Genomic DNA, 60,948 nt, shown 5'->3' on the forward strand with positions numbered 1-60,948 from the left:
AGTAGGACCACGTTTCATTTTAATATTTTGATGTTCCTATAAATTTAGACACCATGGGTGAGCTGTAGACTGTCCTGCCCCTAAGATAGAGGAACTGAACTTGATGAATGGTGGCAAAGGCTGTGCACTTCATTTTGTCTAGTTGATTCTCTCCAAGAATAGATGGTATCCTGTGAGCAACCAGGTTTGCAAGATGAACTGGGCTACAAAGCTGAGGGGAGAGTCAGCTACGGTGCTGCCCCACCATCTGTACCCCATCCCTCCAGCCTCCTAACTCTGTACCCACATCAGAGCACCATATTGCAACTGTATGCTTCTGGGCACTGCCACTGTGTGCCCCAAGAGAAAACCAGAAATGAAGGCATATGCCACAGAATGTTTTCCCAGTCTTTCAGTTCTTTGTTTTTTTAAAAAATATTTTTATTGATTCCAGAGAGGAAGGGAGAGGGAGAGATAGAAACATCAATGATGAGAGAGACTCACTGATCGGCTGCCTCCTGCAGGCCCCACACTGGGGATTGAGACCTCAACCCAGGCATGTGCCCTTGACGAGAATCGAACCTGGGACCCTTCAGTCCGCAGGCCAACGCTCTATCCACTGAACCAAACCAGTTTCAGCCCTGCTGTTTTTAGAACTCAGGGATAATTCACACCAAGGAGTCTCTAGTTAACAGAAAGTTCCCTTCCTCTCTCCCCTTTGAACTCTTCATAATTTTTGCTCTAAGCATGTTTCAAAGCTTGGGAAAAATACTGATAAGACACTTCCCTAGACATGTGCAGGATTGTCTCCTGGAAAACAAACAAAACACAATAACTTTTCAACACAGCTCCTAATGTCTGCTCAACTTCAGCCCAAAACTGCCCTCCCTTTCTTGTTGCTTATCAACAGCCTCTGCTTTAAAGAGCAGGCAGTCATTTGTTTGTTGCCCTGTATTAACTGGCAATACTTGGACCTTTCCCTTTGTGGAAAGTAAAATAAACTTCCTATCTATATCAATCTCTCCTCTCAATTGTGAATTCTTTCACAGCCTGTGTCACCGGCCAAACCCTACCAAACGGGCCCTCAACGTCAGTGCAGCTTCCCAGGACTTCTGCCCTGGCCAGGCTCTCCTCATCAAGCTGACTCTCCAGTCCTCTGTCTTTCCTTACCAATGGGTCAGCCAGCAATCGTCTATTATTCTAATCACCAAACAGAGCCATCAGACATGTCTTGTAAGCAACAGAACAATGTTTCAGACAGTTCCAACTGAAGTCTGTCCTGGGACCAGAGACTCAGATGACAAAGTCCACTCAGCTGGGACAGGAGACCTGGAGTCTTCATTGTTGCTCTTGGAACCCCGAATAACATCATGGTGTCCTGATTTGACATTGACTCTGGAAGTTTATTTGACATTTATCTGCATTTCCTCCTTTCGGCTTTAAGTCATTCAAGGGAAGCAGTAAGAGGACAACTTAAAAATATCTCCTGGATCCCACGATTAGATAATTTAATGCCCATTTTAATGAAGGCACTCTGAGGGGTTTGTTTGGACAAAATTGTGCATTTGGGGGGTCAGTGCATAACAAATAACTATAGCAAATAGCAGTTAGGGGAGAGGCCATGGTACAGAGAAGAGCCAGCAAACTTTTTCTCTAAAGGGCAGGATAGGACACATTTTAGGTCTTGCAGACCAAGAGGCAAAATTAAAGATATTGTGTACATACTAATATAATAATAGAGAAAACACATGTCCACATTTAAATAAAATTTTAAATTAAATATTGAGTATAATTTGTTTTGAAAATACAAATCTATTAGTGAGAGGAATGAATTCTTTTTTGAAATACAATTTTTGGAAATCTGCTTCATTGGGCTTGAAAACAGTGTTCTAATATTGCATTGATTGCAAATGTCTTGACTCACAGGCAATACAAAAACAGGCAGCGGGCAGGATTTGGCCTATGGGCCATAGTTCCATATTAACATCTGGCATAGAAAACATGGTTTCATTATTAAGTATCCTAGAAGGTTCTGGCTAAAATTACAAGAGGAGGGGAAAAAAAGAGAGAAAGAAGCATAAGTATTAGAAGAGATACGTTGACATTTGCAATAATATGACCAAATACCTATAAAACCAACAGAATCCACAAAGTATTGGAACTAATTTCTTTATAACTATAAAAAATTTCATCAAGGTTGCTAGAGGCATTAACTTATGAAAACCAATAGCATTTCTCTATACCAGCAAAAACTTACGATAATCACTAATTGTTAAAAAACAAACAGCCTTTCCATGAAGATGAAGCCCAAAGTGAAGAAGGAAGCCCCTGCATTTCCCAAAACCAAAGAAAGGCTTTGAAGGCAAAGAAAGCAATGGCGAAAGGCATCCAAAGCCACAAAATAAAGAAGATCTGCACCTTGCCCATCTTTGATGGCCAAGACACTGTTGCTCCAAAGGCAGCCTAAATATCCTCAGAAGAGCGCCCCCAGGAGAACCAAACTGACCACTATGGTATCATCAAGTTCGCCCTGACTACTAACGCAGCCATGAAGAAGATAGAAGACAACAATACACTTGTGTTCTTTGTGAATGTCAAGGTCAACAAGCATTAGGTCAAACAGGCTGTGAAGACCCTCTAGGACATTGAGTGTCCAAATTCAACACCCTGATCAGGACTGATGGAGAGAAGAGTCATACGTTTGACTGTCTCCTGACTATGATACTTTGGATGTTGCCAACAAAATTGGGACGATCTAAACCAAGTCCAACTGGCTAATTCTAATATAAAAATTATCCTATATAATAAAAGCCTAATATGCTAAGTGTCTGACCACTCATTCGACCGTTCAACCAGTTGCTATGATGTTCACTGATCTCCAGGGGCCAGACGCTCTGACTGGTAGGTTAGCTTGCTGCTGGGGTCCAGCTGATCAGGACTGGGTGAGATGGGCCAGACAGGCCCTGGAGCCCTCCCGAGGTCCCTCCCCGGCTCTGGTCATGCACCCATGGGGTCCCTAGGTATGGCCTGCACCCTCTCGCAATCTGGGACCCCTTGACGGATATCATTGAGCCAGTTTTGGCCTGATCCCTGCAAGCCAGGCCAAGGGACCCAACTGGTGCATGAATCCGTGCACTGGGCCTCTAGTATACTATAAAACAAACAAGGAGACTGGTGAAAGTGTGTAGGAATTAACAACCAAGAATACACAAGAAGACAACCAAGGAGAGAATTTTAAAACTCTAAGAAAGGACATAGAAGATGATCTGAATACATTGACAGACATGGGGCTCATATGGCTTTGGTCCAGTGCGCTATATGTCAGACTTCTGACTTCCAAAACTGTAGTATAGTAAACTTTCACTGTTTCAACTTACTAAGTTTGTGGTGATTTGGTGCAGCACTAACAGGAAACTAGTACAGGACCCATTTCTCCTGTTCAGCTGTATGCCAAAAATAGTGTGTCCTCACTGTATTTCTGGTACACTTGCAGAGTTAACTCTTGAAGGAAGTGTGGCCTATATGATCTACTGAGTAATCCTAATTCACACCTGCCTACATTGGGGATATTATTCTGTGGTGCTCTTTGCAGAGGTTTATTTCTCTTTCGTGAACCAATTTGCTTTCAGACCATAAGAATGCGTTGAGGACAGTGTGGTGAGAGTAAGGGTGATACGGAACTAATGAAAAAACAACTTAGCATTTAAATGTCATGGTGGAAAATCCCCTGCCGGGAGCCGGTCCATCCTTGCTGTTTCAAGGGACCTGGCATATATGGCATACTGTTCTTAATATGTTTGCTCACCTTCTTGGCGCTGTGTTTTAACCAAGGTCACCTCTCCGAGAAAGATTGAATCCCCAGGTAGGGATTTTCCCCTGAAGTTAGGGAGGGAATAAAACCTCTTAACTAAGTGCCAGGCGGGTAATTAATCCCTTTAACTACGAACAATCATGCTTAAACTACATAATCTTTTCTCCCTGGAATGGAGATAAGAAACGCCCTAACCTTTGTAATAGAGATTGATAGGATTGAATCAACTGGTATAAATACAGTTGTAACAAGACAGAAACACTCAGAACTCAGAACACAGAAGTAAGGACACAGGGCTTGGAAGACAGGACCAAGAGAGACAGAGCCTAGGCACAGAACCTACACAGAACGTTCTCTAGAGACAGAAGAACTTCGCTGGCGAGAGCATGCCGGAGGATCCTGGACAGGGACTGGCCTCGGAGCCTGGCGAGAGAGCATGGCAGGGGATCCTGGACTGAACCTGACTGCGGAGATTGGCAGGAGAGCCTGACTAGAACCTGGTGACTGGACCTGCCTGGAGAACCCGGACAGAACCTGGCTGGAGATCCTAAGCAGAACCTCTCTGGAGATCCAGACCAGAACTTGGCTGGAGATCCGGGCTAGAGATCCTGGCTAGGCTGCTGATCAACTGAACGCTGTCTCCGTGTCCTTCCTTCTTCGCCGACTCCGTCCACACCTTTGGGGACCCCTGGACCTGCTGGGGTTGGACCCCGGCATCTGGCGCCCGAACAGGGACCCCTAGGTAAGCGCCCCGCACTCAGGATGGATAGGACTCCACCATAGGAAGAGGGTGGATAGTCTTCGCCGACTCCGTCCACACCTTTGGGAACCTCTGGAACAGGATTCCCATAGGTAAGCCCCCCCCACATTGAGAACCCCACACTCGGGACGGATAGGACTCCACCAGGGTACTGCAGACCCCCCTATAGAGGATAAGTAGGGTAAGAAGGTGGATAGTACAGAACTTAGATTGAGAAGATGTGCCATACTGAGTCCAAAGAAAGAAGACTCTGTATTGATCTTTAGATTAAGAAGATGTGCCATACTGAGTCTAAAGAAATAAGACTCTGTATTGATCTTTTAACACATATGCTTGCTAGCAGAGGAATTAAGGTTACTCCCAGTCAGACAGAACGTTTTATATAAGAAGTATGTCCATGCTTTTCTGAGGAAGGAAAGGTAAATGTAATGGCATGGGAGAAGGTAGGCCCAAGGAGCCTTATCCTTAACCCCACTGCAGCCTTTCCACCCCGGGAAAGTGCAGGATTGGCAAGCTCTCCCTGGGGTGATAGATCAGGACTCAGGTAATAGCAGAAAGTGCCAATCCTACTCTTAAAATGGATACAAGAGAGTGTTTCAGGTTTTTCTTTTTAATGCTTGCTTTTAAAAAATAAAAAAGGGGGAATTTGCCGGGAGCCGGTCCATCCTTGCTGTTTCAAGGGACCTGGCATATATGGCATACTGTTCTTAATATGTTTGCTCACCTTCTTGGCGCTGTGTTTTAACCAAGGTCACCTCTCCGAGAAAGATTGAATCCCCAGGTAGGGATTTTCCCCTGAAGTTAGGGAGGGAATAAAACCTCTTAACTAAGTGCCAGGCGGGTAATTAATCCCTTTAACTACGAACAATCATGCTTAAACTACATAATCTTTTCTCCCTGGAATGGAGATAAGAAACGCCCTAACCTTTGTAATAGAGATTGATAGGATTGAATCAACTGGTATAAATACAGTTGTAACAAGACAGAAACACTCAGAACTCAGAACACAGAAGTAAGGACACAGGGCTTGGAAGACAGGACCAAGAGAGACAGAGCCTAGGCACAGAACCTACACAGAACGTTCTCTAGAGACAGAAGAACTTCGCTGGCGAGAGCATGCCGGAGGATCCTGGACAGGGACTGGCCTCGGAGCCTGGCGAGAGAGCATGGCAGGGGATCCTGGACTGAACCTGACTGCGGAGATTGGCAGGAGAGCCTGACTAGAACCTGGTGACTGGACCTGCCTGGAGAACCCGGACAGAACCTGGCTGGAGATCCTAAGCAGAACCTCTCTGGAGATCCAGACCAGAACTTGGCTGGAGATCCGGGCTAGAGATCCTGGCTAGGCTGCTGATCAACTGAACGCTGTCTCCGTGTCCTTCCTTCTTCGCCGACTCCGTCCACACCTTTGGGGACCCCTGGACCTGCTGGGGTTGGACCCCGGCAATCCCCAATGCACAAAGTGCACCAAGAAGCAGTAGCATAGCTCCTATTGCTGGCTGATTCCACCATAACTTTCATTTGACCCCTGATTTTATTAGATATGCTATAAAATGAAAATATAGGTTTAAAAAGTCAACATCTTTCTCTCTGTTAAAATGGTCACTGATTTGCGTTGGCATGAGCAATACAGTGGAACAGGAGGTGCCAGCCATCATGTCCCCATATAAACACCTATTTTAACAACCACTCATGGGTGAGGATACCTTCAGGGGAGTCCAGAAGTACAGCTCAGAGGTTCCAGCACCCAGGTGAAGCAAAACAATTCAGGACATTGATGCACTGAAGAAGATTAGAAGGACAGTTTCCCTTTACCTGTGTCACCCTCTCCCAAGGTGGCACAGCATTGGCATCTCTGGGAGCTTGTTAGAATGCAGAATCTCAGGCCCACTGAGACCTGCTAAGGCAGAGCTTGCCATTTATCAAGATTCTCCAGGTGATTTGGATGCACATTCTGAGGAGCACTGCATTCTCACACATACAGAAATCCATAAGTTTTAGAAAACTGTGGTACATCTACACAATGGAATACTACGCTGCTGTAAAAAAGAAGGAACTCTTACCATTTGCAACAGCATGGATGGAACTGGAGAGCATTATGCTAAGTGAAATAAGCCAGTCAATGAAGGAAAAATACCACATTATCTCACTCATTTCTGGATAATAAAGACCATTATAAACTTATGAACAAAAATAGATACAGAGGCAGAGCTGCCTCGAACAGACTGTCAAACTACAGCAGGAAGGCCGGGGAGGGTGGGAGGGCAGGAGGGGGGTGGGTAAGAGATCAACCAAAGGACTTGTATGCATGCATATAAGCATAACCAATGGACATAAGACACTGGGGGGTAGGGGAGGCCAGGGGATTGTCAAGGGCGGGGGGAAAAAAAGGAGACATATGTAATACTCTTTGTAATACTTTAAGCAATAATAAAAAATTATATATATATATATATATATATATATATATATATATATATATATATATGAAATCCATAAGTAATATATGGCACTATTCTGAGTCTTATTTATGATTTATGTGAGTGATGTCATACTGTACATATCTATCCTACAACTATTAGTTTTTGAGACATAACAATGCTAATATAGATCTAGTACATTCCCTTTAAGTTGCTAAAGAAAATTCACATTCATGTTGCTGATAATGAAATCTGTTAGGAAATCCACCTATCAGTGACACTGACATAGTGCAATCAGGCTCAAAGGGAGATGGCTAGAGAGTCGTAATGCTCTCCACTTTTAATAATGCACCCATTTATTTATTAGGGGCATTATGGTCACTGGGGAGGATGTTCTTCCCAAGGAAAAGCAAGTACTGTTTATGGCTTTAAGACCAAATGTTACATACCCAGGAGAAATCAATGTTTTTAAAGTCCTGATGTGTCAATGTCAATGAGAAGGCTCAAAGCAAATTTGACCAACCAGGGTACTATTACATTAACAGGGTGTCTGTACAGAATAGGGAGGCTCATTCATCCCAACATGGAATGAGCTTTATATTCTTAATATATTTAGGGAGGCTAGCAGTAAGCATCTCCAGGATTTGCTTTTTATAAGGCATAAATTGCTGTATGTTTCAGAGGCCCATCACTGGACCTAGATCTTCATGAACAAAGAAATGTCTGGCTTTCTCATGAGTTTGATTAGCCAAAGCTTATTAACAAGAATATGGGATATGGCAGAGACTTGCTAGCTGAAGTGAATGATGGAACCTAAAATATGTGGCTAGTTTACTGGAGGAAGGCCAGTGTTGGGCATCACGGATAAAGCTATCACAGCCTGGAAGCTGGGAAGTGTCATTCCATGCTGGGAAAACATTAGGTCACATGGTTGTCTGCTATACCTTGGGAAAGAGACAGTGTGCTGACACAGGCTGTAGAACCTGGAGACGCAGAAGGAAAGATTCAGGATGTTGGAATACTGGTTCTGTGTCCATGACTTCTTGAAGCTTTCAGAAAAAGTTATGAGAGGGTGGAGACCCTTTCCCCCTCCCCACAAGGGAGTCCATTCTGTGGGACTCTTTCCCTCTCCCCACATGGGAATCTGTACTTGTTCTTCAATAAATCTCCACCTTTGCTATACTAAAAAGAAAAAAAAAAGAGTTACGAGAGGGTAGGGCCCGTGCTGCAGCCAGTTAGGCTGCAAGTAGAGAGGAGACAGCACAGCTTCGCTAAGGGATGCCCCTCTGCCTGAAGCCCGCCTCCAGGTTGAATGAGGGTGTCTTACCCCAAAGTGAGGCAGTTGCAGACAGGGGCTATGAAGTGGAAGTCTGCTCTCAGAGGAGATAATGCTGCTGCCTTGAAAGGTTGCATGCCTCCTGGCAAAGAAGGGGTTAAAGGCCCAATCCACCCAAAGCCATTGTTTTAGGTGGCCTCCGTTAAGTTACGAACAGCAGATGGGGTAAGTAGGGCATGAAGGTCAGTTTAGAAAATACAATTTGGGGGCCTAACTCTATAACTAGTAAGAATTTTGGTGCCAGGTTATCTGTACACAGAGAAGTCAAGCGACAAATGTACCAGAAGTTTGCTAAGTTTTTTAGGAATTTGCACTGCTAAAGGAATTTAGGTCTGGCCTATAGCAAAACCATGTGACGCCTTAATCTTCAAAATAACCTCTCTGAGCCTGCACAAGCAGAGGGTGGGTGTACCTTAGGGGGATATGGAAAAGGGATAACCTCCCAGAACCAAGGCTCAGAGGACAGTGGACATAAGACCATGCTTCCGGCACATTCTCTGATCCCTTACTTCTTGAAACTCAGCTTTGGCCACTCACATGAGGACAGTGCCCTAGGGTGACATGAGAAACCGGCTAGAAAGAACTGGGTTCCTGAATGACTGTGTGGAATAGAGTTGCCAACTTGGAATGCTCTCTTCTGATTGTGCTTGGGATAGTCAAATTAATTCTATCTTCATTAAACCATACTAAATTACTATTGGGTCTCTCTCTAATTCTCTCTCTCTCTCTCTCTCTCTCTCTCTCTCTCTCTCTCTCTCTCTCTCTCTCATCGTTTTTAAAATCAGCCTAGCTAGATAAACTAATGAATGTTCACACAGAGATATTTTTCATTCCCTACTAAGCTGGTTTCTCCACTTGACTGGAGTAAATGGCAATCCCATCCTCCCACCTGCTTAGGCCAAAATCCTTGGAGGCACCCTGTGTCCTAGCCCCAAAGAATGCAAAGCATTAAACCAGGTCCTGAATCTGTGATTCAATTTGGTGCTTCCCAGAATTTCAGGGGGCACATGCATGGAGTGAACCCGGGGTCTAGTCCTAGAAAGGTTAATTCTCATCAAAATAGACCACCAGGGACGTACCTGTAGTGAAAAGTTTGGGTTTATTGCAGCCAGGGAGTATGCTCACCATGAGGAACCGTGGGTGACTCAGTAAGAGCATGTTAGAAAGAATCTACTACAGGATTTGGGGGCGATCTAAGGAAGCTCTAGGTTAGGGGTTGTCAGAAGTCAGCGGTATGTCTATGATTGAGTACATCCATAAATCTTATCTACAGGAAGTGAAGATAAGCATGAATATAAAGCTATACTGGTTAATGGGGGGGGGGGATGAGGACACATTTGTAATACCTTAACTAATAATAAAAAAAAAAAAAGCTATACTGGTACTTGATAAAGAATCAGCAGTCACTCATTTTAGTTGAGAGAGAGAAACATGATTTTGGATTGCACGATAATCTGGCTTAAATGATCTCAGAGTGACCTTGTTTGATGATGATGTTTTATGAGATTGTTTATGTCCAACAGAACAACTGGGCCTACCTGTCATTAAGCCTATGTTCATAATGACTGAGATATATTTCGTGAATGACAACCCACCCTCATGTAGCTCTGTTCCAGCACAAATGTGCCATTTTGACACTGTTTTTATCATCAGATGTAAGAAAAGGATTATAAGTGGAGGAAGAACCTTGACTTTCCTTTCTCCAAAGCCCATAAGCTCCCCTGAAAAGAGGTTAAGACCCTTTAGACTCCTTAGTGATTCTAAGTACCAAGTACATGTGGCTAAAGATCTCTATTGCTCACATTTCATGGCACCTCACTTAACATGCTCACAGTAGATAACAGCTTGGGTTGAAGGAGGTTTTCTGAGAGCATGAAAGGATGCCGACTGTGTATAGAATGGAGGATGTAGGGAAGCTGGGATGTGGAGGTTTGTCCTGAAACTTGGTGAGCCCAGATAAGCCTCAGTAGCAACTGTCTCTCAGTACTCCCTTGAGAAAGAGAATGCTGCGATCAGGCCAAATTGTAGGGCAAGTCTCACAGTTTGTTTTATCAGATTACTGAGAAATAGGCCAATCAAAAGGCAAGCAGCATCACTGGGACAGAGACTGACTGCTGGGGAGGGAGAATCCTGAAATTCAGGAAGATTCTGAGAAGCTAGAGGACCACTATGGGTACAGGGCCATGAAATTCCCTCATTTCCTTGCCATCAACCCCATGTCTCTCTCACACACAAAGACAATCACATGACTTCACGACTAATCATTTATTGATCAGGTTCAGGTCTTATTCATGGTAGAGTTCTGGGTATGGCAAACAGAGTCAGAAATTTGGAGGAAACCTTTGATTCTTGGTGAATTGTTGAGTCTGTCTAGTCTAGACAATTAGAGAAGATCCTTTAGATTCAGAGATAAAGCCTTCTTGGATGATAGTGATGGAGACCAGGTTGCAGACCTTGTCACAGGCTGACACAGGGACCATGGGAATGAAGATCCTGGAACCCAGGTCAAGAAGCATTCACTCAGCACTAAATAAGCAGATGAGAGAGAACACAGAACTCATTAAGCTCATCCTGGGTTGAATTGAAGACAAAGAGAATTTTTGTTACAGAGAAAAATGGTGAGGAAATAGATATCAGTCTGTATTGCAACCTATGTTTCTTTCCAGAATAGGGGGAAGGAGGTCATTGAATCAATGGCTGGTTGTTGTTTTTCTATTGCTTAACCTTTCCTGAGTTGAGTCTATGAGAAAGAGAGAGGAATAATCCATTAAGGACCCTAGGCTGGTTTCTGCCATTGTCAGCATTAACTGTTTTGAGGGATTTTTGATAAATTCAGAAAGGGTGGCAAAAACCATAGCTACCTTGTATTAAATGCTGACTTTATGCAGGCCATAGTTGCTAAGAAGTTCCCATATAGTATCTGAATAAAGCCCCACAATAAAGCTAAAGTAGGAAGCAGATGAGCAAATATAGAGCCTGTTTTCTAGGTAAAAGGCAATTGGAAGGTCAGACAGCTCTATTTACAAATCAGAAGTTAAGGATGTGCAGAGATAAAAGGAAAACAGTATTACCAAAGATTGAACCACACATGTTGGACTTGGAAGATGGACAAAAGACAGAAATGCATTTGACTTCCTTACTCACAGCCTAGTATTCTTTTCCTATTTCAAATTTCAAGTCATAATGATTTTTAGGACTTTATCAATTACTGAGACCTTTTCACCAGCAGGGTATCCACACAGTAACTCTGCAAGGTACATGTCATTGTTTTCCTGGTAATTGCTTAGGTCATTTGCTCTACAGCTCATGGAATGAGTGGGTACTGAACCCAGGACCCCCAATTCCAAACTTCAAGCTCATTCCACAAACTTTCTTACCTAATTATTTGTATTATAATCTTTTTTTTTTTTAATCCTCAATGAAGGACCCTAGACTCGTTTCTGAGGATATTTTTCCATTGAATTTTAGAGAGAGTGGAAGGGACAGAGAGAGACATAGAGAGAGAAACATCGATGTGAGAGACATACATGGATTGGTTGCCTTCCCACTCACTCCAACCAGGGCCGGGGATCAAGCCTGTAACTGAGGTACATGCCCTTGACTAGAATCGAACCTGGGACCCTTCAATTTTCAAGCTGATGCTCTGCCCAAGGAGTGAAACTAGGGCTTTATTGTAATCTTTGGACACAAACCCCTAATGGTGTTGGAAGGCAGTGGTCCCTGGGCCACCCCCTCTCCATCAGACATCACCAACCTGGAGGCCTGGACCTCATGGCTACCTAGGGCCTGGAGACAGCGATCTGAAGAGACAGAGCAGAGCACAGTTAAACACCAACCCATTTATTTCTCAGCAGGAGATCAAATGATTTCCCAGGTCAAGACAGAGGGGTCTGATTGGAGGTGTTACCTTCTCTTGCATTTCTCCACCCAGTAACGTGGGAATTTAGGAAGAGAAAACCAGAAAGAACTAAACTTACCAACTTTGGTTGCATCCAGTATGTTTCCAATTTGATACTTTTTGCCAAGTTCCTCAAACCTTTCCTTGAGTTTTGGGCTCACATCTGGTTTTCGGGCTATGGGAAGAGTGACAATAACTGCTGTGTCTTGTGTCTTGGTCATTGAGGCTCTGGGGGAAATGGACAGGCAGATGGATGGCACCAATTGGTGCTTAGGCAGAAGTTAGGGGTGGACTATATAACCTATCTTGAATTTGACATTTTTAGGATATCCTTCGGGCATGATGAAAATTTCATTATCTTCCCCTCAGTGAGCCTGAGGGATTACCCAAGGTGAGCACCACTCTTCAGAGGAGGAAAGAAATCCCAGGATAAGATTGGGAGGACTACTTTGTTCAGGTTTCCTTTCTCCCCCAGTCTCCCCACCCCAAAATGAGAATAAATATACTCTACCTAAGAGTATCAGCATCTCAAATGTTTGCTTATTGTTGAAATTAATGAGATGAAAAATAATATAGTCATTATAGACCACCTCAATTATGCGAAATGTAACAAATCCAGCATCTGTAGAGAAAACAGAACACAGCTCAGAACTTCTTTGGTCCATGGGAAACAAGTTAAACTCTACCTATTCTCTGACACAGAGCAAATTCAAGTGCATATCCTGGAAGAGATAGAGAGTGATATCTAAAGTCTTTCATTGGTATCTCTCCGAGCTTCATATGGCAACTTCTAAGGGTAGAATCGACTACTAGTAGAAATTCCACCGCTTGTCACTGACCTCTAGTGGTCGAAAAACTCAGCCACAGCAGCCACTTCCTCTCTATCATACTCCCTGAGGCTCTCATTTCTCCCTCAGCCATCTCTGTCAACTATGTGTCTCTGTTCTGTCTATAAGCCCACTGGATTATATACCCAATACTCTATGTGGGCAATGTGCTGTGGCAACGGACACCAGAAACAATCAGAAAGTGGACAGAGAATGAGTAGCTGTCCTGACAATGTATGTGTTTTGTTCATTTGTTTGTTTTTGCCCACTTTCTTTTGTTGCAGGTGGTACAAAGGACCAAATTGCCATCATATTCTGATGGTATTGTGTGCTAGGTATTGGCTTTTACACACAAAGTTTTCCCAAATTGAGGATATTGTCTATTAGACGGCCCCATTTGCATTATCTAAATATGCATTGATCAGGAATTGATGACGCCCCTAAGAATGTGGGGGTTTAGTCAATTTCTTACAGTTGGAAGTAGAATTTACAGAGACATTTTTGTATACTTACAGATAACATTATATACACCATTCTCATTTGCTTGGGTACAAAACAAAGAAATTTCAGTGCACTCTCCATTGACCCTGTAAAATAGAATGAGCTGTTGCCCAAGAGATATTGATGGATCTGGCTCCCTCACACGCCACCTGATACTTGAGTGTCTGATTCCAATTAACTGTAGAACATTTTTGGTAAAATTTGAAACAGCATTTATTTACCTTATTTCACTTTACAGTGGGGCCTTGACTTACAAGTGTCCTGACTAACGAGTTTTTTTCGAGATATGAGCCGTCTCTCGGCCGATTTTTTGCTTTGAGTTGCGAGCTAAAATTCGGCTTCCGTATGAGCCAGCTTCAGATACCCCACCGCTTGTTGGCGCAGCGAACGTCACAGTGATTTGACATACGAGTAATTTGTGTTATAAGCTCTGTCACGGAACGAATTAAACTTGTAAGTCAAGGCCCCACTGTATTTGCTACTTTAAAAATGAGTCAACTACTGATATCATTATTACTCTACCACCACTTCACACTATTATTATTACCATAGCTACTTGCCTAGATAATCAGTTGAGTTATCAGATGTGCCAGCCTCTCAGATAAGTGCTCAATAAACATTGTTTCACAAAAAAGAAATCCATGAAAGAGAATTATTATCATTCTCTTTTACCCAATGGAAAATTGGGGTGAAAAGAGATAATACTTCTTGGCCACACAACTACTAAAAGATCATTTCACGAAATAGCTAAGCTGTTAACCCCCAATCCTATGCACCTAAGCTATGCTATATTGCCACCCTTCTTATGATTCTGATACTCCTCAATCTCTGAACTCCTCCACTCCAATTTAAATTTATTCCTGTCACCAATTCTTATCTCTGAATCTAGAAAACAGGCAAATTCCTTCATCAGTGCCAAATGTGTGACTCTGGTTTTGAATATAGGCCCACAATGTTGTGTGTACGTGCATGAGTGAGTGAGTGTGTGTGTGTGTGTGTGTGTGTGTGTGTGTTTAATGGTCCAAGACCTACTCAGGCTTCTGTTTTCCCTTTCCCAAGTAAAAAAGGCTACACTTACTTTACATGAAATTTCAGTGTCAAAGAGTTGTCGTCCCCGGCTTGGATGGATTCCATAAAACTCCTCATGACACTATTTTCTTCTATCCTTTCTTTGTCATCTGAGGCCAAGAGAATGGTATACCACCCCCCTGAAATCTGCAATAAATCATTAAAGTATTGTGTTAGAAAAGAAGAGGAAGACACCACATAAATAACTGTATCCTTGAACTCTGGCTCATGGGCCTGGACTCACAGTGGTGATATGGAGGTAGAATTAGAACCCAGGTCAATTGACTCCACTTGAAAGGCTCTTTCCACTGTCCTCCAATGAGAATGGAGGTCTCTAGGTGTTATCCCCTTTCCACATGGTACGAATCCTCTTAGTCTAAGGTCAGAAACGCACCTCCTTTGCCTAACATGTCAAAAATCTCTTGGCCTTCATTAGGGTCCACTTGCTTCAGAATTCCCCCAAACCACCCCCAAAGTCAGAAGACCCTATACTCCGCCAACTCTACCTTTGATATATCGAAGTTGCTTGTCACAACATCATGGTTTTCTTCATGGTGGGCACAGACCAGCGTCAGCCCCAAACACAGCAGCAGCAGCTTCATCTTGGGAGGGACAATTCTGACTCAGCTACAGGCACTTGGAGTGAGTCTTTCCTCGATGGTGCCTCCACTCCCCAGATCCTCTGTCTTTATATTCATTCTGGGTCCAGTTTGTTTTTTTTTTGTCCATGAGGCAGCACCTTTTCTCCTCCCACTCCAGGCATGGTCTGTATTCATTGATGTGACGCCAATATTTTCCTTTCAATCTTATCGCTATTAGATCTACTTATGCCCTAAAATTAATCAAAAGGAATGCTCAAAACAAAAATAGTGGATGTCATAAAAGGTTGCCTTTTGGAACTTGAATTAATTGTGAAATCAGAAAGCCAGTTATGTGTGTCAGGAATGGAGTAGAACTGGGAAATAGAATGTGTGGACAATCCATGTTTCACCAGGCACAGGGTGTGTGGAAATGGGTGAGTTACTCCATTTCAACAGCCTCAGAAACGAAGAAATTGTCCCTACTAAAGATGATAGGACCTATCACAAAGCATTCAGAGAGAGCAGATTAGACTAGGGTTTCATACAATAATGTCTTGAAGGTATGGTGTCTGGTGTTCAGCACATTTTAATTCCTTTACCTTGTTGTCTGAATTCAACCATAATAAATGAACAAATGTTTAATTACTCCATAAACCATAGACCCCTAAGAGAAATGGAGAAGTAGAAGTTGTCAGGCCTTTCTTCAAGAAACCTTCAATGAAGGTGGGGAAATGCTATACATAGTTAATAAACACTTCATTCTACAAGCATATGAACTAACCCAACAAAGTGGGACTAAGTCCAGAACATCGTGGGTCAGAAAAAGGGGTAATGCTGGGGAGGTGACATCATGTAGAAAGTGCTTAAGAACACAGGCTTTGAAGTCATGTAGACTGGGGTTTCAGTCCTATCTCTGTCATCTTGAAGCCATGAGGACAAATTTAACCTCTCAGAGCCTTAGTGTCCTCTTAATGGGGATAATCATACCTGTCAATAGATTGCTATGGGGATTTAGTGGGATGGTGTGTGTAGAACCCTCAGACTAATGTCTGGCACAACAGGGCTGGTGGAATCAGAGAATTATTCCTGGGAAGGTGGATCTTGGGGGAGGTCCTGAAGGTTAGGCATGTGTGGAGGTGTGGAGAGCATGTGGGAAGGGGATTCCTGGGGAAGGAATGTTGTGATTTAGGATCCTTTGCCTGCTGCTGGGGCTTGTTAAAAGCTGTGGCTCATTCATGGCTTGTGCTAATGGTTCCCTTTTGCACCCCCCAACTCACAAAGAGGCCAGTATCATGGGAGGACCGGGCACAAGGCAGTGAATGTAGGAACTGTGGCATTCTATCTGCGGCCTGCTTTCCAAAGTCACCCCAGCCCCTTGTGTAATCATTCCTAGTTCATGCTCAACCAATATCCAGTCACTGGTACTTTGAGGTCTATCTAACTTTAGGCCCCATGTGTGGGCTGTTGGCTGTCCTGCCCTTGAGATAGAGGAACTGAGCTTGACAAATGTTGGCAAAGGCTGTGCACTTCATTTTGTCTAGTTCATTCTCTCCAAGAGCAACCAGGCTTACAAGATGAACTGGGCTACAATGCTGAGGGGAGAGTCAGCTACCCTTGCTGCCCCACCATCTGTATCCCATCCCTCCAGCCTCCTAACTCGGCATCCACATCAAAGTGCCATATCTGCATCTGGTGGTGACATCTTTCTTTTCACCTTTGTACCTACCGTAGCACCTGGTACACAGTATCACCTTGGAATGATTGTACACTAAGTCCTATATTAGAAGCTCCAGGTGTTCTTTTTATTAGAAGGAACTTTATAGAAAATTCTTTTGTAAATGGGAATATTACTTTTGGGAATTAGGACCTCCTAATTAATATTATTGGCTCACAGAAGTAGAGAGAGAGGATAGGACTGAAGTCTGTGATCAGAAGGCTACATTATGGAGGATCTTAGCTACTCAAATCTGAGTTGACTATTCCCCACCCTGATTATTCACTTCCATTTCAAGTCTCCCCAGTTTTTTTGTGGTGGTTGTTTTTTTTTTGGGGGGGGGGGCGGGTGGGCAGTGTAAGCTTTGCCAGTGCCACCGGGCAAAGACTGAGACAGTAAGGTCATGGCTGCACAAATACCCAAGAGCTGTGAGCCATACACCTAGGGGCTTGGTGAAAGAAAACCCAGACAAAACCCAAACTGAAATAATATTAAATCATTCCTAAATGATTATTTGCTTTACAATAGGATTCTTACAATAAAAATTAAACAATACTCCTGCATTGTATGTAAATATTTGTGGTAGGAGTGTGGATTAACAGTCTAAAATTACTCTAACAACTTATAGATGACCAATAAATATCATAGTTAAATAAATTATTGATTTTTATATTAGGGAGGATGGTAAAAGGTAGAGGTGGGGAAAGAAAAAAAAGAGTAACACTTAATGTTAGCATCTCCCAGATGATAGCATAAGTACATGGGATAAGGATTTAATTTATAAAAGTTCACTTGGCCACACATCATCAAGGAACACGTTTGTTGTCTAACGTAAGATACACAGATTCAACCTTTGACTGTAGAGTAACTTTGTGTGCGGTGCAGCAAGCTGCTTTAAGAGATGATGCTATGATAGAACTTTTGAAAAATAATGATTCAACTTAATTCAACCACCATTACCAAATGCCTACTCTACACTAGGTCTGTACCGGGCACTTTGAGGGTTAAAGAGATAAATAAGATAGAGGCTGTGCCCTCCAGAAACTCCTGGTCAGTGTGAGGATGGTTTGAAAACAATCTAATTTTGAGATAGAAAGTTTTAAAAATTAAAGCCTGACCACCTAATTCCAGGTATGAAACCGGAAGAATTTTTCCCTCCAGATGGCGGAGCCTTCCCTAAGGGACACACGCCTCAGTGGGCTCTGGTCCTCTCCTGGTCCAGTGGAGGGTAAGGGGGCACGGAGGTCTCCTGGAAGTAAAGGTTTGTGGGAAAATGAGTGGGAGTTGGGTTGTTCCGCCAGCCTGTGGACCCCAAGGAAACCAGCTCCTTCCTGTCTGCCGGGGACAAGCAGCACTTCTGAGGAGCCAGTCTCAACCAGCGCCATCCCTTTCATGGCACCGAATGAATGTGGTCCTCATTGCTGTTAACAATAGTCAACCACTCCATGGATGAGCTTCCTGGGCCCAAAATATCTACCAATATTTTAAGAACAGAGAGCTAACATTAAATCGTATTCCCACATGTCAATGATGGTAAAGGAATACAAACTGTTATGTTACAATCAATTTGCAACAGCTACCTTTATAATTAAGGCCCTTAGACTTGAATGAACTTAGAAACAATCTGGTAATCAAAGAAAACAGGTTGTATTCAAAGTCATCTTTGTTCAAGCATGAGCTCCTACCATAATCCACTCACCAAGGCAAATAGTTATTATGGGGATTTATTTGCAGCAGTACAAATGTCATCTGTCCAGGGGCCGGATATTTAAAAATAATATTTTTACTTCAGAAACAGAGTACGAACTCAGTGAATATCAGCTAACGTGCTTTGTAAATATTATTTCATATAATCCTCACAGTAGCTCTATATGATAGATGCTAGTAACCTGTTTTACGGAGGTATGAACTAAGACCCATAGAGGTTAAGTAAACAAACCAAGATCACACAACTAGTACGTGGAAAACCCACATTTGAACCCAACACTGTCTATTCCAAGAGGCTTTACTCTTACTGACTCTACAACATAGGTCGAAGCTTTGATGTTTCTCTCTTTTTAAAAAAATCCTCACCTAAGGATATTTTTCCATTGAGTTTTTAGAGTGGAAGGGAAGGAGGGAGGGGGAAAGAGAGAGAGAGAGAGAAATATCGATGTGAGAGAGACACATTGATGTGTTGTCTCTGGCACCCACCCCAACCAGGGCTGGGGATCAAACCTGCCCAGGTATGTGTCCTTGACCAGGAATCAACCCGATGCACCAACCACTGAGAAACACCGGCCAGGGCGAGGCTTGATGTGTCTGACACGAAGGACAGATGGAATAGGAATAAGTAATGAACCTCAGAGGTGTCTGCCTGGTAGTTGATACTAAAAAGTTGCATGTGGATTTTTCAAAAGCATGGCACCATGGGTGTAGCTGCAAGAGTCTGATCAAGAGAAGGGCAAGTCACAACCATCTCTTGGTAAATACATATTTGGTGGGTGAATGGGTGGATGACTGAGTAGGCGGGTATTGCTCTTCTAATAAGAAATTAGGAAATGCTTCCAAAATCAAAAAGCAAACGCTATTCCCTTCTATTGATGGATTTGAGTTAAGCACCTAGTCACTGACTGAACACATTAAGATTTCCTCACCCAACACCAAGTATAAGGCATTTTATAAGTGGCCTGCAGGAAAGGTGGCAGTCTGCCAGGTGGCTGAGAGCTGGGTGTCCTAAGTCATGACTCAGTGTGTGGGTAAGGGGCTTATGGAGTCCATGTATGACCAGATATGTGACCCATTTATAACCAGGCGACCTGATTGAAACTAACTGCCTGGCTGGAAATGGATTTCGTGACCTTGTTTTCAATCACACTCTGGATTCAACCAACATATCACTAATTGAGAAAGCCAGTGGCAGCACTGAAGCCATGTTATATAACACCAAGGCACAGTCAGTGCCAAGGAGAATAGCAAGAAGCAAAAGCTTGTTTGGTTCACGTGCCAGAGTGGAAGTAGGGCTTGGTCCCCAGCACCCAGGATGCTTCTGCATCCTGCTGGTACTGGCTCAAAGCCAGTTCTAAAATATCCCCTTCCTTCACCCACGAAAGGTTGCTTAAAACTAACAACAAGCACGTCTCATCTGTGTCAGCTGGGTCGTGGGGAAAGCAGGCGCTGAGACACATTTAGGAGCGTAAACGGTTTATTGAGGTGTAACCCTTATGAAAGGGAAAATAGGAAGCAGGATTAGGGAAGGGGAGTGGCCAAGGTGTAGATCTGACAAAGTGTCTGTCAGCCCCGCGGGAGCTCTGGAACACCTTAGCAGAGGCCTGTGTGGGGCAGAAATGGTTAGGACCTTCTCACACAGTCCTGCTCAGCCATGGGCTCGGCCTACCCCAAGAAGACTAGTACCTGAGCTCAGGAGTTGACAGAAATCTGAAAGAGTTAACAGTGGAGGCTGTCAGCTAGACACACCCCTCACAGCTGGCCCATGAGTGTCTTCTTGGAGAGGGAATGTGAGCAATGCAACTCTACAGCTGGCATTCCATTCTAATATCCAGAAATAGGGAGTCTCCCCAAAAGGGCATGAAGAGAAAGACCAAACCGGGTGCCTCTCCTGTGATCATAGTCTCTACAAAAGCCTAATTTCTTTCTTCTTCTGCTCCTGCTGCCGGCCCTCCTAGAGATAGAGCCTGCTTTCTCTGCCTGTGGAAGTTAACCTTCCTCTAGGCCCAGCTCAGGAATTCCCATCCTCTGATTCGCCGGGCACTCACCCTTCTCACCCTTTGCAGGTCCCCAGAGCACTTAGAGCTCTGCTCCCCCAGCAGCCACCACCTATCGGTTCACAGTAATGTCAACGTGTAATTCCCAAGAGTGAAAAAATGTAACTCACGTGCAGCTCTATAGGGGCATGTGCCAAAGATTTAAATGCTATGATTTAAAAATCTACATGTTTCTTCAAATAACTTATTTACAAATCTAGTATCATATACTAGTACTTTGTGTTATAAATATTTTCCTTTTTTATTGAATTTCTTGGGGTTAATAAAATCATATACGTTTCCAGTTTACAATTCTATAATACATCATCTGCATATTGTATTGTGCGTTCACCACCTCAAACATTTTGTGCTATAAAACAGCTATATAAACAATTTTGTATAACGAGAAATAACAACTCGAGTGATATTTCATGTTAAATGACTCATGTTCAGCTTAAGTGCATGTAGTGTAGTCTAATCATGTTTTAGAGAGTGTTCTTTATTCAATCAAGTTTTAATTTCGTATGTAGAAAAAATAACGAGAGAGGGCATTAGTCAAATGCTGGTGAAATGTTAAGTAAACTGATCACAACAACAAAATATGCATTTGCTTTAGTATCCAGAAGATACCCTGTGGCCTTAGAGAGAGCAATTCCCATGAGGGAACAGGGCAGCCGCCTCCCCAAGGTGTCTGTGAGTGTCCTTGCTTGCATCTGTCCCAGCTCATCCACAGGAGAAGGAAGAATTCACAGCTTCCTTTGCCATCAGCAGTTCCGGGGCAGGTGAAGCTGGTTCCTGAAGCTGACAAAGAGGAAGGAAGACAGATGTGACCTGGCAGTGAGAAACAGAAGACAGAAGCGCAGCGAGGCTCCGTTTCGCCCCCTGGTGGTCAGCCAGAGGCCGCGCCGCATCTCACAGCCACAGTGTCACAGCTGGCCAGGCCTCCGGAGCAGCATCTTTCTGCTTTTCTCTCTGTGCATTGAGGTTTCTGGGGTCAGGAGTACCTCATGGCTGCTTATTTTTGTCACATATATACACAGAAATGTGAGTTTCAACTATTAGCTGAAGAGTCGCAGCAGGATACAGAACTGGTACGCATTCTGGTCCCGTTTAAAAACTGAAAAACCTGTTGTTTTGCAGATTTGGGAAGAGTAGGCAGGGCTATTGGCTCTAATCTTCATCTTGTTGATTTCCATTCACAAGTGCAACCTGTTTTCTACACAGCTTCCCGTGCAAACTTATAAAAATGGAAATGAGATCAGGCCACTGCTCCAAATCTCCACCGGCTTGCCATCCCTCCTAGAAAATCATCCCACCTGCTTGTGATGGTGGCTCTCCAGGCCCAGCCTCAGGCCCTGGCCTGCTCCCTTGAGCCTTTGTGATGTTCCCTGAACATGTCGAGCTGAACACGGCTTTCATCTCCTGATGTTTGCAATTGCTAGTTCGTCTCCCAAAGTCATGTTTCTCCTCCGTCTTTGCGAGGCTTGTCCTCCCTAAAGTCAGCTTCAGCCTATTTGTTTATTTGCTTGTTTGTTGTCTGCTTCCTAAATAGACTATCAACTCCCCCAAGACTAGAGAGATGGTGCCTGCTTGTTCCCTGCTGAGTCCTGACTGTACATAACAGGAGCCAATGAGCACATGGCAAAACAATGGACAGAGGAATGTTGTAAGACACTGGCTGTTTCGGTGTTTCCAACGGTGGATGTGGGTACCCCGTGCGGCACCAACAGTGAAAACGTGGAATGCAGTACCCTCTGGGCCTGGGATATTGTGCTTGATAACGGTGCCATCTGCAGGAACTGCACTATGGGTCTTTGCCTAGAACATCAGGCGAACCAGGCGTCTGCCACTTCTGCAGAGTGCACCGTTGGGAGGGGAGTCTGTCATCAGGCTTTTCACTTCCACTGCACCTCTCGCTGGCTCCAAACACGGCAGGTGTGTCCGCAGGACAACACAGAGTGGGAATTCCAAAAGTATGGGCACTGGAAAAAGGTTACTCTTCCATCAAGCTCAGCTGTTTTGGTTACTCACTTAATGACTTGCCCTCCTGATACTGGATTGTAAGTTAGATAGCACCGGGTCTTTTCTGCTTTGTCTTTTCAGTTTGCTGTCCCTGCAGTCCTACTGTGTTCCGTGTCCAATAAAATCCAGTAGATTCTAGATTAGATGCCGCGTCTTGTGTGTGTGAAACAAGTGAACACAAATAAAGGGCCCCCTCCTCGGTCGGACGCCAGCTTGTGAAAGTGAGACGTCCCTTAGAGCCAGAGCTGAGGTGTCCTGCGCGCTCAGCACTCGGCCCCCAGGCTTCTGCCCACATCCTGGTCACTGACGGCAATCTGGGGCCCGTCGCCTCTCTCCCAGCTTTCCTCCTCTATACAGTGGCCTCTAAGGACTCACTGGCATCAGGTGGGCACAGAAAGAGGCTTGTGAGCTGTAAAGCACCACACACATGTTAACTTTGTGTGTGACGTTGCTTTCTCTTAGTTTAGAAAGTAAACTTGAAAAAATCTAATATGTAACCTTGGCTGGCAACAGAATAACGTATGAGCCCAAGGTAAAAGTCGATATCGCTTAAAATCGAATGAACAAGCCAAAACCGGTTTGGCTCAGTGGATGGAGTGTCCGCCTGCGGATTGAAAGGTTCCAGGTTCGATTCCGGTCAAGGGCGTGTAACTGGGTTGCGGGCACATCCCCAGTGGGAGATGTGCAGGAGGCAGCTGATCGATGTTTCTCTCTCATCGATGTTTCTGACTCTCTATCTCTCTCCCTTCCTCTCTGTAAAAAATCAATAAAAAATATATATTAAAAAAATCGAATGAACAAGATCATTCACGTTTCTTTCACCACCACCACCTTCGGAAATGTGTTTGAAATGTGTTGGCCCTGGTGGACTTGCCAGTTGTAATATCCAATGTCTGTGTAGAGTCTTTACCTGAGAAGCAGTCAGGTACTGCAGCAGTTCTCCAAGGAGGACTTCTGGGGGCACCTGAAACCCTTTGAGAAGGTTCATGAAGTTTCCCTTGTGACTGCCTGTCTGTATGAGGGCAGCTTTTCTTTATATACTTCCATCAAAGCAGTGTATTGAATGAAGAAGCTGATCTGAGAGGGCAGCTGTCTTCTATTAAGTCAGATATAGGAGAGATTTGCAAAAATGTAAAATAATGCCCCTCATTTAATTTTTTTTTGTTTTTTAAAAAAATTACTTGTAATAAAAATATTTATGTAGAAAAAGACACTGACTGTTTCATGACAAAGTGTTTAACTTTTTAAAATTTATACCCCCCACCCTCCCATCCCCCCACCCCCACCCCCACCCAAGCCAAGAACAGTGAGGGAATAAAACAAAACTCATTCCAGTTGTGATTCTGGAAACACACAGTTAGCCTAGATCGCACTGGTGACAAAATAAATCACTTCTGGTGCCCGACAGTAATTGGTTATATTGTTACTAATCTTTCAGCGTTGGTCATTTTAACAACTTTTCTCAAAAGAGGAAAATAGTTGATCAAAGACCTCAGAAAACTGCATATGGAAAATAATCATCATGAATACACTCTCCCCAGGAGGCTCAGCCTGGAGAATCTCTGGGCACCCAGTTTTTTCTCTCATATGGGGCTCACCACAGCCACCTGGCCCGGTGTGTGATGGGGGAAAAGCATAACAGACAGGAGGCCCTCAGTATTCCCCTCATTTGCCTGTTTTGCCGGCTTCAGGAACTGGCTTTCCTGAGCGTCAGCCTCCTGGTGCCCTCTGGGTGGGCTCTTTCCTTATGTCTTTTGCCCTTGATGCCCATCAGCCAGCTCTGCCCTGCTCCGACCCCACCCACTAACCAGAATGGCAAAACAAAACAAAACAAAGTAACCAGCAGAGAGTCAGTTACCCAATGACCCAGGTGCACTGTGGGGCTGAGGGCCGCATGCCACCAGTGGACACTCAGAGGCGGAAGGCCCCAGAGCCTACAGCCCGTCCAGGGCTCCCTCCATGCACCCACCTCGTGAAGAACAAAGAACATCAGGCTGGCAGCTGACTCCCTCTGCTCACCATGCAGGCTCAGGACACCCAGGCCTGAGCAGCCTGATTGCCAAGCAGCAGGGATCAGCCTGTGAGCTGACAGGCAGATTAATATGTAGGCTGTGCAGGTGCGTCTGAGCAGGGCTAGTTTCGTGGGAGTGTAGCCCGTGCAGTCACACAGCCCAGTGCTCAAATGGGCCATGCTTGGTTTAATGTTTTGCTATTGCTTGATATCCTTTGAACGCATTTGTATTACATTTTTATTGGTTTCAGAGAGGAAGGGAGAGGGAGAGAGATAGAAACATCAATGATCAGAATCATTGATCGGCTGCCTCCTGCACGCCCACTACTGGAGATCAAGCCCACAACCCAAGCATGTGCACTTGACCAGAATTGAACCCGGGACCCTTTAGTCCCCAGGCCGACACTCTATCCACTGAGCCAAACCAGCTAAGGTTATGGCTTGAAATTTTTTGTTTTATTTTTACACTGACATTTTGTAAGTGAAATCGGATGGAACTATGAGCAGAGGATATAGATGCAAAATCTATGTCTGTCATCCCCTGCCATCCATTTGCACATAGCATTCTCAACGTCCCACCTGTGTAGGAATCCAGTGGTGCTCAGCAAAGCTAGTGTGTTCTATCTACAACTGAGTAAGTGGGGAGGCCGACAGCCCTAAGAGGCCTTGCCTTCTGTTTGAACCAGAAACGTGCTTCCAATTCAGAAAGAAGGCAATGGCATTGTAAGAAACACAGATGATCCAGGAACCATGTCATGTATTTTTTCTTTCTCATTATTATTTTTTTTTAATTTACCAGAGTCACCCCCTGCATTACCTATGCTGAAAATTAGGACAACGAAAGAGAGGAAAAGTTAGAGAACACATAGTTCCTTTGCCTCCACTCCTTACTTCCTCATCAGGAAGCTGAAGGGAGAAAGTGTTGGTAGAAGGCGATAATATTGTGAAGTGAAATACAAAGTGAGTTTGTTTTGTGCTGCACGTCTGCTGCTCTGCTAGAACAAAATCCACGTGCACCTAGGAATTATGAAACACAACGTGTTTGCTTTCGGTGATTTTACATGTAGGTGAACGCTGTTACATTGTGCTTCAAGCTGGCATTGCATTTCGAAGGTGAAAAGGAATATCTATGCTACTAATTTAAAATTCCCTTTGATTAGAATGGCATTAAATAGGAAGAAAAAACACCAAGGAGACCACAGAAGAAGAGGGGGGGAAATCTTGTAATTTTATTCCTTTCAGGGCACTTTTTTTCCTGATTTTTGAGGAAGGATTCCTACATTTTCCTTTCTCCTTGTGCCACATAAATTATGTAGCCAACCCTGCCTCTGAGGTCCCAGCTCTTTATCATTTTTCATGAGTGCATTTTTGCTTCCTTCTCTCCTTTTTGTTTCCTTGGTTACGTTTGGTGGTGGTTATGTAATTGTTTGTAAGTTTTTTCAGGCAGGGAAATGCTCCAAAATTAGCTGCTAGAGTTGCAGGGAATGCAGAGGGGCTAAAGACACAATAGGTGTCTAATCCCATCAAGTCTTGTCCAGCGTCTAGGGCACTGGATGCTTCTCCTTGCAAAGGAATTTCTTTTTACAGAACATTAGATCTCATTTTCTCATTTGCTGTGCCTACCATGATTGCACCCCACCAATCCTGTGTCTTACCTTTCCCACTGATATGAATAATAGAATCAATGAGCAAGCCTACACTCTCCCTTTTTTACCTGACATTGTAATTAGTATTGAACATAGACAGTCTTTTCTTTCGACTTTAATAGATATCTTCCCAAGGTACACTGAAGGAAATAGACTCTGAGAGGTGATGTCGGTGCCAAAGGCTAGGAGAAGAAACACTGAGGTCAGGTACTCTCTAGTTCTCAACCTTCTGCTTTGTAGCTACTGTTTGTCTCAAACATTACTTACCTGTCAATGGCAACAATAGGTGTAATTTGTAGAACACTATGTTCCCTGTCACTACGGGGCAGAGGTAATGGGTACCATGTGGGAATTCTTATCACAATCTTTATAGCACACTTTGCTAGGTCCTATGGTTGATGCTAGAAGACTAGGGAGAGCATTCCTGGGATTGTTTGAGAATAAATGAGAAACGCCACTGTGATTTGCTGTACAAACAATTTTTGTTATTGTTAGGAGAAGATTTCAGTAGTATGTTGGGGTTACTAAGGCAGAAAATGTCTCGAGATTAGGTGGCCTAGGGAACCTTTTTTAAAAATTATCTTTATTGTTGAAAGTATTACAGATGTCCAGTTTTTTATCCCACTGACCCCCTCCACCCACTGCCTTTCTTCCCCCAGGCTTTCCCCCCACACTATTGTTGTCCATGGGCTATGCATATATACATAAACGTTCATTGGTTAATCTCTTCCCATTCCTTCCCCTCCCCTTCCCTCTGAAATATCAGTCTGTTGCATGCTTCAATGTCTCTGGATCTTTTCTGAGCATCAGTTTATTTTTTTCATTAGATTCCACACATAAGGGAGATCATGTGATCCTTGTCTTTCTCTGACTGGCTTATCAATTAGCATGACAATACTTTCCAGGTCCCTCCCTTCTGTCTCAAAGGATAAGAGATCTTTCTTTCTTTCTTTCTTTCTTTCTTTCTTTCTTTCTTTCTTTCTTTCTTTCTTTCTTTCTTTTTTTAGCGTAGTATTCCATTATGTAAATGCACCACAGTTGTTTAATCCATTCATCTACTGGTGGGCATTTGGGCCGTTTCCAGATCTTAGTTATTGTAAATAATGCTGCTATGAACATAGGGGTGCATATATTCTTTCTGATTGGTGTTTCTGGCTTCTTAGGATATATTCATAGAAGTGGGATCACTGGGTCAAATGGCAATTCCATTTTTAATTTTTTGAGGGAACTCCACACTTTTCCACAGTGGTGGTACCAGTCTGCAGGATCTCAGTGAAGATGCTCTGAGAATGGTAATCAGACAAAAGATTGAGGAAAGGAACTGCCGACTGACAGGGATAACTAGTCATTTATTCGCCCAAGTGGAAGGTGCAAAACGGGTATGTTTGTTTCTGGAAAAAGGAACAACATATTTTCTCTAGCCTTCTACCTCATTGTAATTTCCAGCAGGGAGAGCAATGGTATGTGTGCTCTCTCCCCATTATCTAGCAGAGCACAGCAACCTTGTCCGCACATAATAAAAGCTCAACGAACAAGTGTTAAACGGTGTTGATACATGAAATAGTGCATTGAGAAATTATTTCTGCTCCAGTTTCTTGAGAAATCGAATGAAGTATCTCCTTCAAATCCGGGTTCTCCATGAGGAGTGCTGTGTTCACTTAACCTGCTGCTTCATTTTCTCTCATGGTTCTTATATCATAAATGAAAATGCATCATATATTGTAAATCTATTTCAGATACAAGACTCCTCTCCCTATAAAAACAATGGCATCGTCCAGCTGGTGTGGCTCAGCGGTTGAGCACTGACCGAGGAACCAAGAGGTCGCCAGTTCAATTCCCAGTCAGGGCACACGCCCGGTTGCGGGGTGGGTCCCCAGGGGGGGCACGCCCGAGGCAGCCAACCCATGTCTCTCTCTCTCTCTCTCTCTCTCTCTCTCTCTCTCTCTCTCTCTCTCTCTCTCTCTCTCTCTCTCTCTCCTCTCTCTCCTAAATCAATAAAAACATGTTTTAACGAGCAAACCAGCGATGGCATCTGCCCGATAGGGCTTTGTCTCCTCCCTCCAATTTCGCTTCTTAGCCTAGCTATCCCGAGCCCGCGCCGGGCGTTGCGGTTCCCGGTTTGCGGGCAGCTGGCTGCGCTGAGTGCCTGGGAAAAGCAGCTGCAAATTGTGCATCCGGTGGTGAAGCCTATTTCAAATCTTACAATAATACCAGGCTCCGGGAGGCGCCCTGCGGTGAGCAACTGAGCCGGCTTCCGCCCGCTCGCAGGAACCCGCACCCGCACCCGCACCCCGCGCTCCCGGCGGACCCCGCGCTCCGCTGTACGGCAGCGCCTCGGCCGCGATGGCGGCGCCCACGGGCGGTTCCCAGGGCGCCGCCATCACCACGGCAGCACCCGCAGAGGCCGCGCTGGGGTGGGCCGCCCGCCGGGTCGGCCTCCGACTGCGACCCCGATGCCGACAAAGCCGGAGTCCGCGGGCCGGAGGAGGAGCGCGAGGACCGCCGAAGAGGCAGCGGGTCCGCCGGAGATGGCCGTGGCCGAGCCCGGGGGCAGCGCGGGGGTGAGCGTGAGGACGGGCGCGGGCGGTCTGGCGGGCAGAGCGGCTCTCCCGGGCGGTCCGTGTTTGGAGCGCTGCTGTGGTCTGTGAAGAGGGGCGGTTTGGCCACTGGAGTTGGAGCTGGAGGGGGTTAGCGTTCTGAGGGGTCGGTGATGTGCGGTCAGTGAAGGGGCGGGGTGTCTGCGGTCGGTGAGGGCGACGGGATGAGGAATGCGTGTTCCGAGTGATCCGGGGGGACAGGTCCGCGGGGACAGGTCCGCGGGGACAGGTCCGCGGGGACAGGTCCGCGGGGACAGGTCCGCGGGGACAGTGCTGGGGCTCCGCGCGGTTAGTGGGTGCTGCCGTGTAAGGGATCTGCAGTGACCTGATGAGGGGTCTGTGGGAGCCAGAGATTTTGGTGGCTGCGGTGGTTGGAAACTGGATTGCCCCTGTCAGTGTGCCGAGGTGCAGGGCGGTCAGCTAGGAGAGTTTATTGTAATAACGGGAAGAAATGATGATGCTTTGGAAAAGGGTTGTAGCAGTGAAGTGGAAAAGCACATTCAGAACACGTCGGGGAGGGGAGCCTCTAGGACTTACTGGTGAATTGATATGGAACGCGAGGGAAGAGAAGAATCAAGATTTCCATCTAAAAGCAAAGAAAATAAAAGATTTACATTTAGACATTTGGCCTGAGGAACTGGATAGATGGTGATTCCTTTTTCTGGGAGAGGGATGTGTTGGAGAAGACCAGATTTGGTGGCTATCAATGCGAGCCAGGTAGATGACAGTGATTCTGTTTGGGCTGTGTCAGAATGCCCACTGCATGTCCAAGTGGAGAGCTTGAGTAGTTGTTAGGTATACGAATCTAGAGCAGCAGTTCTCAAACTGTGGGTTGCGACCCTTTTGGGGGTCGAACGACCCTTTCACAGGGCTCACCTAAGACCAATGGAAAACACATATATAATTACATATTGTTTTTGTGATTAATCACTATGCTTTAATTATGTTCAATTTGTAACAATGAAATTGGGGGTCACCACAACGTGAGGAACTTTATTAAAAGGTCGCCGCATTAAGAAGGTTGAGAACCACTGATCTAGAGCTTAGGAGAGATCTGGGCTAGGCAGCCACTGAGCTGAGGTAGGAGGAAAACTGTAAATGTGGTGTCAAGGAAGCTTAGAGAAGAAAGTTTTTCAAGACAATGGAAGTAAAATCAGTTGTATCATGTGCTCTAGTGAATCCCAGAATATGACTACAGAGAATTTGACTTTGGCAAGATGTAGCTCAGTGGTTATTTTGATTGATTATAGATCTTTCAGTGGAGTCATAAAATTCTGTTGGGATGAGTTGAAAGAATAGGAGGCAATGAAGTATAAAGAGCAAGTATAGATAACACTAGGAATTTTGCTGGTGAAGGGAGCATGTGATTAAGAGAGGTTTTCTTCAGATGAATGATATTAAGTAGAATGATCCAGTAGAGAGGGACAGATAGGTAGTACAAAAGAGAACGAGGTTAACTGCAGGGGTGAGGTCCTTGAGAAGGCAGTTGAGGATGGGATCCAGAGCATAAGTGGACAAACTGGGCTTAGGTGAGAGAAGGGACAGCTCTTTAATTTTAACAGAAGGGAAGACATATTATATGGATTTGGTAACAGGATAGTGGAATTGGTGGAAGCAAGGCAAGGTAATTCACATCCATTTGCATTTATTTTCTCTTTGGAGTATAAGGCGAATTCATCAGTAAGAGGAGAAAAGGAGTAGATGTTGGAGATTTCGAAGAGAAAGAATATTTGGCATAATCATCTTGGAAAGGGGAATAGGAAACTGACAGTATTGGATGCCCATTTGAGATATGTAACCTCTTCCAGGTTACAGACTCCTCGTATCCTCACTGGCAGAAAGAGCAGAGAGAGGAAGCAAACTCTCTTGTGATTCCTATAAGGGCTCTAGTCCCATTCATGAAGATTCCACCCTTATGATCTCATCTAACCCTAATTACCTCCCAAAGGCCCTATCAACTAATAATATCATAACACCATCATATTGGAGGGTAGGGTTTCAACATATGAATTTGGAGGAGACACAAACATTCAGTCCATAATAGGGAAATTTCTTTTTTTATAAATACATTTTTATTGATTTTACAGAGGAAGGAAGAGGGAGGGAGAGATAGAAACATCAATGATGAGAGAAAATAATTGATCTGCTGCCTTCTGCACAACCCTACTTGGGATTGAGGCCACAACCAGGGCATGTGTCCTGACTCAGAATTCAACTGTGACCTCCTGGATCATAGGTCAGTGCTCAACCACTGAGCTACAATGGCCAGGCTCTTTTTTTTTTTTTAATCCTTACTTGAGGACATGCTGAGAGACAGCGAGATACCGAGAGAGAGACACAGAGACAGAGAGACACAGAGACAGAGACAGGGAGAGACATATCAGAGACAGAGAGGTGGAGACAGACAGAGAGAGAGACAGAAAAACATCAATGTGATAGAGAAACATCATCGGTTACCTTCTATATGTTCCCCGACTGGGGATCAAACCAACAAATCAGGTATGTGCCCTGATCAGGAATTGAACCAGCAACCTTTTGGTGCACAGGACGACGCTCAACCAACTGAGCCACTCTGGCCAGGTGGGACATTTATTTATTCATTCATTTATTTATTTATTCCTTTCTTTCTCTCTCTCTTTTTTTTTAAGGAAGTGCCTTTTTAAAAAATATACTCTTTTTTAAAATTGATTTCAGAGAGGAAGGGAGAGGGAGAGAGAGAAACATCAATGATGAGAGAGAATCATTGATTGGCTGCCTCCTGCATGCCCCCCATGGGGATCAAGCTCACAACCCTGGCATGTGCCCTTGACCGGAATTAAACCTGGGACCCTTCAGTACATAGGCCGAGGCTCTATCCACTGAGCCAAACTTAGTAGGGCCAGGTGGGAAATTTCTTAATATGGTTTTTGTTTCTCAAGGAAAGAAATGCAAAATTCGGTAGAGAATAGGTATCTTATATAACATTATGATCAACAGTGAATGGTCAAGGTAAGAACAAGTCATTATTATCTTCCAAGTCACTCATTAATGTGGATAACATTACACTGAACAAGAATATGCTATTACAGGGATCAGTAACTTTCAAAGATGTGACTATGGCCTTTACCCAGAAGGAATGGGAGCAACTAGATCCTGCTCAGAGGAACTTGTACAAGGATGTGATGCTGGAGAACTATAGCAACCTCACCTCGATGGGTAAGTATAATCCTCACAATTCAAAATATGTCCACTGTGATACCTTTGCTCAATTTACCAAACTTGATAAGTTTGACCTTGATTTTTTAATCAAGGAATTTTAATCCCTTTTTGGTACTAGGAAGGATACTTGTGTCCTTGCCTCTAAAATGGAAGATCTACTCAGATGGGGTATGGACATCTGCACTGTGAAATCTCAGAATCCATGTATTCTTTATCCTTTAAAGCAGTGGTTCTCAACCTGTCGGTCGCGAACAGTGAAAATACATCCTGCATATTTACATTACGATTCATAACAGTAGCAAAATTACAGTTATGAAGTAGCAACGAAAATAATTTTGTGGGTGGGGGTCACCACAACATGAGGAACTGTATTAAAGGGTCGCAGGATTAGCAAGGTTGAGAACCACTGCTTTAAAGGCTCTGAAGCTCAAATATTAGGGCTTGATTTCTGGGGTGTTTGTTGTTCTTACATTCAATGTCTACCATTTCTCATGAACAGGGTATCAAGCTGCCAAACCAGACATGATCTCTAAGTTGGAAAAAGGAGAAGAGCCATGTTTGGGAAAGGGAAAAAGACCCAGACAAGGTGGTCCAGGTGAAATAGCAAGACCCAAACAAATAGGAGCCAATAGAAGTAAGTTCCTCATTTCTTGGTAGTAACTTTGGAATTATTCAAAGAATAATCTTTTCTTAAATTCTTCTTAAAGATCCCAGATCCTTCTTTCTTAACTAGGATGTAGCAATAGAAAAATGTCAGAATCTCCTGGGGGAAGAGGATTTCAAACTATAAGGACTCTTTAACCTTGGAGATTCTAATATTTGTTCTTTCTATAAACCTGTCCATGTGAAAGGTTATCACATGAGGTTCACTGTAGTCATAAGTCATTGTTACTTATGGGAGTATCAGTCAGCTTAGGGTAAGTTATATTCCATTAAAGAATGACCCCACAATCTTAATGGCTTACAACAAGAAAGATTTGTTTCTTGCTCGGGCTGTAGCCTATTTCACATTGTCTTGTGGACCTATGTTGACAGAGCAGTTCCTACTTGGCAAATTCTGGTCTCATGGCAGAGAGAAAGAAGAGTGAGTGAAACCACATTATGACTCTTAAAATCACTGATTGGAAGTGGTAGATCTCTTTCTGCTCACATTTTATTGGTTAAGAGCAGATCACCTGACCACCACTCCAGAGTTTAACAGGGTAGGAATGTATAATCCTTCCACGGGGCGGAATCAAATGGGCATGCAATGGGACTGGGAGGTGTAATCCTTCCTCGGGGAACAATAATATAGTCTGCCATATCACTCAGGTTGTGGTAGGAAAAAAGGTGAAAACCAGAGCTCTAAACCTTTAGTACCAGCCCCTTCATATGCCTAAGTGACCTTTCCGTATAGCTGTCTTTTCTCATCCATGCTCTCCATTGCTCAGCTTTCAGAAGAAGCAGTGATCCCTCTTTGCTGGTCTCTGAATCTCATTTCTGCTTACCTTTTTAAAAGCAGTACTTTTAAAAATTATCCTTCCTTTTGCTAATATCCTGTTTTCCTTCCTTCCTCCATTCACACTCATGATATCCAGTGATATGAAATTTCTCTCTTTATATATTCAGACATTCTCTGGCATGATGCTCCTAACCCTAATTACTTTCCTTTTTCCTCCTATCACTATCAATTTCTTAAGAGAAAGACTATTATTGGACTAGCTGGAGCCTGGTGTTTACTACTGTCCAATCAATTGTTTTCAACTAGAATTTGGATGGTACTTACAAACATGGCTTCCTATATCTGTCAATGTGGGTGGTGGTGTCAGAGAAGGGAAGCATGGGTTGAGACGATATCTCAAAATGTATAGTTGTATAATGTATGGAGGAAAGAAAGTGAGCAATCACTTAGAGCTTGGAAATAAGCTTAAAATTTATCATTGGCAGTTAGTAGAGTGACCTGATAGGAACACAGGTATGCTCCATAGCAATCTATTGGGAAATAAGTGTGTGTATACACTGTACATCCAAATGATATGAAGTTTGTTTGACAATCTCATTACTATCATATGGTAAAAGCATCAAGGAACTCAGAGAAACTGTAGGTTTTTGTTGTTGTTGTTGTTGTTAGTGGTGGTGGTGGTTTGTTTGTTTGTTTTTTAGTACAAGAATGTCACTATTACATTGATCATGGATAGTAGCAGTAGAATACTCTTCTTGCTTATTTCTTCAGTCACCTACCTGTAAGCTGTTCAGTACTCCTTGGTAAACTTATCTTATTTTCACTATTTTGGATTTTTAGGGTACTATAACAAAAATGTACTTGATGCCCTAGCTGGTTTGTCTCAGTAGATAGAGCATCAGTCTATGGACTGAAGGGTCCCAGGTTCGATTCCAGTCAAAGGGCACATGCCCAGGTTGTGGGCTTGATCCCCAGTAGGAGGCATGCAGAAAGTGGCCAATCAGTGATTCTCTCTCATCATTGATGTTTCTCTCTCTCTCTCCCTCCCCCTTTCTCTCTGAAACCAATAAAAATATATTTTAAAAAATGTACTTGAGCCAGTCTAAGTAAATAGAGGAATTTATTATAAGGACATGGGTAGATCTCTTGTAACCTGAAGGCAGATATTTCAGCTAGGCCTTACCAGGGACTAGTACCAGGACTGGAAAGCCATTAGAAATTTATCTAATGCAGATGGTCTCTTTGAAGACATGTGAACTTACATCTCTGCTTTTACTGTGGATGTATATACATCCATCCTTTCTACTGATGTATTTTGTTTACACAAGGAAAATGCAGACTTACTTTATTTGTCTTATATCATTTTAAAATTTAAGAACCCAGTGGAGACTAACTAGAGTCTAAATTTTTAGGAATAAGACCCCTATTGGACATCTTGGCTTGAGCCAGATGTGTCTCCAACTATGACCATGGATAATTGGATTAATATAGTACAGGCTACAGTAGTCGGTTACTATAGGTGGATTGGCAGTTATTAAAGCTCAGCAGCTTGGGCTGAGGAGAGAGTTCAAAATATGGCAACTACAACCACAAGCTCTTTTAACTACATCTATTTCCTATTCACTTCTCCTTTTATATATTTCATCTTCTGTCCCATGTTACAAGGTCATATTTATAAATAATCACAACTTTTTCTGATCACTATTGTCCATTTTCTTTTACTGTTTTTACTACAGCACTTTCCCCTTCAAGTCCAAGAGGATAGGGACATTTGTGCCTGATATTTCATTCACTTTGGGATACTAGGCTGGAATAAAGATTCAATCCCACAACAGGGCATTTCTTTATAAATTGTAATCTAAAATAGGAGAGTGCAAAGGTTCTCAAGAATGTCTCACTGAATTCCATTTTAGAAGAAATGGTCCAACAAGATGATGACCAGCTAGAGAGTCACCAGGAATCTCAAAAAAAACTCCTTAAGGAAGTTGCATTCAAGAAAAAATCTCTGACTAAGAAGAAAGGCCATGAATGTAGTTCATTGCAGGGGGAAAATGTGAGTACAACACAAGTTTCTTTCAAAAAAAAGATTCTTAAATTCAATTCACAGGGAAAGAGTTTGAAACAGAATGTAGACTCTTCAAAAAAGAAACCTGATGTAGCTAAAGAGCACAGAAAATCATCTAGCAATAGCTTATCTGAAACAAAGAAAGACAAAAATCAAACTGGTAAGAAACAGAAATTAGCCAATGATACCTCATCTAATAGGTGTGAAAAAACTCAAACTGACAAGAAACATGAAAAATTAGTTCGTCATGGATCATCCCATACTAAATGGAACAAAATTAAAACTGGAGAGAAACATGAAAAATCATCCAGCCATAGCTCATCTCCTCCTAAGTGTGACACAACTCAAGCTAAAGTGAAACCACATGAATGTAATCAGTGTGGGAAAATTCTCAGCCATAAGCAAGGACTCATAGACCATCAGAGAATTCATACTGGGGAAAAACCATATGAATGTAATGAATGTGGGATAGCCTTTAGCCAAAAGTCACACCTTGCTGTACATCAGAGAACTCACACGGGAGAAAAACCATATGAATGTAATCAGTGTGGCAAAGCCCATGGTCATAAGCATGCCCTCACTGACCATCTAAGAGTTCATACTGGGGAAAAGCCTTACAAATGTACTGAATGTGGGAAAACCTTTAGACACAGCTCGAATCTTATTCAACATGTGAGATCTCATACAGGCGAAAAGCCCTATGAATGTAAGGAATGTGGAAAATCCTTTAGGTATAACTCATCTCTTACTGAACATATAAGAACTCATACAGGTGAAATACCATATGAATGTAATGAATGTGGAAGAGCCTTTAAGTATAGCTCATCACTTACTAAACACATGAGAATTCATACAGGTGAGAAACCCTTTGAATGTAATGAATGTGGGAAAGCTTTCAACAAGAAGTCACACCTAAGTATACATCAAAGAACTCATACTAAGGAGAAACCCTACAAATGTGATGAATGTGGAAAAGCCTTTGGACATAGCTCATCTCTTACTTACCACATGAGAACACATACAGGTGAAAGTCCCTTTGAATGTAAACAATGTGGGAAGGCCTTCAAACAAATTGAAGGCCTTACTCAACACCAGAGAGTTCATACTGGAGAGAAACCCTATGACTGTAATGAGTGTGGGAAAGCCTTTAGTCAAAAGGCACACCTCATTGTACATCAGAGAACTCATACTGGGGAGAAGCCCTATGAATGTAATGAATGTGGGAAAGCCTTCAATGCAAAGTCACAACTTGTTATACATCAGAGATCCCACACTGGAGAGAAACCCTATGAATGTAATGAATGTGGGAAAGCCTTCAAACAAAACGCATCCCTTACCAAACATGTGAAAACTCATTCAGAAGAGAAATCTCATGAGTAAAATCTCATGTGGGAAGTCTTTTAACTGAACTGAAGGTTTTAATTAACCTTAGAAGTATTCTGAGTTTAAAGGATGTTAGAAAGCCTTTAACAAGAAGTCACACCTCATTATACATGAGAGAATTTGAAAATGAATCTTTACATAGAAGCAATCGAGAGTTTAAACTCGATACTAAACCTTTTATAGAAAATATTGTTTTAAAAACAATTATTGTAAATGACCTATATGTTCAGATTAAAATATAGTTTTTAGAATTGTTAATATGTTGAATAAGCAGAACACTAGAGAAACAAATTACATACACTGAAAATTTCTGAATTGCTTGAGTGTTATGTACTTAAACACTACATATAAAAATTTAATTTGCATATCTGTTTATTGCCATGTATAAATGTTTGTGGCCATTGGTATAAGGCTCATCTTTGATATTATCTATCACCCAGCTCTTACTGTCTTTGTTACCCTCTGCATCAGCAGAAAACTTTATAAAAAGGTTGTAATTATTTATTTTTAAAATGTCAACACCAAATTAAGAGAAAATGAAAGAAAGCAGCTGAGACTACACAGGTGCTGGTAGAAAACAATGTTCAAGATATATTGTTAAGTGAAAATAGCAGGTTGTTGAACGGTGCATTTAATATGTTCCCACTTGTGTACAAAAGGGTGTGTGTGCTTGTATCTGTATATATCTACATACACATTTGTATCTGAATAGACTTGGTTTGAAAAATACAGATAAAACTTAATAGTGGTTGCCACTGGGCACAAGAGTATAGGAATGGCAGAGCCTGGGCTGAGAGGGAGATCTCCTTTTTATTGCATACTGTTTGAACTTTTTCATCATGTATATGTATCATTCCCACAATTAAAATCCTTTTCATATGTATAAATCAACATGAATTAGAATTTTCACTGAGCCCACTCCATTATGATATTTGACAAAATAAAAGTTTCTGTGCCTATTTGTGAATGATGATGAGCCTAAGAATATGTCATTAAACTTGATATTGAATTCACAAAAACTTTTCCTATTAAACATGTTCTTTCATTAAAATAATAAATTACAACTATAACTCAGCACTGTTTTTTCTGCTTACCATTTTTAAAAGACTGAAGATGAGTTGTGATTGCAGGTGAATGAATGAAAGTGATTGTCTGAACAATCACTCCATTTTATCTCATTCAAAGCACTTAAATACAAACATCTCTCTCTGGGATACCAAATATATTGCAACTAATGGCACAACTCCCTGTTCTTTCCCAATAGCAGACATTGCTGTTGGATCACTGCACTCTTTCTGAGTAAATCTAGACCTGGCCTCAGAATCATTCTTAAGCATGCATTCTAGAAGGTACTACAAATCATATGAGTTCACATAGGAAACATTTTCAGTTGTATACCTAGAAATTTTTTTACTCTTGTGCCATAAAAATAATACACCTGTACTGTTTTAAAATTTACTTGTTACACTAAAAACAGTGACATGAAAACAAAAAAGGTTTTGTAAGATGAAGTAATGATATTTGGCATGTACACCATCTTTTACATTTTTCACAGCACATTCAATACCTTATCTCATGTGTTCCTTAGAATAAACATATGATTCAGTAAGCAAGACTTGTCTAGTCATGAACAATACTATTCAATATATATTTCACATAGATACTAGTCTAACATAATGATGGGCTCTCAATAAATATGTGTTTAAGTGCCATATTTGCAAATATTTCCCAATAAAGTACCTGCCTTCCTGATCTCATTTCAGAGAATTAAATGTATAAATATTGAGAGTAGAATTTGCATGTAGGTATGCATGTGTTGAAAGATAAACTCCTATATTATTACAAAGTAAGTTATTTACTCTCACGGAAGAAAATGTAATGTAAAAGCCATGTCCATTAGTAATTTATTACCAAGTGGGAGTCTAGCAGTATGCATGGGATAGTCATCACTGTCCAGAGCTGTAGAAAATTTCAACTTTTTACAAGGATAAAACAGTTGCAGGTTATAGTTAGATTAAGTTTCCCACACCTCTTGGAAAACTCATAATAGTGTCAGACCTGAAACAAGAATATAGGTATGCCTGAACAGTAAAAATGAATACTGGAAGCCATCCTGTGCCGTAAAATATAAATTAAAATTTATCAACAATGAATGAGGAAATGATGTCTAAAAATGATTGGAAGTGAACAATGAAAGAAAATCAACATACTGAGGTAACTATAAATCTGATTTTATGCACAAAAGCAACTGGAGACAATATGAAAATGAATGAGCATGGCTGTGTTTCAATGAAACTTTATCAAAAAAGGCAGCAGCCTGTAGATTGTGGACCCCTGAATTATGTTACACATGTAAGAGAACTATTCAATTAGGGTTTCATGAAACAAATGAGACCCCTACTCTTTCGTAAGGAATTTCCTCCCTCCCCAAACAGAAGTGTGTGGACATTACCAATAGAGGGAACTGCCTTCACTGAACAAACCTGTGGAGGTGGATCAGTCTGCTCTAAGATATGTAAGTTCCTAACAACAACAAAAATGGTTTGTCCAACAAATCACAGTGATGTTTCCCATGTATTCTCAAACAATCCCAATAATGCTTTCCCTAATCTTCTAGCATCAACTGTAGGGCCTAACAAAGCTTGCTATAAATATCGTGATAAGAAGAATTCTAACATGGTACCCACTATCTCTGCCACCCAGTGACACTGGACGTGGTGTTCTACAAATTACACTTATAGTTGCCACTGACAGGTAAGTAATGTTTGAGACAAACAGAAGCTACTAAGCAGAAGGTTGAGAACAAAAGAGTGTCTGACCTCAGTGTTCCTTCTCCTAACCTTGTGGTCGGCAAACTGCAGCTCACGAGCTACATGCGGCTCTTTGGCCCCTTGAGTGTGGCTCTTCCACAAAATACCATGTGCGGGCGCGCGTACAGTGCGATTGAAACGTCGTGGCCCCTGCGCAGAAGTCGGTTTTTGGCCTGGGTGAGTCTATTTTGAAGAAGTACTGTTGATATTTGGCTGTTGACTAATGAGTTTGCCGACCACCTTTGGCATCTACATAACCTCTCATAGCCTTGTTTCCTTCATTGTATCTTGGGAGGATATCTATTAAAGCCAGAAGAAAAGCCTGTGCATGTTCAACACCAAGTGTAATATCAGGGGTTAAAAAGGGAGAATGTAGGCTTGGTCATAGATTCTATTAATTCATGTCAGTGGGAAAGGTAAGACATGGGATTGTTAGGGCTACCATCACAGTAGGCAGAGCAAATGAGAAAACGAAATCTAATGTTTTGTAAAAACAAATTCCTTTGCAAGGAGAAGCATCAGTGTTTTGGCAGTGCAATAGGGATAGAGATTTGCATAGCCGTATGTAAGAAATTCAAGGAGTGGATTGGAGTGGGAGTAGTGTGGAGTTTACACATGCATAACCCCTCTGTTGATGTGTATGTGAACTTACACCGTGTGCCTTGTAGGTATGCCAATGAATGTCAAACTTGACACAATGCCAAGCATAGGGTAAAGACAAGAATTGTTAAGATAGAGATGTCACCAGGTAAATAAGTCAAGAGCCTACCAAATCCTGGCAAGTGTACTGCCCCCCAGTGGCAAAGGTTTAGAATATTCAGGAAATTTATTGTGACTTGGTAAAAGCTAATGGACTGAGAATCCAAGATGTGTTCCATAAGAGAACATCCCCCAAATCACCCAGCGTGCTCAGTGGCGGCGAAGACTTGATTCTGGGTGCGTTTTTATGCATTCACCTTAAAGAAACCCGTTCTCAGGTCAAATTAAAACAGATACAGTTGTCTTCAAGGAACAGGCTGTGATGAAAATAAATAAATGAACACACACACACACACACACACACACACACACACACACACGCCTATGTTTGTTTAAACGGGTTTTATTTTTCATATAAAACAGGAAGATGTCGGATGGGGAAAACGTACCATTCAATGGCAGTCACAGGCACCCGAGCCTCAGATGAAATGTTTTCCTCTGCAGCTCTCCCTCCAGGCTGTCTGCGGGGAACCGGGCCCCTGGGCCGCTGAGCTGGGCCTCCCCAAGGGACTGAGGGCCGGCCCAGGCCTAAGGGTGTTTCCCGGGGGATGGCAATCGCGCTGTGGCAGAAGCTGGCGGTCCCCTCACCTTCTCCTCTGGGGGTCCGTTTTCTTTGTGGCAGCTGCTTAGGGGACCATCGGGGCTACCCCACCCATGAGGCCTGGAGCTCCTGGGCCCCCGGCTGGGCCTGCTGATGGCTGTGGGTGGAGAGGAGAGGAATGAGTGAGAGGTCCCTGAACTCTCTCTGGAAGTCTCGGGGAGAGTGGGTGGTGCAGGGTCCCAGTTGGACCCGGAAGGCAGGATCCTACCTCCTTTGCTGTGGGAGCCTTTTTCCATCCCTGTGACCTTCTGTGTGCCCCTCTCAGAAAGATGACAGTTGTCTCCTTTTTCTCCGCGGGGCAGGTTTTTCTTGGAGGAAATGCTCTCAGAGTCTCTGGGGGAGCCATCTGACTCCTCCTTGCCAGGCCTCCTGCCACTTCCAACCCCTTCCATTGCGTCCGGGTTTCCCGTCTCAGCAAGGGGTCTGGACGCCTCAAGAGTTCGCCAGGCAATGAGCAGGTGAGCTGAGGAGCTGCCTTTTATGTTACCCAGCGCCCCCTGCGGGAGGGTGGGGGTGGGGCCGGCGGGAAACCACACCCTAGAAGTGGAAGCGAATCCATGGGATTAGACACCTGTTGTGTCTTCAGCCCCTCAGTGTTCCCTGCAACTCCAGCGGCTACTTTCAGAGCATTTCCCTGCCGGGAAAACCTAGAAACAATTACATAGCCACTACCAAACATAACCCAGCAAGCAGAAGGGAGAGCAGGTAGACAAAATACACTCATGTGAAATGATAAAGAGACTGGGCCTCAGAAGCAGGGTTGGCTACATAATTTATGTGGCACAGGAGAAATGGAAATGTAGGAATCCTTGTTCAAAAATCAGGGAAAATAAGTGCCCTGAAAGGAATAAAATTACAAAGTTTCCCCCCTCTTCTTCTGTGGTCTCCTTGCTGGTTTTTCTTTCTCTCTCATGCCATTCTAATCAAAGGGAATTTTAAATTCGTAGCATAGATATTCCTTTTCACCTTTGAAAGGCAATGCCAGCTTGAAGCACAACCCAACAGCGTTCACCTAGATGTAAAATCACCGAAAGCAAACACGTTGTGTTTCATAATTCCTAGGTGCACGTGGATTTTGTTCTAGCAGAGCAGCAGACATGCAGCACAAAACAAACTCACTTTGTATTTCACTTCACAATATTCTCGCCTTCTACCAACACTTTCTCCCTTCAGCTTCCTGATGAGGAAGTAAGGAGTGGAGGCAAAGGAACTATGTGTTCTCTAACTTTTCCTCTCCTTCGTTGTCCTAATTTTCAGCCTAGGTAATGCAGGGGGTGACTCTGGTAAATTAAAAAAAAAATGAGAAAGAAATAATACATGACATGGTTCCTGGATCATCTGTGTTTCTTACAATGCCATTGCCTTCTTTCTGAATTGGAAGCACGTTTCTGGTTCAAACAGAAGGCAAGGCCTCTTAGGACTGGAATTGTTAAGGTAGAAACGTCACCAGGTCAATTAGTCAGGAGCCTAACAAGTCACCGGCAAGTGCACTTCCTCCCAGTGGCAAAGGTTTAGAATATTCAGGAAATTTATTGTGACTTGGCAGAAGCTAAGGGACTGAGAATCCAAGATGTGTTCCATAAGAGAACATCCCCCAAATCACCCAGCGTGCTCAGTGGCGGCCAAGGCTTGATTCTGGTTGGGTGTATTCTGCTTCTTCGCATTTCAAATCTTTGCCTTGATTCCTGCGCTCCTCTGCTCTACTGTTGGGAGTCTGTATAGTATTCGTTATTTCAGTTCATGTATGCTTAATCTCTAGTTGGTTCTTTATCATAACATCGAGGGTCTCATTAGATTTCTTGAGTATCTCACTACATTTATCGGCGGCTTCTAGACAGTTCTTAAGAGACCTTAAAAGTGTGTTCTGAACTCAATATCCTCCATTGACAGTTTTGTCCTGTTTCTTTGTCTCCGCATTTTTTATGCTTTCTTGGTGCATCCCCTAGTGTTCTTTGTGCACAGTCTTGTTGTAGTTAAGCCTTGATTGTTGTCGGCAATACCGGTGGTGATTTGACCTCCAGGCTAACTGGCTATGAGAGTCCGCTGTGTCTTCAGTGGGCGAGCTTCAGTGCTGGATCTCTTTGGCGGTGAGGAAGCACGTTTCTGTTTCAAAGAGAAGGCAAGGCCTCTTAGGACTGGAATTGTTAAGGTAGAAACGTCACCAGGTCAATTAGTCAAGAGCCTAACAAGTCACCGGCAAGTGCACTTCCTCCCAGTGGCAAAGGTTTAGAATATTCAGGAAATTTATTGTGACTTGGCAGAAGCTAAGGGACTGAGAATCCAAGATGTGTTCCATAAGAGAACATCCCCCAAATCACCCAGCGTGCTCAGTGGCGGCAAAGGCTTGATTCTGGGTGCGTTTCTATGTGTTCACCTTAAAGAAACCCGTTCTCAGGTCAAACTAAAACAGATAGAGTTGTCTTTGAGGAACAGGCTGTGATGCAAATAAACAAATGAACACACACACACACACACACATACACAGGCCTATGTTTCATTTAACGGGTTTTATTTTTCATATAAAACAGGAAAATGTCGGATGGGGAAAAGGTCCCACTCAAAGGCAGTCACAGTCAGCTGAGCCACAGAAGAAATGTTTTCCTCTGCAGCTCTCCCTCCAGGCCGACTTCGGGGAACCGGGCCCCTGGGCCCCTGAGCTGGGCCCCCCCTCCGAGGGACAGAGGGCCTGCCCAGGCCTAAGGGTGTTTCCCGGGGGATGGCAGTCGCGCTGTGGCAGAAGCTGGTCCCAGGGACCCTGGCACCGGAGTTGGCAGCAGGGAGTCCGATGGGCTCTGGGTGGAGGCGCTGGGTGAGGACAGGAGGAGCGGGGCGCGGAGCGAGGACGCGGGCGGGGCGCGGGACGCTAAGGCGGCGGGGCGCGGAGGGTGCAGGGCAGCTGAGTGGGGAGCCCAGGCTGCGCGGCCAGCAGGGCGTCGAGCGCGGCGAGCGCACATCCCAGGTTGGCGCCCGTGTGCGCCAGCTGCCAGCTGAGCCAGGCGCGCTGCCAGGCCTCGGGCTCCCGGACCTCGGGCTGCGGGCCACGGGAGGGCACGGGCAGGAAGGCGCCCCCCGGAGCCCGCAGCTCGTCCAGGGCCACCTGCAGCGCCCCCACTTGGTTGCACAGTCTGGGCACCAGCACATCCAGAGGCGCGCGGGCTTCTGCAGATGGGTGGTGATGGCGGCGGCGCTTTGGGGAGGCGGGCCTGGCCTCTGGGTCTTCCTGGCAGCATCCTTGCCCGGTGTGCCTCGCTGGGCTTCGGGGCCGGGTCCTGCTGCCCTTGAATTTGCGAGGAGGGTGGGCCAAATCTGCGTGGGAAACAGAACAGAAGGTGCTCCCGTGTGAGCGACCTGGCCAAGGTCCCTGGGGCCCCTTCAGGTTCCTCCCTCTCCCCCGCCCCCTCCCCTCGCCCCCCATCAAGCCTGAGCGGGGGCCCTTCCAGGGTCTGGTGGGAACTGGGCCTCTACCTCTCAGCACTTGGGGGCTAAGGGAGCATCTCTCCAGGACAGTGTGTGTCCCTCCCTGCCCTGGGTGCCGGTTTGCCATTGAGGGAAGGTACCCACCCCCCACCTCTGGGAAGGCACAGCCCAGAAACCTACCTCGTGTGTCCTGATGTCCTGCTCCGGAGGAGTCAGACTCGTCCTTTCTGCTCCCTGGGGTGGGGGATGGCGGTCCCCTCACCTTCTCCTCTGGGGGTCCGTTTTCTTTGTGGCAACTGCTTAGGGGACCATGGGGGCTACCCCACCCATGAGGCCTGGAGCTCCTGGGCCCCCGGCTGGGCCTGCTGATGGCTGTGGGTGGAGAGGAGAGGAATGAGTGAGAGGTCCCTGAACTCTCTCTGGAAGTCTGGGGGAGAGTGGGTGGTGCAGGGTCCCAGTTGGACCCGGAAGGCAGGATCCTACCTCCTTTGCTGTGGGAGCCTTTTTCCATCCCTGTGACCTTCTGTGTGCCCCTCTCAGAAAGATGACAGTTGTCTCCTTTTTCTCCGCGGGGCAGGTTTTTCTTGGAGGAAATGCTCTCAGAGTCTCTGGGGGAGCCATCTGACTCCTCCTTGCCAGGCCTCCTGCCACTTCCAACCCCTTCCATTGGGTCCGGGTTTCCCGTCTCAGCAAGGGGTCTGGATGCCTCAAGAGTTCGCCAGGCAATGAGCAGGTGAGCTGAGGAGCTGCCTTTTATGTTACCCAGCGCCCCCTGCGGGAGGGTGGGGGTGGGGCCGGCGGGAAACCACACCCTAGAAGTGGAAGCAAATCCATGGGATTAGACACCTGTTGTGTCTTCAGCCCCTCAGTGTTCCCTGCAACTCCAGCGGCTACTTTCAGAGCATTTCCCTGCCGGGAAAACCTAGAAACAATTACATAGCCACTACCAAACATAACCCAGCAAGCAGAAGGGAGAGCAGGTAGACAAAATACACTCATGTGAAATGATAAAGAGACTGGGCCTCAGAAGCAGGGTTGGCTACATAATTTATGTGGCACAGGAGAAATGGAAATGTAGGAATCCTTGTTCAAAAATCAGGGAAAATAAGTGCCCTGAAAGGAATAAAATTACAAAGTATCCCCCCTCTTCTTCTGTGGTCTCCTTGCTGGTTTTTCTTTCTCTCTCATGCCATTCTAATCAAAGGGAATTTTAAATTCGTAGCATAGATATTCCTTTTCACCTTTGAAAGGCAATGCCAGCTTGAAGCACAACCCAACAGCGTTCACCTAGATGTAAAATCACCGAAAGCAAACACGTTGTGTTTCATAATTCCTAGGTGCACGTGGATTTTGTTCTAGCAGAGCAGCAGACATGCAGCACAAAACAAACTCACTTTGTATTTCTCTTCACAATATTCTCGCCTTCTACCAACACTTTCTCCCTTCAGCTTCCTGATGAGGAAGTAAGGAGTGGAGGCAAAGGAACTATGTGTTCTCTAACTTTTCCTCTCCTTCGTTGTCCTAATTTTCAGCCTAGGTAATGCAGGGGGTGACTCTGGTAAATTAAAAAAAAAAATGAGAAAGAAATAATACATGACATGGTTCCTGGATCATCTGTGTTTCTTACAATGCCATTGCCTTCTTTCTGAATTGGAAGCACGTTTCTGGTTCAAACAGAAGGCAAGGCCTCTTAGGACTGGAATTGTTAAGGTAGAAACGTCACCAGGTCAATTAGTCAGGAGCCTAACAAGTCACCGGCAAGTGCACTTCCTCCCAGTGGCAAAGGTTTAGAATATTCAGGAAATTTATTGTGACTTGGCAGAAGCTAAGGGACTGAGAATCCAAGATGTGTTCCATAAGAGAACATCCCCCAAATCACCCAGCGTGCTCAGTGGCGGCCAAGGCTTGATTCTGGTTGGGTGTATTCTGCTTCTTCGCATTTCAAATCTTTGCCTTGATTCCTGCGCTCCTCTGCTCTACTGTTGGGAGTCTGTATAGTATTCGTTATTTCAGTTCATGTATGCTTAATCTCTAGTTGGTTCTTTATCATAACATCGAGGGTCTCATTAGATTTCTTGAGTATCTCACTACATTTATCGGCGGCTTCTAGACAGTTCTTAAGAGACCTTAAAAGTGTGTTCTGAACTCAATATCCTCCATTGACAGTTTTGTCCTGTTTCTTTGTCTCGCATTTTTTATGCTTTCTTGGTGCATCCCCTAGTGTTCTTTGTGCACAGTCTTGTTGTAGTTAAGCCTTGATTGTTGTCGGCAATACCGGTGGTGATTTGACCTCCAGGCTAACTGGCTATGAGAGTCCGCTGTGTCTTCAGTGGGCGAGCTTCAGTGCTGGATCTCTTTGGCGGTGAGGAAGCACGTTTCTGTTTCAAAGAGAAGGCAAGGCCTCTTAGGACTGGAATTGTTAAGGTAGAAACGTCACCAGGTCAATTAGTCAAGAGCCTAACAAGTCACCGGCAAGTGCACTTCCTCCCAGTGGCAAAGGTTTAGAATATTCAGGAAATTTATTGTGACTTGGCAGAAGCTAAGGGACTGAGAATCCAAGATGTGTTCCATAAGAGAACATCCCCCAAATCACCCAGCGTGCTCAGTGGCGGCAAAGGCTTGATTCTGGGTGCGTTTCTATGTGTTCACCTTAAAGAAACCCGTTCTCAGGTCAAACTAAAACAGATAGAGTTGTCTTTGAGGAACAGGCTGTGATGCAAATAAACAAATGAACACACACACACACACACACACATACACAGGCCTATGTTTCATTTAACGGGTTTTATTTTTCATATAAAACAGGAAAATGTCGGATGGGGAAAAGGTCCCACTCAAAGGCAGTCACAGTCAGCTGAGCCACAGAAGAAATGTTTTCCTCTGCAGCTCTCCCTCCAGGCCGACTTCGGGGAACCGGGCCCCTGGGCCCCTGAGCTGGGCCCCCCCTCCGAGGGACAGAGGGCCTGCCCAGGCCTAAGGGTGTTTCCCGGGGGATGGCAGTCGCGCTGTGGCAGAAGCTGGTCCCAGGGACCCTGGCACCGGAGTTGGCAGCAGGGAGTCCGATGGGCTCTGGGTGGAGGCGCTGGGTGAGGACAGGAGGAGCGGGGCGCGGAGCGAGGACGCGGGCGGGGCGCGGGACGCTAAGGCGGCGGGGCGCGGAGGGTGCAGGGCAGCTGAGTGGGGAGCCCAGGCTGCGCGGCCAGCAGGGCGTCGAGCGCGGCGAGCGCACATCCCAGGTTGGCGCCCGTGTGCGCCAGCTGCCAGCTGAGCCAGGCGCGCTGCCAGGCCTCGGGCTCCCGGACCTCGGGCTGCGGGCCACGGGAGGGCACGGGCAGGAAGGCGCCCCCCGGAGCCCGCAGCTCGTCCAGGGCCACCTGCAGCGCCCCCACTTGGTTGCACAGTCTGGGCACCAGCACATCCAGAGGCGCGCGGGCTTCTGCAGATGGGTGGTGATGGCGGCGGCGCTTTGGGGAGGCGGGCCTGGCCTCTGGGTCTTCCTGGCAGCATCCTTGCCCGGTGTGCCTCGCTGGGCTTCGGGGCCGGGTCCTGCTGCCCTTGAATTTGCGAGGAGGGTGGGCCAAATCTGCGTGGGAAACAGAACAGAAGGTGCTCCCGTGTGAGCGACCTGGCCAAGGTCCCTGGGGCCCCTTCAGGTTCCTCCCTCTCCCCCGCCCCCTCCCCTCGCCCCCCATCAAGCCTGAGCGGGGGCCCTTCCAGGGTCTGGTGGGAACTGGGCCTCTACCTCTCAGCACTTGGGGGCTAAGGGAGCATCTCTCCAGGACAGTGTGTGTCCCTCCCTGCCCTGGGTGCCGGTTTGCCATTGAGGGAAGGTACCCACCCCCCACCTCTGGGAAGGCACAGCCCAGAAACCTACCTCGTGTGTCCTGATGTCCTGCTCCGGAGGAGTCAGACTCGTCCTTTCTGCTCCCTGGGGTGGGGGATGGCGGTCCCCTCACCTTCTCCTCTGGGGGTCCGTTTTCTTTGTGGCAACTGCTTAGGGGACCATGGGGGCTACCCCACCCATGAGGCCTGGAGCTCCTGGGCCCCCGGCTGGGCCTGCTGATGGCTGTGGGTGGAGAGGAGAGGAATGAGTGAGAGGTCCCTGAACTCTCTCTGGAAGTCTGGGGGAGAGTGGGTGGTGCAGGGTCCCAGTTGGACCCGGAAGGCAGGATCCTACCTCCTTTGCTGTGGGAGCCTTTTTCCATCCCTGTGACCTTCTGTGTGCCCCTCTCAGAAAGATGACAGTTGTCTCCTTTTTCTCCGCGGGGCAGGTTTTTCTTGGAGGAAATGCTCTCAGAGTCTCTGGGGGAGCCATCTGACTCCTCCTTGCCAGGCCTCCTGCCACTTCCAACCCCTTCCATTGGGTCCGGGTTTCCCGTCTCAGCAAGGGGTCTGGATGCCTCAAGAGTTCGCCAGGCAATGAGCAGGTGAGCTGAGGAGCTGCCTTTTATGTTACCCAGCGCCCCCTGCGGGAGGGTGGGGGTGGGGCCGGCGGGAAACCACACCCTAGAAGTGGAAGCAAATCCATGGGATTAGACACCTGTTGTGTCTTCAGCCCCTCAGTGTTCCCTGCAACTCCAGCGGCTACTTTCAGAGCATTTCCCTGCCGGGAAAACCTAGAAACAATTACATAGCCACTACCAAACATAACCCAGCAAGCAGAAGGGAGAGCAGGTAGACAAAATACACTCATGTGAAATGATAAAGAGACTGGGCCTCAGAAGCAGGGTTGGCTACATAATTTATGTGGCACAGGAGAAATGGAAATGTAGGAATCCTTGTTCAAAAATCAGGGAAAATAAGTGCCCTGAAAGGAATAAAATTACAAAGTATCCCCCCTCTTCTTCTGTGGTCTCCTTGCTGGTTTTTCTTTCTCTCTCATGCCATTCTAATCAAAGGGAATTTTAAATTCGTAGCATAGATATTCCTTTTCACCTTTGAAAGGCAATGCCAGCTTGAAGCACAACCCAACAGCGTTCACCTAGATGTAAAATCACCGAAAGCAAACACGTTGTGTTTCATAATTCCTAGGTGCACGTGGATTTTGTTCTAGCAGAGCAGCAGACATGCAGCACAAAACAAACTCACTTTGTATTTCTCTTCACAATATTCTCGCCTTCTACCAACACTTTCTCCCTTCAGCTTCCTGATGAGGAAGTAAGGAGTGGAGGCAAAGGAACTATGTGTTCTCTAACTTTTCCTCTCCTTCGTTGTCCTAATTTTCAGCCTAGGTAATGCAGGGGGTGACTCTGGTAAATTAAAAAAAAAAATGAGAAAGAAATAATACATGACATGGTTCCTGGATCATCTGTGTTTCTTACAATGCCATTGCCTTCTTTCTGAATTGGAAGCACGTTTCTGGTTCAAACAGAAGGCAAGGCCTCTTAGGACTGGAATTGTTAAGGTAGAAACGTCACCAGGTCAATTAGTCAGGAGCCTAACAAGTCACCGGCAAGTGCACTTCCTCCCAGTGGCAAAGGTTTAGAATATTCAGGAAATTTATTGTGACTTGGCAGAAGCTAAGGGACTGAGAATCCAAGATGTGTTCCATAAGAGAACATCCCCCAAATCACCCAGCGTGCTCAGTGGCGGCCAAGGCTTGATTCTGGTTGGGTGTATTCTGCTTCTTCGCATTTCAAATCTTTGCCTTGATTCCTGCGCTCCTCTGCTCTACTGTTGGGAGTCTGTATAGTATTCGTTATTTCAGTTCATGTATGCTTAATCTCTAGTTGGTTCTTTATCATAACATCGAGGGTCTCATTAGATTTCTTGAGTATCTCACTACATTTATCGGCGGCTTCTAGACAGTTCTTAAGAGACCTTAAAAGTGTGTTCTGAACTCAATATCCTCCATTGACAGTTTTGTCCTGTTTCTTTGTCTCGCATTTTTTATGCTTTCTTGGTGCATCCCCTAGTGTTCTTTGTGCACAGTCTTGTTGTAGTTAAGCCTTGATTGTTGTCGGCAATACCGGTGGTGATTTGACCTCCAGGCTAACTGGCTATGAGAGTCCGCTGTGTCTTCAGTGGGCGAGCTTCAGTGCTGGATCTCTTTGGCGGTGAGGAAGCACGTTTCTGTTTCAAAGAGAAGGCAAGGCCTCTTAGGACTGGAATTGTTAAGGTAGAAACGTCACCAGGTCAATTAGTCAAGAGCCTAACAAGTCACCGGCAAGTGCACTTCCTCCCAGTGGCAAAGGTTTAGAATATTCAGGAAATTTATTGTGACTTGGCAGAAGCTAAGGGACTGAGAATCCAAGATGTGTTCCATAAGAGAACATCCCCCAAATCACCCAGCGTGCTCAGTGGCGGCAAAGGCTTGATTCTGGGTGCGTTTCTATGTGTTCACCTTAAAGAAACCCGTTCTCAGGTCAAACTAAAACAGATAGAGTTGTCTTTGAGGAACAGGCTGTGATGCAAATAAACAAATGAACACACACACACACACACACATACACAGGCCTATGTTTCATTTAACGGGTTTTATTTTTCATATAAAACAGGAAAATGTCGGATGGGGAAAAGGTCCCACTCAAAGGCAGTCACAGTCAGCTGAGCCACAGAAGAAATGTTTTCCTCTGCAGCTCTCCCTCCAGGCCGACTTCGGGGAACCGGGCCCCTGGGCCCCTGAGCTGGGCCCCCCCTCCGAGGGACAGAGGGCCTGCCCAGGCCTAAGGGTGTTTCCCGGGGGATGGCAGTCGCGCTGTGGCAGAAGCTGGTCCCAGGGACCCTGGCACCGGAGTTGGCAGCAGGGAGTCCGATGGGCTCTGGGTGGAGGCGCTGGGTGAGGACAGGAGGAGCGGGGCGCGGAGCGAGGACGCGGGCGGGGCGCGGGACGCTAAGGCGGCGGGGCGCGGAGGGTGCAGGGCAGCTGAGTGGGGAGCCCAGGCTGCGCGGCCAGCAGGGCGTCGAGCGCGGCGAGCGCACATCCCAGGTTGGCGCCCGTGTGCGCCAGCTGCCAGCTGAGCCAGGCGCGCTGCCAGGCCTCGGGCTCCCGGACCTCGGGCTGCGGGCCACGGGAGGGCACGGGCAGGAAGGCGCCCCCCGGAGCCCGCAGCTCGTCCAGGGCCACCTGCAGCGCCCCCACTTGGTTGCACAGTCTGGGCACCAGCACATCCAGAGGCGCGCGGGCTTCTGCAGATGGGTGGTGATGGCGGCGGCGCTTTGGGGAGGCGGGCCTGGCCTCTGGGTCTTCCTGGCAGCATCCTTGCCCGGTGTGCCTCGCTGGGCTTCGGGGCCGGGTCCTGCTGCCCTTGAATTTGCGAGGAGGGTGGGCCAAATCTGCGTGGGAAACAGAACAGAAGGTGCTCCCGTGTGAGCGACCTGGCCAAGGTCCCTGGGGCCCCTTCAGGTTCCTCCCTCTCCCCCGCCCCCTCCCCTCGCCCCCCATCAAGCCTGAGCGGGGGCCCTTCCAGGGTCTGGTGGGAACTGGGCCTCTACCTCTCAGCACTTGGGGGCTAAGGGAGCATCTCTCCAGGACAGTGTGTGTCCCTCCCTGCCCTGGGTGCCGGTTTGCCATTGAGGGAAGGTACCCACCCCCCACCTCTGGGAAGGCACAGCCCAGAAACCTACCTCGTGTGTCCTGATGTCCTGCTCCGGAGGAGTCAGACTCGTCCTTTCTGCTCCCTGGGGTGGGGGATGGCGGTCCCCTCACCTTCTCCTCTGGGGGTCCGTTTTCTTTGTGGCAACTGCTTAGGGGACCATGGGGGCTACCCCACCCATGAGGCCTGGAGCTCCTGGGCCCCCGGCTGGGCCTGCTGATGGCTGTGGGTGGAGAGGAGAGGAATGAGTGAGAGGTCCCTGAACTCTCTCTGGAAGTCTGGGGGAGAGTGGGTGGTGCAGGGTCCCAGTTGGACCCGGAAGGCAGGATCCTACCTCCTTTGCTGTGGGAGCCTTTTTCCATCCCTGTGACCTTCTGTGTGCCCCTCTCAGAAAGATGACAGTTGTCTCCTTTTTCTCCGCGGGGCAGGTTTTTCTTGGAGGAAATGCTCTCAGAGTCTCTGGGGGAGCCATCTGACTCCTCCTTGCCAGGCCTCCTGCCACTTCCAACCCCTTCCATTGGGTCCGGGTTTCCCGTCTCAGCAAGGGGTCTGGATGCCTCAAGAGTTCGCCAGGCAATGAGCAGGTGAGCTGAGGAGCTGCCTTTTATGTTACCCAGCGCCCCCTGCGGGAGGGTGGGGGTGGGGCCGGCGGGAAACCACACCCTAGAAGTGGAAGCAAATCCATGGGATTAGACACCTGTTGTGTCTTCAGCCCCTCAGTGTTCCCTGCAACTCCAGCGGCTACTTTCAGAGCATTTCCCTGCCGGGAAAACCTAGAAACAATTACATAGCCACTACCAAACATAACCCAGCAAGCAGAAGGGAGAGCAGGTAGACAAAATACACTCATGTGAAATGATAAAGAGACTGGGCCTCAGAAGCAGGGTTGGCTACATAATTTATGTGGCACAGGAGAAATGGAAATGTAGGAATCCTTGTTCAAAAATCAGGGAAAATAAGTGCCCTGAAAGGAATAAAATTACAAAGTATCCCCCCTCTTCTTCTGTGGTCTCCTTGCTGGTTTTTCTTTCTCTCTCATGCCATTCTAATCAAAGGGAATTTTAAATTCGTAGCATAGATATTCCTTTTCACCTTTGAAAGGCAATGCCAGCTTGAAGCACAACCCAACAGCGTTCACCTAGATGTAAAATCACCGAAAGCAAACACGTTGTGTTTCATAATTCCTAGGTGCACGTGGATTTTGTTCTAGCAGAGCAGCAGACATGCAGCACAAAACAAACTCACTTTGTATTTCTCTTCACAATATTCTCGCCTTCTACCAACACTTTCTCCCTTCAGCTTCCTGATGAGGAAGTAAGGAGTGGAGGCAAAGGAACTATGTGTTCTCTAACTTTTCCTCTCCTTCGTTGTCCTAATTTTCAGCCTAGGTAATGCAGGGGGTGACTCTGGTAAATTAAAAAAAAAAATGAGAAAGAAATAATACATGACATGGTTCCTGGATCATCTGTGTTTCTTACAATGCCATTGCCTTCTTTCTGAATTGGAAGCACGTTTCTGGTTCAAACAGAAGGCAAGGCCTCTTAGGACTGGAATTGTTAAGGTAGAAACGTCACCAGGTCAATTAGTCAGGAGCCTAACAAGTCACCGGCAAGTGCACTTCCTCCCAGTGGCAAAGGTTTAGAATATTCAGGAAATTTATTGTGACTTGGCAGAAGCTAAGGGACTGAGAATCCAAGATGTGTTCCATAAGAGAACATCCCCCAAATCACCCAGCGTGCTCAGTGGCGGCCAAGGCTTGATTCTGGTTGGGTGTATTCTGCTTCTTCGCATTTCAAATCTTTGCCTTGATTCCTGCGCTCCTCTGCTCTACTGTTGGGAGTCTGTATAGTATTCGTTATTTCAGTTCATGTATGCTTAATCTCTAGTTGGTTCTTTATCATAACATCGAGGGTCTCATTAGATTTCTTGAGTATCTCACTACATTTATCGGCGGCTTCTAGACAGTTCTTAAGAGACCTTAAAAGTGTGTTCTGAACTCAATATCCTCCATTGACAGTTTTGTCCTGTTTCTTTGTCTCCGCATTTTTTATGCTTTCTTGGTGCATCCCCTAGTGTTCTTTGTGCACAGTCTTGTTGTAGTTAAGCCTTGATTGTTGTCGGCAATACCGGTGGTGATTTGACCTCCAGGCTAACTGGCTATGAGAGTCCGCTGTGTCTTCAGTGGGCGAGCTTCAGTGCTGGATCTCTTTGGCGGTGAGGAAGCACGTTTCTGTTTCAAAGAGAAGGCAAGGCCTCTTAGGACTGGAATTGTTAAGGTAGAAACGTCACCAGGTCAATTAGTCAAGAGCCTAACAAGTCACCGGCAAGTGCACTTCCTCCCAGTGGCAAAGGTTTAGAATATTCAGGAAATTTATTGTGACTTGGCAGAAGCTAAGGGACTGAGAATCCAAGATGTGTTCCATAAGAGAACATCCCCCAAATCACCCAGCGTGCTCAGTGGCGGCAAAGGCTTGATTCTGGGTGCGTTTCTATGTGTTCACCTTAAAGAAACCCGTTCTCAGGTCAAACTAAAACAGATAGAGTTGTCTTTGAGGAACAGGCTGTGATGCAAATAAACAAATGAACACACACACACACACACACACATACACAGGCCTATGTTTCATTTAACGGGTTTTATTTTTCATATAAAACAGGAAAATGTCGGATGGGGAAAAGGTCCCACTCAAAGGCAGTCACAGTCAGCTGAGCCACAGAAGAAATGTTTTCCTCTGCAGCTCTCCCTCCAGGCCGACTTCGGGGAACCGGGCCCCTGGGCCCCTGAGCTGGGCCCCCCCTCCGAGGGACAGAGGGCCTGCCCAGGCCTAAGGGTGTTTCCCGGGGGATGGCAGTCGCGCTGTGGCAGAAGCTGGTCCCAGGGACCCTGGCACCGGAGTTGGCAGCAGGGAGTCCGATGGGCTCTGGGTGGAGGCGCTGGGTGAGGACAGGAGGAGCGGGGCGCGGAGCGAGGACGCGGGCGGGGCGCGGGACGCTAAGGCGGCGGGGCGCGGAGGGTGCAGGGCAGCTGAGTGGGGAGCCCAGGCTGCGCGGCCAGCAGGGCGTCGAGCGCGGCGAGCGCACATCCCAGGTTGGCGCCCGTGTGCGCCAGCTGCCAGCTGAGCCAGGCGCGCTGCCAGGCCTCGGGCTCCCGGACCTCGGGCTGCGGGCCACGGGAGGGCACGGGCAGGAAGGCGCCCCCCGGAGCCCGCAGCTCGTCCAGGGCCACCTGCAGCGCCCCCACTTGGTTGCACAGTCTGGGCACCAGCACATCCAGAGGCGCGCGGGCTTCTGCAGATGGGTGGTGATGGCGGCGGCGCTTTGGGGAGGCGGGCCTGGCCTCTGGGTCTTCCTGGCAGCATCCTTGCCCGGTGTGCCTCGCTGGGCTTCGGGGCCGGGTCCTGCTGCCCTTGAATTTGCGAGGAGGGTGGGCCAAATCTGCGTGGGAAACAGAACAGAAGGTGCTCCCGTGTGAGCGACCTGGCCAAGGTCCCTGGGGCCCCTTCAGGTTCCTCCCTCTCCCCCGCCCCCTCCCCTCGCCCCCCATCAAGCCTGAGCGGGGGCCCTTCCAGGGTCTGGTGGGAACTGGGCCTCTACCTCTCAGCACTTGGGGGCTAAGGGAGCATCTCTCCAGGACAGTGTGTGTCCCTCCCTGCCCTGGGTGCCGGTTTGCCATTGAGGGAAGGTACCCACCCCCCACCTCTGGGAAGGCACAGCCCAGAAACCTACCTCGTGTGTCCTGATGTCCTGCTCCGGAGGAGTCAGACTCGTCCTTTCTGCTCCCTGGGGTGGGGGATGGCGGTCCCCTCACCTTCTCCTCTGGGGGTCCGTTTTCTTTGTGGCAACTGCTTAGGGGACCATGGGGGCTACCCCACCCATGAGGCCTGGAGCTCCTGGGCCCCCGGCTGGGCCTGCTGATGGCTGTGGGTGGAGAGGAGAGGAATGAGTGAGAGGTCCCTGAACTCTCTCTGGAAGTCTGGGGGAGAGTGGGTGGTGCAGGGTCCCAGTTGGACCCGGAAGGCAGGATCCTACCTCCTTTGCTGTGGGAGCCTTTTTCCATCCCTGTGACCTTCTGTGTGCCCCTCTCAGAAAGATGACAGTTGTCTCCTTTTTCTCCGCGGGGCAGGTTTTTCTTGGAGGAAATGCTCTCAGAGTCTCTGGGGGAGCCATCTGACTCCTCCTTGCCAGGCCTCCTGCCACTTCCAACCCCTTCCATTGGGTCCGGGTTTCCCGTCTCAGCAAGGGGTCTGGATGCCTCAAGAGTTCGCCAGGCAATGAGCAGGTGAGCTGAGGAGCTGCCTTTTATGTTACCCAGCGCCCCCTGCGGGAGGGTGGGGGTGGGGCCGGCGGGAAACCACACCCTAGAAGTGGAAGCGAATCCATGGGATTAGACACCTGTTGTGTCTTCAGCCCCTCAGTGTTCCCTGCAACTCCAGCGGCTACTTTCAGAGCATTTCCCTGCCGGGAAAACCTAGAAACAATTACATAGCCACTACCAAACATAACCCAGCAAGCAGAAGGGAGAGCAGGTAGACAAAATACACTCATGTGAAATGATAAAGAGACTGGGCCTCAGAAGCAGGGTTGGCTACATAATTTATGTGGCACAGGAGAAATGGAAATGTAGGAATCCTTGTTCAAAAATCAGGGAAAATAAGTGCCCTGAAAGGAATAAAATTACAAAGTATCCCCCCTCTTCTTCTGTGGTCTCCTTGCTGGTTTTTCTTTCTCTCTCATGCCATTCTAATCAAAGGGAATTTTAAATTCGTAGCATAGATATTCCTTTTCACCTTTGAAAGGCAATGCCAGCTTGAAGCACAACCCAACAGCGTTCACCTAGATGTAAAATCACCGAAAGCAAACACGTTGTGTTTCATAATTCCTAGGTGCACGTGGATTTTGTTCTAGCAGAGCAGCAGACATGCAGCACAAAACAAACTCACTTTGTATTTCTCTTCACAATATTCTCGCCTTCTACCAACACTTTCTCCCTTCAGCTTCCTGATGAGGAAGTAAGGAGTGGAGGCAAAGGAACTATGTGTTCTCTAACTTTTCCTCTCCTTCGTTGTCCTAATTTTCAGCCTAGGTAATGCAGGGGGTGACTCTGGTAAATTAAAAAAAAAAATGAGAAAGAAATAATACATGACATGGTTCCTGGATCATCTGTGTTTCTTACAATGCCATTGCCTTCTTTCTGAATTGGAAGCACGTTTCTGGTTCAAACAGAAGGCAAGGCCTCTTAGGACTGGAATTGTTAAGGTAGAAACGTCACCAGGTCAATTAGTCAGGAGCCTAACAAGTCACCGGCAAGTGCACTTCCTCCCAGTGGCAAAGGTTTAGAATATTCAGGAAATTTATTGTGACTTGGCAGAAGCTAAGGGACTGAGAATCCAAGATGTGTTCCATAAGAGAACATCCCCCAAATCACCCAGCGTGCTCAGTGGCGGCCAAGGCTTGATTCTGGTTGGGTGTATTCTGCTTCTTCGCATTTCAAATCTTTGCCTTGATTCCTGCGCTCCTCTGCTCTACTGTTGGGAGTCTGTATAGTATTCGTTATTTCAGTTCATGTATGCTTAATCTCTAGTTGGTTCTTTATCATAACATCGAGGGTCTCATTAGATTTCTTGAGTATCTCACTACATTTATCGGCGGCTTCTAGACAGTTCTTAAGAGACCTTAAAAGTGTGTTCTGAACTCAATATCCTCCATTGACAGTTTTGTCCTGTTTCTTTGTCTCCGCATTTTTTATGCTTTCTTGGTGCATCCCCTAGTGTTCTTTGTGCACAGTCTTGTTGTAGTTAAGCCTTGATTGTTGTCGGCAATACCGGTGGTGATTTGACCTCCAGGCTAACTGGCTATGAGAGTCCGCTGTGTCTTCAGTGGGCGAGCTTCAGTGCTGGATCTCTTTGGCGGTGAGGAAGCACGTTTCTGTTTCAAAGAGAAGGCAAGGCCTCTTAGGACTGGAATTGTTAAGGTAGAAACGTCACCAGGTCAATTAGTCAAGAGCCTAACAAGTCACCGGCAAGTGCACTTCCTCCCAGTGGCAAAGGTTTAGAATATTCAGGAAATTTATTGTGACTTGGCAGAAGCTAAGGGACTGAGAATCCAAGATGTGTTCCATAAGAGAACATCCCCCAAATCACCCAGCGTGCTCAGTGGCGGCAAAGGCTTGATTCTGGGTGCGTTTCTATGTGTTCACCTTAAAGAAACCCGTTCTCAGGTCAAACTAAAACAGATAGAGTTGTCTTTGAGGAACAGGCTGTGATGCAAATAAACAAATGAACACACACACACACACACACACATACACAGGCCTATGTTTCATTTAACGGGTTTTATTTTTCATATAAAACAGGAAAATGTCGGATGGGGAAAAGGTCCCACTCAAAGGCAGTCACAGTCAGCTGAGCCACAGAAGAAATGTTTTCCTCTGCAGCTCTCCCTCCAGGCCGACTTCGGGGAACCGGGCCCCTGGGCCCCTGAGCTGGGCCCCCCCTCCGAGGGACAGAGGGCCTGCCCAGGCCTAAGGGTGTTTCCCGGGGGATGGCAGTCGCGCTGTGGCAGAAGCTGGTCCCAGGGACCCTGGCACCGGAGTTGGCAGCAGGGAGTCCGATGGGCTCTGGGTGGAGGCGCTGGGTGAGGACAGGAGGAGCGGGGCGCGGAGCGAGGACGCGGGCGGGGCGCGGGACGCTAAGGCGGCGGGGCGCGGAGGGTGCAGGGCAGCTGAGTGGGGAGCCCAGGCTGCGCGGCCAGCAGGGCGTCGAGCGCGGCGAGCGCACATCCCAGGTTGGCGCCCGTGTGCGCCAGCTGCCAGCTGAGCCAGGCGCGCTGCCAGGCCTCGGGCTCCCGGACCTCGGGCTGCGGGCCACGGGAGGGCACGGGCAGGAAGGCGCCCCCCGGAGCCCGCAGCTCGTCCAGGGCCACCTGCAGCGCCCCCACTTGGTTGCACAGTCTGGGCACCAGCACATCCAGAGGCGCGCGGGCTTCTGCAGATGGGTGGTGATGGCGGCGGCGCTTTGGGGAGGCGGGCCTGGCCTCTGGGTCTTCCTGGCAGCATCCTTGCCCGGTGTGCCTCGCTGGGCTTCGGGGCCGGGTCCTGCTGCCCTTGAATTTGCGAGGAGGGTGGGCCAAATCTGCGTGGGAAACAGAACAGAAGGTGCTCCCGTGTGAGCGACCTGGCCAAGGTCCCTGGGGCCCCTTCAGGTTCCTCCCTCTCCCCCGCCCCCTCCCCTCGCCCCCCATCAAGCCTGAGCGGGGGCCCTTCCAGGGTCTGGTGGGAACTGGGCCTCTACCTCTCAGCACTTGGGGGCTAAGGGAGCATCTCTCCAGGACAGTGTGTGTCCCTCCCTGCCCTGGGTGCCGGTTTGCCATTGAGGGAAGGTACCCACCCCCCACCTCTGGGAAGGCACAGCCCAGAAACCTACCTCGTGTGTCCTGATGTCCTGCTCCGGAGGAGTCAGACTCGTCCTTTCTGCTCCCTGGGGTGGGGGATGGCGGTCCCCTCACCTTCTCCTCTGGGGGTCCGTTTTCTTTGTGGCAACTGCTTAGGGGACCATGGGGGCTACCCCACCCATGAGGCCTGGAGCTCCTGGGCCCCCGGCTGGGCCTGCTGATGGCTGTGGGTGGAGAGGAGAGGAATGAGTGAGAGGTCCCTGAACTCTCTCTGGAAGTCTGGGGGAGAGTGGGTGGTGCAGGGTCCCAGTTGGACCCGGAAGGCAGGATCCTACCTCCTTTGCTGTGGGAGCCTTTTTCCATCCCTGTGACCTTCTGTGTCCCCCTCTCAGAAAGATGACAGTTGTCTCCTTTTTCTCCGCGGGGCAGGTTTTTCTTGGAGGAAATGCTCTCAGAGTCTCTGGGGGAGCCATCTGACTCCTCCTTGCCAGGCCTCCTGCCACTTCCAACCCCTTCCATTGGGTCCGGGTTTCCCGTCTCAGCAAGGGGTCTGGATGCCTCAAGAGTTCGCCAGGCAATGAGCAGGTGAGCTGAGGAGCTGCCTTTTATGTTACCCAGCGCCCCCTGAGGGAGGGTGGGGGTGGGGCCGGCGGGAAACCACACCCTAGAAGTGGAAGCGAATCCATGGGATTAGACACCTGTTGTGTCTTCAGCCCCTCAGTGTTCCCTGCAACTCCAGCGGCTACTTTCAGAGCATTTCCCTGCCGGGAAAACCTAGAAACAATTACATAGCCACTACCAAACATAACCCAGCAAGCAGAAGGGAGAGCAGGTAGACAAAATACACTCATGTGAAATGATAAAGAGACTGGGCCTCAGAAGCAGGGTTGGCTACATAATTTATGTGGCACAGGAGAAATGGAAATGTAGGAATCCTTGTTCAAAAATCAGGGAAAATAAGTGCCCTGAAAGGAATAAAATTACAAAGTATCCCCCCTCTTCTTCTGTGGTCTCCTTGCTGGTTTTTCTTTCTCTCTCATGCCATTCTAATCAAAGGGAATTTTAAATTCGTAGCATAGATATTCCTTTTCACCTTTGAAAGGCAATGCCAGCTTGAAGCACAACCCAACAGCGTTCACCTAGATGTAAAATCACCGAAAGCAAACACGTTGTGTTTCATAATTCCTAGGTGCACGTGGATTTTGTTCTAGCAGAGCAGCAGACATGCAGCACAAAACAAACTCACTTTGTATTTCTCTTCACAATATTCTCGCCTTCTACCAACACTTTCTCCCTTCAGCTTCCTGATGAGGAAGTAAGGAGTGGAGGCAAAGGAACTATGTGTTCTCTAACTTTTCCTCTCCTTCGTTGTCCTAATTTTCAGCCTAGGTAATGCAGGGGGTGACTCTGGTAAATTAAAAAAAAAAATGAGAAAG

General features: G+C 46.4%; 1 protein-coding gene across 3 annotated transcripts; it reads left to right on the forward strand.

Moving 5' to 3' along the window:
• The first annotated feature begins 28,700 nt into the window (after positions 1-28,700).
• ZFP37 (ZFP37 zinc finger protein) lies at positions 28,701-38,075 on the forward strand. Of its 3 annotated transcripts, none has more exons than XM_059657673.1 (4): positions 28,701-28,878; positions 31,983-32,109; positions 32,612-32,746; positions 35,467-38,075. In XM_059657673.1, exons 1-4 carry the CDS (start codon positions 28,771-28,773, stop codon positions 36,996-36,998), a joined length of 1,902 nt encoding a protein of 633 aa, XP_059513656.1. In that variant the 5' UTR covers positions 28,701-28,770; the 3' UTR covers positions 36,999-38,075. The 3 variants fall into 3 exon arrangements, with proteins under 3 accessions (XP_059513656.1, XP_059513658.1, XP_059513657.1); XM_059657675.1 differs by lacking the exon at positions 35,467-38,075 and adding an exon at positions 35,290-35,456; XM_059657674.1 differs by lacking the exon at positions 28,701-28,878 and adding an exon at positions 31,612-31,902.
• Positions 38,076-60,948: the final 22,873 nt, after the last annotated feature.

The sequence above is a fragment of the Myotis daubentonii genome, chromosome 11, assembly GCF_963259705.1.
Source record: "Myotis daubentonii chromosome 11, mMyoDau2.1, whole genome shotgun sequence".
In the NCBI taxonomy this organism is placed as follows: Eukaryota; Metazoa; Chordata; class Mammalia; order Chiroptera; family Vespertilionidae; genus Myotis; species Myotis daubentonii.

Excerpts from the sequence above, each read along its gene's own strand:
- ZFP37 (XM_059657673.1), top strand. The coding sequence starts at position 28,771 with ATGCCGACAAAGCCGGAGTCCGCGGGCCGGAGGAGGAGCGCGAGGACC. Across the intron at positions 28,879-31,982 it reads AGCCCGGGGGCAGCGCGGGG|GGATCAGTAACTTTCAAAGA; the intron begins GTGAGCGTGAGG and ends ATGCTATTACAG. Across the intron at positions 32,110-32,611 it reads TAGCAACCTCACCTCGATGG|GGTATCAAGCTGCCAAACCA; the intron begins GTAAGTATAATC and ends TCTCATGAACAG.